The 58,475-nt window shown below is 39.0% G+C and overlaps 3 protein-coding genes across 3 annotated transcripts; 1 reads left to right on the forward strand and 2 right to left on the reverse strand.

Annotated features, from left to right (window-relative positions):
• The first annotated feature begins 10,085 nt into the window (after positions 1 to 10,085).
• On the forward strand, positions 10,086 to 29,936 carry LOC139741093 (WD repeat domain phosphoinositide-interacting protein 2-like). The gene is made up of 10 exons (XM_071651683.1): positions 10,086 to 10,268; positions 16,531 to 16,613; positions 17,195 to 17,361; positions 22,228 to 22,515; positions 23,439 to 23,509; positions 24,187 to 24,294; positions 25,731 to 25,895; positions 26,816 to 26,920; positions 27,755 to 28,005; positions 29,370 to 29,936. The coding sequence occupies exons 1-10, from the start codon at positions 10,198 to 10,200 to the stop codon at positions 29,528 to 29,530; spliced, it is 1,470 nt and encodes a 489-aa protein (XP_071507784.1). The 5' UTR covers positions 10,086 to 10,197; the 3' UTR covers positions 29,531 to 29,936.
• Positions 29,937 to 36,208: 6,272 nt separating this feature from the next.
• LOC139741080 (alpha-L-fucosidase-like) lies at positions 36,209 to 48,057 on the reverse strand. Its single transcript, XM_071651668.1, has 8 exons — positions 47,475 to 48,057; positions 45,800 to 45,906; positions 44,933 to 45,063; positions 43,753 to 43,886; positions 43,336 to 43,433; positions 39,395 to 39,527; positions 38,679 to 38,849; positions 36,209 to 38,166 (listed from the first exon to the last, which is right to left on the reverse strand). The coding sequence occupies exons 1-8, from the start codon at positions 47,873 to 47,875 to the stop codon at positions 37,911 to 37,913; spliced, it is 1,431 nt and encodes a 476-aa protein (XP_071507769.1). The 5' UTR covers positions 47,876 to 48,057; the 3' UTR covers positions 36,209 to 37,910.
• A 3,382-nt stretch (positions 48,058 to 51,439) lies between these two features.
• On the reverse strand, positions 51,440 to 57,984 carry LOC139741094 (alpha-L-fucosidase-like). Its single transcript, XM_071651684.1, has 8 exons — positions 57,425 to 57,984; positions 56,761 to 56,867; positions 56,144 to 56,274; positions 55,106 to 55,239; positions 54,394 to 54,491; positions 53,580 to 53,712; positions 53,067 to 53,237; positions 51,440 to 51,726 (listed from the first exon to the last, which is right to left on the reverse strand). Exons 1-8 carry the CDS (start codon positions 57,778 to 57,780, stop codon positions 51,471 to 51,473), a joined length of 1,386 nt encoding a protein of 461 aa, XP_071507785.1. The 5' UTR covers positions 57,781 to 57,984; the 3' UTR covers positions 51,440 to 51,470.
• Between the last annotated feature and the right edge of the window lie 491 nt (positions 57,985 to 58,475).

Consider the following 58,475-nt stretch of genomic DNA (forward strand, 5'->3'; position numbering starts at 1 on the left):
AGATGTAGATTTTTCTTTTTAATGCCCTGTTTTATATTGATGTTCATGAGATGACATCAGTTGGAAAGTAACACTCATTGCATGAAAGAAAACTTGTACAAACTGACATCAAAATGTGGGATGTCACAAATTACATCACTTCGGTGATTCCTCGCATTTATCCCCAAGTTGAATTATCCTTCCGGTTTATGTCAGGTTCAAGTGTGCACGCGTGTGTTACACACAAACACACTGCTATAGCTTCTGACCATTTGAGCATTGAGAATTCAGGGTTTCTGGGACGAACACTGAACTAGGGCTTTCTATAGCTCAGTCGGTAGAGCACCGGGCTAGCATCCGGAGGTCTCGGGTTCTAATCCCGATGGAATCCCATTTTCTTTGCTCAATTTTCCATAAATAAATAATATTCATTTCTGGTCAGTTTTTCTGTTTGCGTTTGTTACATACCAGTACTCAAAAAGCTGCATCACTTCAGTGATCCCTCGCATTTATCCCCAAGTTGAATTATCCTTCGGGTTTATGCCAGGTTCAAGTGTGTACGTGTGTGTCACACACAAACACACTGCTATAGCTTCTGACCATTCGAGCATTGAGAATTTAGGGTTTCGGGGACGAACACTGAACTAGGGCTTTCTATAGCTCAGTCGGTAGAGCACCGGGCTAGCATCCGGAGGTCTCGGGATCGCATCCCGATGGAATCCCATTTTCTTTGCTCAATTTTCCATTAATAAATGATATTAATTTCTGGTCAGTTTTTCTGTTTGTGTTTGTTACATACTCAAAAAGCTGCATCACTACGGTGATCCCTCGCATTTATCCCCAAGTTAAATTATCCTTCGGGTTTATGCCAGGTTCAAGTGTATACGTGTGTGTCACACACAAACACACTGCTATAACTTCTGACCATTCGAGCATTGAGAATTTAGGGTTTCTGGGACGAACACTGAACTAGGGCTTTCTATAGCTCAGTCGGTAGAGCACCGGGCTAGCATCCGGAGGTCTCGGTTTCGAATCTCGATGGAATCCCATTTTCTTTGCTCAATTTTCAATTAAATTACAGAAAAGGTAGAAAACCACAAATTTAGAACCAGAGCAAGGATAGCAGAAGATGCAAAGTACAACATGAATTTGTCAGATGAACCCCTTTTTCTCCCTGGGCATCCCTATTCCTACACAATCTCCCCAGCCTTCCAGCCTCACAGAGAGTATACACTGAATTCTTTGCATACTGGGTAAAATAAACTACAGGGGCTCTGTATGTTATGCATACCTACATTGTATGCTCTGTGGTGTGGTTGCATGACTCCTAAAATACAATGTGGTTTCACTGTATTATTCTTATCATATAATCTTCAACACTTTTCTTTTTCCCCTAAAGTCACTCCTTACACTGGCAGACATAGACAGTAGATGACTCACCAAACATCAGTATCACTTAGAGATGCTATTATTGGCATCATGCTGTGTTAACTCATTCATTCACAATCACAAGCAGAGCTACATTATTTGTACATCGTACTGTGTAAACACAACTCTGCATCACTTATATTGAGTTAATTTGCAATGAGTATGACTTGTCAATAACACATAATATGAATAGGAAAACTCTTCTTGTGAAGCCATTGGTATCGAAACCAATGAATCTATTTGGTTTTAGGACCATGTCATACACCATCACGGTACAAATTTTTGTATCCTTTAAACATCTTTACAATCATCTTTTCTTTATGACTTCTACAAGAAATGTTTGGCATAGCTGGATGGCTGTATAAAAGACAGACTGACCTTTTCTGTCTCATTTTTTTTTTCCAATTTGTTCCTTGTTCAGGCAACCCCATACAACTGTATGATACTTGACACAAACTAAAGTTTCTTTAATTGTTTTTCTTTAAGTATCGGTATTTAGTGTTTCACATACACTTAAAAGGAAGGGTTTATAGGCATTAATTGTAAATCGCTGTTATTATTTCTATTCAAGGTTGAATAAAAATTATGAGCTTGAAATCATGGCTCATTTATGAAGCCTTCACTGTGTTGTTATGCTGGTACATTCAGGAGTCAACTTTAGATATGTCAACCACTGAACAAACAGTAAAGAACATTTTGTTTTTGAACATTTTCATTTTGTTGGTTTAGTGAGATAGCTGCCTGTTCTTTGATTGGACAGTTGCTATTCGGATAGCAAATAACATTGACATCAAATTTCATAGACACTTGTAATTGAAGGGGGGGGGGGGTCACACATGGATCTGTCTTAAACAAGCATGAAAGTACACACACTCACTTATAAGAGTACACTCACTGATGTACACTGTACTTACTCAGAGCATTTACTGCTTTTATGTTTAAGAAGAAACTGAAAATTGGGCACTAATTTGGTCTGCCCTCCTGATAATTCCTTAATTTCAGGGGGTTGGTGTCCCTGGGGGCCCCAAGTAGGGCATGATACCCATTTGTACAACTCAATCATTGTTTCAAGGTACTGTACATGTACATGCTGCCCATTTGAACAATTAAGATTCTATCATCACCCTCAGAATGCTATCTGACAAGCTAGGAGAAAATCTCATTCATGGGTTTTCAAGAAGAAGCTGAAAATGTAAAAAGTTTGCAGATAATGCATGACAGACAATGGACAATGCATGCTGAACAAAGAATGATTGCAACAGCTTCTCCTAGCCTGTGGATCAGGTGAGCTAAATACATGTAGCTCAGGCAGATCACCATTCAAAACAAACATATTATCAAATTATGATTCTCACATGTGTCCATGACTGTTGTGTCAGACACTACACATGTAGTTATCATGTTGTAGAGCCACCTACATCATTACTGCAGCAAACAGTTGACCCAGACATTTGCAACATTAATGCACACAACATTTATAGACCATGCAAAGAATATAATTGCTTTGTTATATTTGTTGAATTTCATGAAAAGGAAAACCAGTTTGGTTCAAAGTCTGGTGTACGAGATACAATATCAATTGATATGGCTCTCAGATGACATTTTTGTTGTTGTTGAGAAAATAATAATACTGTATGTATCAACAACTTGCTTTCATGCAATATTGCACATTTTGTGCACAATATCACATGATAATGTCAGTTAACAATAACCTTCTCTCAAACAAACACACACTCTCTTTCTCTGAAAACCCTGGGAATTCGCCATTCCCTAGATAGTGGCTACATTACAGTTAATGCTGCATTTTTATTGGCACAGGGAATTTCCGGCTGAGCAGACGTTCTGTTTACACTGAAACATCAGAGCTCATAAATGCATGCATGTACCACTATGTATTCAACAGCACAGCTGTTGCGCAATATGATACTATGCACACAACATAGTGCTCAGCAAAGAGAAACTTTGTGGGCAACTTTTCAGCATTTCAACAATTACAACAACAATAACAACACAGATTAATTGGCTTTTATAGTTTTCTTCAAGATTGTGGCTTGTAATCAGCTTCTCAGCAATATTTATATTTAAATGCCTTTTTAAAGCAACATAGAAACTCTCTCTCTCTCTGTGTAAACTGAAGATTTTCACAATGTCACTTACCATGTCATACAGTTATAGGCTAGTTGCAGGTTGAGGTTAGCAGCTATTAACATTATCCTGTGATACAGGAGAACAGCATGCACTTGTACTGAACCTCAATTTGTAGTTTAAATTATCAAAAGTGAGCAGCAACTCACTCCATTCAGCTGCCCTGCCAGCTTTGTGAGTGTCTGCATTCACTTTCACTTACACTATAGGTATGAATATCCTAATTCTTCATCTTGGGTATTTTTTTCTCTATCTCCCCATCTCTCTCGAACAGAAAAGAGGTTTATCTTTCCACAAATAAAATTCAGGCAAATTAATAGAAAAGTTCATTTCTAAAAATCAAGTCAATCTACAGGATTACCAGATATAAAATGATAAAGGCACCGAGGTATGCACTCCCCTCCCCTACCCCCCTCCCCTCCAAAAAAAAAAATGCTTAACTTACATGTACTGTATCTTTTAAAACCCCTTTTTGTAGGGACAAGGTCTAATGAACTGTTATTAAAAGTCAAATCAAAAACTGAAACGAAACTAGCAACATACTGTACCTCACAAATACATACTGTACTTGAAATCCTTTCTCAGTGTCATTCATATGATCAATTCTTAATGCCATAAAAGGTGATATCAACAAAACTGACTTCTTTATGGTCAAAATTACATAATACATTTAACATTGACAGTATTTTCTGTTCTATACCCTTACTGAAGAAATATTCTTTGGTTAAAGTATGTCATTTTCTGCTAAAACCAATTGTATTTTAAGGGGTGATTTTCTGCTCTTACAGTACAAGAGACCCTTTCTCCAGAGAGAATTACAATACTGTACATGGTGTATTCCTCACTGCAGCTCCCAAACATTATACAAAATTGGACACAGTCAGTTGTTAATTTTCCATGCAAAGCTCTTCAGTTCAAACGAAGTACAATTATCCTACAATGCCTACTAGCAGAGCAGCTTTTATTAATCCAGTACTGACAAACGTATTTTAACTTTAATATTGGAATGTTGAATCTAATGTTTTTACTGACTACTAGACTTGTCTACATTTGGAACCTCTTCTACTCTGACTTTCTCTGTGAATCTATATTGATGACGTATACTGGATGTCCACTACTAGTCCTAGGCTTGGCATACATTGTAGATCTAGCAGACTCCGGATCCATCCATGATGGGCATGAATTAGACCCTACATGTAGATCTACTGTTCACTCATGGGCTGTCAACTGCTAACAATGATGGCATCTTATTCCACTTGTTGATTACTCTTTGAGAGAAGGAGCACTGTCTCACTTTAGATTTTGATACATGTTTCTTCAATATCTGGAATGTGTGTCCCTGTGTCCTTCCTCCAGATGAGAACTCAAAAAATTGTGAGACTTTATGTACTGTCAATCCCAGCTACAATTTAAAAATGTGTTATCATATCAGCTCTATGTTGTTTGTATACAAGTGAAGGCAAATTCGAATGCTTTAATCTTGCTTAATAACTAAGACTAAGAGGTCGAAGTGGACCTACCAGTCTGGTAGCTCGACGCGATACTTTTTCTACTTTTACAACTTCTTCTTCATATAGGGATGCCACTTAAATCTCATATCATTTTGAACTTTGGCAAAAAGTTAGAGAAAAATAAGGGTGGCAGCTCGACAGTGGCAACATGACTGTCAGATGGCAACCTGATGAGAGTACTGGCGAATGGTGAATTTGCATGTGTTGTGTATGCATAGGAAGTGGATTGGAAACATGAAGGTATGCACGCACAGGGGTCTGATGACGCAGGTGTATGGACATGTGCACGCTCAGGGCGGGAAATCTGCTCATGAGGGGGGCTACGGCTCATAAGGATCCCTCCTCCTAATGAGCATGGCTGGGGTGCTCATAAGTCCCTTGGGGCGAGATGCTCATGAGGTCCCCTGTTCACCTATCATCCACCTCACATCTGACATACAATACTTATAAATTGTCACAACTTCGCATGGTGATTTTTTTGCTACACACACATGTCCACTCTCCATGATGAAAAGAAAAAAAAAATTCTGTCTGTGCTTTTTGACAAAAATCGAGCTTTAATCAACCGATGTGCAGCAACCCACCGAAATACGGGTGCCAGCGGGTTCGCTCAATGCAGGGCTGCCACACCTACGAATATTGGCCTCAAAATTTTTGGTGCTTTTTTTCTGCAGCTCTCGCTTCTCCACACACGAATCAGCCTCATGAAAGTGAAGTCTGACATCATTTTACAAATAATTGTAAAGAGAAAAATAGAATCAGAACTAACCTCATCTTGTAGGGTTGGGGGTACCACCTATCGTCACCTTAAGGATCTGTAGCTTGTTTATTCTAAAAATATAACACAAATCCGCCTAATTCTTACCTCAAATATGCCATGAATACAGCAGTTTTGAATGTCGTGACCGTCTCGTTGATTATGAATCTCTGTTTTAAAATAGCGCAATTTTAGTGCGTGCTTTCCGTTTTCTTCGCGCAGCTAAAAAGGGTACCTTGCGATCCGCACCCCCTCCCCTCCATAGGTAATACACATGAATTTCACAGCATAGGTAATACACGTGAATTTCACAGCCATGCGTCGTTACTGAGTGGATGTGTAATTTTTAGCTCGGTTTGTTTGAGTTTGATTTTCGTTTCTTCGTTTTTATTGTCTTTATAGCTAATGACACTTAATCCCGCGCATACCTTTTCGTTCTATACGCAAACAGCCATGATACGCAGGGTGCCGATGGGAAGGTGCCCTGCCGATAGGTGGTGCCCCAACCATACATATACTTCAAGTTACAATTCCACACTGATAGAGTAGGTGAATACTCGAATTTGTCAGCAAACTAGCTCTCTGTAGGTATTACAGGTTCACTTTCTTCATGAATTCAGCTGTCCACTAGCCTTTTGGATGCCTTTCGTGCAAGCGTGCTGTGGCATCCAGCGCTGCAGACAGTGCGCAAGCCATGCTATGTACAGAAATCTCCTCCCGTGTGTGCGCAAGCTTGCTCTGAAAATCCCACAGCTTGCATGGCTACCGTAACAAAAAATCACCATGTAAATTCGCGACGATTTACGTCAGATGTGAGATGGATGATAGGTGAACAGGGGACCTCATGAGCACCCCGGCCATGCCATAAGGAGGGATCCTTATGAGCCGGTGACCCCCTAATATGAGCGGGTTTCCTGGACTGAGTTGCACACTGGCGACCATTAAAATGGTGGTACTCTTGTCAGGTCTCCAGATGGAAGATATCAAAAACCTTTTCCCCATAAATTTATGAGTTGTTTCAATCACAAACTTCATGGAGAGAAAGGTGAGAATTGCAGTTTTCATATTCTTTGAGATCATTAAAAGACTATTCATTATCACTATTACCTGTGCAGGCCAAAGTATGCCATTTAAAAAGTGGCAACTTCATGGTAGGCCTACTGGTAAATCAAATTTAACTGAGTGATGTTGGTACAGACAACATAATTTACAGACTGATCTTTCAGTCAAACGCTAATGTGTTAGAGTCCTAACCATGTTAGTCTCCGCAGCACTATAACAGGGATGCCAAGTTCAAAAATATCTTATGAGTGAGATTTTCATGACTCGGCATCTCGGCATGCGAATGTGCGCGTGAGCGAGGGTGTGGGAGGGGTTTTTTCCCCCCTGTGGCCTCCCACGGTAGGGAGCTTTTTCAATTTTTAGCTCTTAATGGTGCGATCAGGTGCATACTTAATTGACTATTTTTTACTTATTTTGAAAGACAAAAGGGAAATATACCTTCAATTGCAACTATCACTTTAATCTTTTGAGCTATGCTCATTATTATAATAGGCCCAAGTTGCAGACTTTGCCCGATGCGCGAGAAAAATGGGTGTCATGCATGAGATCATGAGATGGCCCCTAAATGCTTGTCTCATGCAGAATGCGTGAGACTTGGTAGCTCTGCTGTAATGCTAATGGTCGTTAATTTACAAGATATTATTACCGGTAGTCGTGGATGTTAGACTAAAAAAAAAAAGAGAAAAAAAGTGAGATAAAAAAAGAACAAACCCTTCTCCATTACACACTAGCACTCTATGCGGTACATCATCCACAGATTTTTACTCAAAAGTTTCTGCGACGAGGTGCCTTTCCGCCCTTTCTCTTTTGTTGTTATAGTTAGGGCAGTCACGTATGGGGGGGGGGGGGGGGGGTGGGGGACATTATCCAGGGGCGGATCCAGGAATTCTGTAAAGAGGGAGCGTCTTTATAGAAATATAGGGGAGGCGCATACCCCCCCCCCCCCATTCTTTTTTTAATTTTTTTTTTGTTTTAGCAAAAAAAAAAATAGACCAAAGGAGGGCAAGCCCCCGGTGCGTTCCCCCTGGAGCTGGATCCGCCATGGTTAGGATTACCCCGACTTTTGATCTAGATTCTAATGCAAATACTGTGACTGTGTAACAGTCCAACACATTAACAGTCATTAGATCTACTTGTACTGTTAGAGGTCTACTGTAATTCACAACTAATTTAATAATTGAATTTACAAGATAAATAAATTTAATTTACAAGTATAAAAAATTTACAACACTCACGAAGACCGAAGTTTGGCTTGGTGGGATAGCTTGGCAGCTTTGTCCCAGCGATGACTTTATCTTGTTGATGCCTGATGCCGATGGCCTGAATCTGAATAATAGCTCGGGATCACAACCAACAGCTCACTTAGCTCCCGCACAAAGAGTCCGGAAAAGATGGTAAAATAGTTCTAGTTTCTAACTGCTCCTCAACGCTTGCTTCTTACGACACGGATACCACTGCACACATACAACATGTCGTCACCCTGCTGGGCCTTGGCCTTGCCTTGCCTTGCCGTGTCACGTCTGACCTGCTATTGGGCAACAATTTACTGAAGAATTAAGCGCATGCAAACAGCATGCATGACACTGTACTACACGGCAGTAGCAGACAAGATTTCACGAGAAAGACGGGATGCACGAATGGCAGCGGTTGAAAATAAGCAGCAGATTGTATTGACGCTATGGTGGTGTGAGCGAGAGGGGTATGGTGTCTTTAAATATAGAATTTGCCAAAGAGCTTAAAATGTCCTATAAAGTATCAGTACTAGGTAGTTAAAACCTCTTTGGAATTTGCATTCTGTTTCATACCCCCAGCATTTGATAGATGGATTTGATATCACATAGAATCTAGTATTCAGTTGGACATCACATTTTTTTTCATGCTGATATTTTGCAGACGTTAGAAATAGTGTACGCAGATTAATGGTATTAGTGCATTTACAATAATAAATGAAATTCTGCTTTAGATTGTGAATTGAATTTAAACATAAAGATTATTTTGCTGCTGAATCTTCTTATAAAGCTTGTAATAAGGGCAGAAAAAATAACACAATTGTATAAACAGGTCACTTATTTAGGTTAAAAAAAATGAGAAGGCCTACTGCTGACAAAAGGTTTAATTTGGAATGTGCATGGACCCTTATATTCCTGATCAGTATGTTTCATCTTACTGAATTGATTGTGCGTAGTGTCCTGTAAAAAACATTGTCATGATTTCTTAATCATATGACATGGTCTCTCTAATCTCATACAGTAATTTAGACTTGCAATTTTTCCATACTGAAGTAGACTCTTGCCTTTGGCAAACCTATGTGCAATACGCATATATACCTTAGGGCCTACGGGCCCTATAGACTGATAATTATGAGAAGCAGCACATTTGTATCCATACAAAGGCAAGTTTTATGCAATATACGGTACTGAGATCGTCTGAGTCATACACACATGTACAATAAAAGCATTTCCATGTCAATGTCAATATAATTCTGCATGAATTATTTGTCTTGAGGCTGAATTGCATGCATTGGTTTAGACATGTTATTTTCCTGATTAGTTCTGATCGAAATGTTATTTCGAAATGTGCATGTAGCAGGGTATATCGAATATGACATATGGTACGGGCGCCTGATTAAGATCATCTTTCTTTCTTTTTTTCTATCTTAGCCTGTCATTACTCTAAGTGAAATTAAATTGAGTATGTGACTGAAAAGAAATGAGTATCCGCCTGTTTTGTCATTTTGACTAGACTTCTATACATCTGCAAAATTATGTGATACAGTGTAGTTATCTCAGAAAACTAATTAATCAATTAGTTTTCTGAGATAGGAAGTATATCTACTTTGGCTCTTTGTGTTTATGTATTCTTTTAGTATGCAGCCTCGAGGAAAACAATAAAGATCTCGTTTTGACCTTTTCGGCTCACATAGTTGTCTTCGAACATGTAGCCAAGACCTTACGTGTCTCGAATGACTATCGATATCCATGCATAAATCTTTCTTGTCTCTTCAAGAATAAAAAATTGTGCCAAGCAAGACATTTTCACCTAAACAAAGCAAAAAGAGCAGACAGCTGGATTTCGCGCATGCGTAAAAGAGATATCTGGAAAGACTGGGGTAAAATCTCTGAAATATCTTTTGGAGGAGCACACGACGATCCCTTGGAAAGATTTGGTATGCTACGCTCGTCTACAAAAACAGTAAACAGGGGACCTGCGATTTTACTGCGAACGGCGGACTGTGAATTCATCGTCCTTTTACGGAATTTGACGGCTATGAACAGAATATATTTAACGCGCTGACGGGGAAAGAAATCTAGCCCGATGAACCTCGCAAATCAGTCATCGGATTCAAGTTCGAATCTGCTTTTCGTCAATTTTAACCAAGACTATACGTGAGTTACCTTTTCCCTGGTTTCGTATTGCGATCACCAGTGTTTGTACACTGTGTGCGTGTGATCAACGATGTAGGCCTACTGAGTACTGTGCTACAGTGCGCTGGATATTCGCCCCATCCCCAGTGCGCAATGCAGCTGTGCAGTGCTGTGATAATGGTGAAATACATCGTTCGATACATAAAACTAAGCAGTGATGCAATCGCAATGACACTACACTACAGTGACAAAGCTGTACCTCAAGTTAAGCATGTAGTACTATTGCAAGGGTAAACTTGTAAAGACCGCAGCAGATCTTTTTAGATTAAGCTTTAAGTTTGAGTGAGATTAGTGACAACTGAATTCATGTTCTGCGCTGCATTGGTGGCTCGCAGACGTAGACAGAGAACCACCATGGCCCATGCCCAGGCCATGGCATGACTCTGACTAGACAGAAAGATCCGTCTGTCCGGAGGACTCTTTTACATTTTGCCATTGACGCTGTCCTCCGTAGACAGACGGAAGGTTGCAGTACCCATTGCTGTGTGGATGTTCTTAACCACTGTCTCTATGGAAAATTGGGTGAGGTACCTCACCCTTCTCGATTGCGTCTAATGCACTTGTCAATGTAATGACGCACCCCACTACCCCCGGACATGGGTGCGTCATGGTCATTTTTTGACTGACCACACGGGGTTTTTGACGCACCCCCACAGTCACTTTTTGACGGACCACACAGGGTTTTTGACGAACACCACAGTCACTTTTTTGACGGACAACACGGGGTTTTTGACGAACACCTAGGTCACTTTCTTGACGGACATCCTTGGTACATTTGACGCACCCCGTAAATACTGGAAGGATTTTTGCATACGCTTTATTCACGCAATTTCATTTTCTTTCGGTTCGTAAACACAATTTGTCAAAGTTTCGGCAAGTTTCCCTTACCCTGGCCCTGTAAGCACCGTACCGTCATTCACCACACATCACTCTGCTGCTACGATATTCCGAATGTATGTGCATGCAATCCACACCTGGCCGTGACTTGTCTGCAGATGCGCTGTATGTGCGCGGCCATTTCTAGTCCGGTTGAATGCAACACATGGACGATGTACGTTCGATGAGGAATAACGAGCACGCTGCTCACTTGCGAATTGCACAGCGTTAGCGAGCGAGTCGCGCACCACTAACACTCGACTTGCCTGCTACTATACAGCAGGTACGCGCAGTACGCACCACGCAACGGTATACCAAAGATCGTATACGGAAATCCGTATACGATCTTTGATTTTTCCCTGTGAGGTTGAAATCGTTATATCGCTAAACAGTCCGTCTGGCTTGAGATTGAGTATGCGTGATTTCATGAGTTTGTTGGAAAGAAAATGTGAGGAGAAAGGGTGGCTTTTAAATCATTTGCTTACCAGATTCGGGCAAGCATTTTTCCCTCTTAGGCCTACTCCAAAACGCTTCCCGACTTTGATTTTCACTTGCCGCGGGAAAGCGCTCACTGTAAATTCACTCGCGGTACGTACGTGTATCCGGTACTGGGTAGCGTGCAAAAATGCGTGCAGTTTTCCATAGCCAAGTGCATACCATGACGCACCCCTCGGTTCAGAATACTAGTAATGCGTGTTATGTTCCATAGCCAAGTGACGTACCATGACGCACCCCTCGGTCAAAAATTTGACGACAATGATGGGATTTTGACGCACCTCTCGGTCAAAAATTTGACGGACATAGCTGGTAAAATGACGCACACCTGGGTCACAAATTTGACGGACCAAACGCGGAAATGACGCACCCATGTCCGGGGGTAGTGGGGTGAGTCATTACATTGACAAGTGCATAATTCACGGCCGTAGGTCGGCAAATTTAAGCTTGTATGGTGAAATTAGCTTTTTAAGAATACATAAAACTCACCAGATTAATGAATAATCCAACATTTTAGTAGAATTTCCAACGTAAAACACAGTCTGTCGCGTCGTCACATTCAAACTGCAGAAACATACACTATGAATCTATTAGCCAATCACATGCGAGGTAGTTTCTACGTGTTTGTTTTACTAAAACACGTACCTCGCATGTGATTGGCTTACAGATTCAAAATGGCGACTTACTGCTCGCGAACGGCGATGTACTGCTCGCGAACGGCGATATTGCGATATCGATAAAATTTCTGCGTTATAACCGAGTTTATGTGAGTATTTCGATTGCACAATGTGAGAAATTTATCCCAAATATTACTGCATAATGTGTCATGTCATGTCAAACTTATTTGAACGTAAAAAAGCTGTCTGAAATTTGGTTTATCGTAACGTTTGATCTGTGCGCTACTGCTCCACACAGGAGCCGCAATCATTGACTTCGGTCTGTATACGGAGGGGATCCGTGAAGCCAGACGCAGTCTCCGCGGAACATTCCCCGACGGACAGATACAGACCGATCTTTCGGTCAAGACTCTGACATGACTGACAATGGGGCATCAGTGCTAACGTTAGATCTGCAAACTTAATAACATCAAAATCACAGGATATACTAACTACATTTTTGTAGCTTTTTTCCAAGCACTGCTGTAAATTTGAACCAAATCAGTCATCGGGATGCAAGTCATATGATGCATCACGCGTTACCCCGGCACGGGGTACCACGTTGTGTAGCGCCACCTCACGTCCTCTCAAGGACAGCCGCAGAGAAATGCATGCACTGTGTGTGTGTGTACATGTCATTCCCATGCCTCTGCATGTTTTGACCGAAAGATCGGTCTGTATCTGTCCGTCTGGGAATATTCCGCGGAGACTTCGTCTGGCTTCACGGATCCCCTCCGTATACAGACCGAAGTCAATGATCCCAGCTCCTGTGTGGAGCAACGCGCACAGATCAAACGTTACGATAAACCAAATTTCTGACAGCTTTTTTACATTCAAACAAGTTTGACATGACATGACACATTATGCAGCAATATTTGGGGTTAATTTCTCACATTGTGCAATCGAAATACTCACAGTAACTCGGTTATAATGCAGAAATTTTATCCATATCGCAACATCGCCGTTCGCTAGCTGTAGGTCGCCATTTTGAATCTGTAAACCAATCACATGCGAGGTACGTGTTTTAGTAAAAAAAACACGTAGAAACTACCTCGCATGTGATTGGCTAATAGATTCATACTGTATGTTTCTGCAGTTTGAACGTGACGACGTGACGGGCTGGTTGATGTGTGTTTTGCGTTGAAAATTCTACCAAAATATTGGATTATTCATTAATCTGGTGAGTGTAGTCTATTCTTGAATAGTTGATTTAACTATTCAAGCTTAAATTTGCCGACCTAGGGCCATGAATTAGACGCAATCGAGAAGGGTGAGGTACCTCACCCAATTTTCTATAGAGTCAGGCTAGTGGTTAAGAACATCCACACAGCAATGGGTACTGGTACCTTCCGTCTGTCTACGGAGGACAGCATTAAGAGTCCTCCGGACAGACGGATCTTTCTGTCTACTGCATGTTATACTATGCGTGCATGGTATGCTGTGCTAGCAATAGCGTGTGCTTCAGTGCAGTGCAGTGCAGTACAGTGCAGTGGCGACATGTAGCGTGCGCTAGCTCCAGCACCAAAATAATTTCCACTTTTTGGCAACCCAGGGTACAACCTTAAAAAATAAATAAATAATTCAACAAAATGGCTGATTTTTATTTGGTACCCTGGGATATCATTCATGTCATCATATGTCGATGACCAGATAACTCACTTTTCATGAGCCTCTTCCTAATTTAATTGGGATTTGGGATTGCGGCATATGCAGCCTGCACACTCACAATCAAACTAAATAAAGGGCAGATGGGCAGTGTGTGATCATAGCAACAGCATATCATCAGCAGAAGTTCATATCAGATGTCCTTAAATGCAAACCCACTGTTTACATTTCCAGTATCTGTCTAGCAGTGAGTAGCAACACAATTTTCTTTCTTTCTCTCTTTTCAGTTAAAAATAGTTATCAAATGCTTCAGTCAATAGTAACCAAATAAGTCTTGTGACATGATCATACTTCACACTGACAGCAACTTTACGCTTCTTAGTGAAAGTATGCTATCTAAAATAGAAAAGGGCTTTGAGAAATGAAGAAAAGCGTCTGAATTTGCATGATTTCATCTGATACTCTGCCTTTAAGATGAAGAATTAGTTAAAAGCTGGCATGAAAAATTAATGCAAACTTGCATTTATCTCCTTGTGAATTTTACCTCACCAACTAGATGAGATACTCCTTGAACTGCAATTTATTTTGTTGACTGATTTTTTTTTTCCATTTTTGTATGTGTTGTTAATAGTAATGTTTAAAAGTGGCTGGATGGTCTAGGAAAGAATCCGTTATAAGGTTGATTTGGCATTTCTGTTTAAAACTCTCTATTAAAGATTTAAATTTTTGGCTAGAGTTTCCATTTATTTTGTGATTTCATAGTGACTTGTTATTTGATCTCGTCCTCAAAATACAACTTAAGTCCTACAACTTCAAGTTCATAAAATGTCAGTATGAAGTATTTTTCAGCAAGAGAATCATGTTTTACTGTACATGATGTGAATGGTCTGGGCAGATTTTTAGAATGAGAATTTCTGTGTAACATACCTGAAGAGACGACAGATTGAAGCTGTCAAGTAGGTTGTGGTATGATTTACGAGAACGCATGATGCAAAATATGGTGCCAACCATGGTAGATCCTCATGGCAAAATCTTGATATCATGATTATTGTTTGTGAGCCATGATAAGTTCAGAATTCTGGAGATATGATTTCAAAATATGTATTCATGTGACCATCTAAACATTTATTCATCTCACACAAATCTTCATTAATGCCAAATGAATCCTATTGTGATTCATTTGTGATTTTGTTGAAGTCATCATTATGTAGATGTAGGGATTAGTGGAATGAAAATAACATTGAATTTTTAGCTCTAGCAACGTACATTTTCAAACAATAATTTTATCTTATCATTGATTCAACATACCGGTACTATAGAGCATGACATTTTTGCAGCATGAAATTTTCAGCATTCAATGCAGATAGTGTCGACAGGAACTTTAGCTTGCAATTTAATTTCATAAATCTTGGTATTCATGAAAGTTGCAAAATTACAATGCACACACACATTTCGGTTTTACAGTACACAAGTATAGGCCTACGTAGCTGCTACAAAAAGTATAGGATGGTGCAGGTTTCTATTATTGTCACATTTGGTGGGTACTTCAATAATGAAACTGCAGTGACAAATGTGTTTTGTCAAGACAGACTTCAGCATTGAGCATGAACTGAGCATGCAGTAGGTCTCACTTGCAGTGTAATGCATCATTTGAATGGGTTGTATTATGGGTTATCAACATCTAGCATCTGTGGTCAACATATTAATACTCAAAAAGAAAAAAAAATATGAAAAATACAGCATACCCATAGTCCCAGTTCTAATTCAAGAAATTATTTTAATGTATTCCAGATCTGATGAAATTAATGCATGATTGAGTATATTGTAGATATGAGACTCTAAAAATGTAGTTTTTATCAGTCACCCAGAATATCCCAAGATTACTCCATAGTGATGTCAATTATTTACCAACATTTTCGTACATACTTCACATTACAAGTACGTACCTGCAAGTACATGTACATACACACGTGTATTTCTATATGGGTGTACATGGGCCTTATCTTGCCCATCACAATGGTTGTTACACAAAGTACATGTAGACTCATTGTGACTTTGATGAAATTCTCATGACAAGTTTGCTTTTCAAACATAGTGTAGAATTGGTACTTCAGTGAGGCTGATGTTACCGATAGCTTATAAAGTGGACCTTGTTTGTATGTTGATGCTTCAAATAATGACTTTCACATTTGCAGGAAATAGAATGAAGTTCATGTTACAGCCGTTTTCAATGCTAAACATGTAGCCAGTTGTTGCCAAATGGAATGAGTGTTATTCTGATGTTCTCAATCACAAAATTGTTGTCAGTTAAGCTGAATGGGAAGTAAGACAAACACATACAATGTATGTCTTGAACTGTGAGGTACTGTATGTTAATTTGAAATTCTTTCTCTTAATTATTTTGTCCTAGATGTATGGAATAAAAAAGTTTTGTTTTACCGTTTTCATCAGCATTTCCGTGTAATTCAAAACTATTGATGTTTGTACTTGATGAACAATGATCCTAAATGGGTCTTTTTCACACAATTTCTGAAATTGTACTGTCTGATAATTTTCTCTTTCTGTTTTCATCCTTTCCTTCTTTTCTGCAGTTCCCTGGCAGTTGGGACAAAGAACAGCTACCGGCTGTTTTCTCTTACATCTGTAGACAAGCTAGAGCAGATTTATGAACATGGTAATATGCACATTAGTGAGTGACCTCACTAACCACTTACTGTATTTTTGTTGTAATAGAAACTGGTATAATTCTGTATTTTTTTAATGATTAAGCATTCAAAAAGAAAAATGATCTATGTAGGTCTTGATCTTCAACAATTATGAACCAATCTGCCTCATGCAAAGACTTCCTCATATCTTCATCGAATATCTTTCCTAATGTCAGCATGTCTTGTTCAAAATGTATTGTTGTTATTTTTATTAGATGGATAATGAAGTTTCAGACATCTTATGTATTATGTCAGTTTGCTGAAGATCTGAAGTAAGATTTTCGTTAAGAAATTCTCTGCTATGGTTGTTGTGCCATGCTTCGTGTTACACTATGCTCTTCATAGCTTGCACGGTATTCAGGATACATTAAAAAAAAAGACCCAATGACACAAGAAGTAATAAATTGAGGTGAAAGTTATCCAGTCAGTATCATATTAATGGATAATTGATCATGGGTTTTGATTCAGCCAGTGTGCCCTGGTTTCAGGTCGCATCGCTGTTCTGTACTCCGCCCTCATTTTAGAATTTATCCCCATGTTCTGTTGGCAGAATCGGAAGACATCTGCATCGTGGAGAGGCTCTTCTCCAGCAGCCTGGTGGCGGTGGTCTCTCTCACGGCACCGCGCAAACTGAAGGTGTGCCACTTCAAAAAGGGCACGGAGATCTGCAACTACAGCTATTCAAACACCATTCTCGCTGTCAAGCTGAATCGCAAGGTGAGCAGTCCTTCTCTTCACTGACTATGACTCTTCAGCTTTGCTTGTTGATTTTTCATTTTCCTCTTTGTCTCTACCCTCACCCCATTCTCTCTCCCTCTCACTCAACTGCTCCCCTAGTTTTCTCGTGCACAAGTTGCAGGAAGTTGTAGTAAAATAGCAACGAACTTATATCAGAATATTTCATGTCGGACCTTCTATAACTTGAATTGTATCAGTCAATTCTCTGTGTAGCTTTCCTCAAAATAATAACATTTAGTGTCACTTCGTGTCTGGAACATGCATTATCTGCAATCTTGAATATTGATTCATTGCACGTATTAATCATTGATATGTTAATTCCATGCTTATTGTGGAAAGAGATTTGTATGCTGAGCACTTCAAGTTAAGTTTGTACACATGTTTAACAGTCCACATTTATGAAATATTCAGTATGTTTGCATGCCTGCCAACTGATCAATTTTAATCCGAATATTCAGATTTTGCACTGAAAGAAAACACATTAATTTCAGTGTGTTCTGATTTTTTGGAAATATCTGTTAATAGTTATATGAAATTTATGAATGCTCAGATTTTTAAATAATTTTTCTTTGTTTGTTCAGATTTATTAAGTCTCAGGGTTGGCAGGTATGTGTTTGTATAAAATGTACCGATACCTGAGTCATTATACCAGCTTCAATTTTAATGTAATAATATCACTAAGAGCAGAATTACTGTATGTTTGGAACTTGACATCTGGCAGGTCAGTAAATATTGTAAACCATCTGGTATTCAAGTGCCACCACTTTTAAATCAAAGAGTGGTTGGTTGCATGTTATCAGTCTTTAGATAAAATATTCGATTACAGAGCCATTATAGTATTTAGATTTAGCTCTTACCGATCTTTGTTTTCCTTGCATTGCTTGTTCCAAGTTCATGTCTTTTTGTTGTCCCCGCCGAACGAGTTCGAGCAGGGGACTATGAAACGGGCTCCGTACGTGTGTGTGTCCGTGTGTCCGTCCGTCCGTCCGTGTGTCCGTCCGTGTGTGCGTCCGTGTGTGATCAAAACGTTCAAAATGCTACTCCTTCGTCATTTCTAACCCAATTTTGATTCTGTTTGCTTTATATGATAGCACTACATGGGAGCTTTGAAACTTCTATACAGAATTTCAATTGTGACCTTTGACCTTGACCTTTGACCTATATTGTACATTTTGCTTCAAAATGCTACTCCTTCGCCATTTCTAACCCGATTTTGATTCCGTTTGCTTTATATGATGGCACTAGGTGAGGGCTTTAAAACTTCTACACAGAATTTTGACCTTTGACTTCTTTGACCTTTGACCTTGATTTTTGACCTATATTGTACATTTTGCTACAAAATGCTACTCCTTTGCCATTTGTAACCCGATTTCAATTCCGTTTGCTTTAAGTGATGGCACTAGGTGAGGGCTTCAAAACTTCTACACAGAATTTTGACCTTTGACTTCTTTGACCTTTGACCTTGATTTTTGACCTATATTGCACATTGCCTACAAAATGCTACTCCTTCGCCATTTCTAACCCGATTTTGATTCCGTTTGCTTTATGTGATGGCACTAGGTGAGGGCTTCAAAACTTCTACACAGAATTTTGACCTTTGACTTCTTTGACCTTTGACCTTGATTTTTGACCTATATTGTACATTTTGCTACAAAATGCTACTCCTTTGCCAATTGTAACCCGATTTCAATTCCGTTTGCTTTAAGTGATGGCACTAGGTGAGGGCTTCAAAACTTCTACACAGAATTTTGACCTTTGACTTCTTTGACCTTTGACCTTGATTTTTGACCTATATTGCACATTGCCTACAAAATGCTACTCCTTCGCCATTTCTAACCCGATTTCGATTCCGTTTGCTTTATGTGATGGCACTAGGTGAGGGCTTCAAAACTTCTACATAGAATTTTGACCTTTGACTTCTTTGACCTTTGACCTTCATCTTTTTACCTATATTGTGCATTTTGCTACTAAATGCTACTTCCGGCGGGGACATATATTACGCACCGCGTAATTTCTACTTTTCCTTGTTGTTGTTGCATTGAGCAGTTTAAGGATATCTTTGCCTGCCCATTCATTTGACATCAAGAGTATTGCAAGCAATTATATATTAAGAAATAATACGGATTTTTACATCAATCAGTTAACATCTTTGGAATATTCCATTGTATCCAACACTGATCTCCTGCCTGAAATCCACTTCTGATGATACTGATGCTCATGAAGTCAACTGTATGCATAATATGTGTGAAATGTGTGGCAGCCCTTCTCTTCACTGAAGTGGCCTTGCTGACACGTTCAAAGCACACCTGATTAGTGTGACCTTGTGTTTTAATTTGACTTTTTTCCCCCAACATAGTGGTAGCCAAGGCACTTCAACTGACAGAAAATGAGTCATCGCATTTTGTTAGCATAGCTCTGTGTTAATCTATTATATGGCTTCGCCTCCCCCCCCCCCCCTTTGTTAATAAATGGAATTACAATGCAATGATAAAAACACTGTTTGGTTTTTAAGTTTTTCCATTGAATCCTGTGAAGATGCATTCTATAATAACACACATGCCCACTCAAAGACAGACAGACAGACAGAAAGATATACACACACTCATGTACACGAATAGAGCATGAACATTTCCTTGTTAGATAGAGACCTGCCCAGTGTATTTGCTCTAACTGACTCTGTCTTCAGAGACAAAAACCCATCAAAAGAATTACAGGAGATGGTGAACTCTTCCAACTGCAGGCATAATGGTATCATTGCAGTACCCTTTCTATGACCCAGGTCTACTCATTTACTGTGCATTTTAATGTGATTCTAGGTTGGCTGCAGTGAAATGACTTCAGAATATCATTATTAAATGAGGGTGCACCTGTAATGCAAGAGTTTATTGCATGGAACAGAGAACTTTTATGGCATTTGTAAATGTGTATATACCCATATTTTCACATTATCATTATACCTTGTACATGATAAGTTACCTACAGTACATGTACTGGACGTACTGGACAGTTTAGAGTGCTGAGCACATGGATACATTGTGGACAAAACCAATGCATCCAGGATTCTGTCTGACGTGTTCAGTGATAATCGATCCCATGGAAACCTGACAGCCCCATGGGTTAACAATAATTGATTTAATGTTAATGTTGTAACCAGAATTTTGTTTGAAAAGCATTGCACAATGTGATGTTCTGTGCCATCTCTTCATAACACTACAGTGCACTCCTGTTATAACGAACACAGTTACAGTAGACTCCCGTTATAACGAAGTCCTTGGGACCGGCAGTTTTCGTTCATTATAGCGAAATTTTGTTAACCAAACAAATAAAGAATAAGAATACTTAGAGTGGATAATGTTGCGGCCCGACTTCTTACTTCGTTGTAACCGGAATTTCTTTATAACCGTGTCCGTTATAACAGGAGTGCATTGTACTTTTATGCAGAGATGGCACAGAACATCACATTGTGCAATGCTTTTCAATGAAAAGTTGCCCTCTTAGTCTCATACAAACATGTTTTCATTTGAGATGAACAGACTTTTAATGCACATTTGATTGCACTTCTGTATCAACACGGCCTAGACTTTAAGTACTCACTATGTTGGCCAAGGAATTAATTAATCATACAAGTGTATCCGTGTCCGCATGTTTGATCAGCTTAAATTCAGCTAGTCTGTTCTTTATGTCGATTTTGCATCAAATGGGATCTCAGTTTATCACTTGTAGATGTGTGTCACCTTGTCTGTGTCCCTGAGTTCAGCTGTCCCAAAGAAGGGCAAACTCCATACAAACTAGATCATGGTTTCTTTGTGACATTTTAGCTCAACTTCTAGTTCTTGACTCATGAACATACCAGTCTTTGATTACTGAACTTACATTTGTTGACACTGTACATGTGCTGATTGATTGCATTGTAAGCATATCTCTTTTGGTCAGTCGACACTGACCAAATCCCATGGGGGGGGGGGGGGGGGATAATACATGACATCTGTATGATTAGGAATATAGGTTTAGAAAGCAGCATTGATCTGGCCTGGCAGGTTGACACTGAATTGTTAACACATCTGGGGGAAAAGCATCAGCATCATTATGTACCTGAGGGGTATGTTTCAAAAGTTCACCTGAATATACGCAGTGGGATGTTCACACGGATGTGATAATAACTGCCAGAGGTCTTTAAAATGAAGATTTCATGATAAAGCAATACTTTGTAATTATGATGCTACATCGCAAGTCTTATTTCTCTTTCAGACTTAACAAAAATCTGTCACTCCCCTGTTCCTTGATGAATTGTCAGACAATGGCAACAAAAAAAAATTGTGATTTAAAGCAATAATTGCTTGCTTTCAATACCTTCCCCCCAACCACCCTCTTTCTACTATGTCACAGTTTAAGATGGAAGAAGGTGGGGAAGCATAATTTAGGTATTTTAAATGCGTACTTTTTATTATATGCTGACTGCTGTTGGCAGGCTTGCAGCACATTATGGATGCATCATGAAATTATGCACCATTTAGTAGCAAACATCTTTTTTTTTTGACAATTTGATACCAATGTTCATTCTTATAAAGAGAGCACCAGAATCAGGTTGAGTGGTTTGGACAGAAATGGTTCTAATTCATCTCTATCAAGAGTATGATTAAAGTTGAATTCCATCAGTTATGCATCTTAGCAAGTAAGAAAGGTCTTTTGCAGTCCAGCACTAGATTGTTGCTAAGTAAGTACAATTGTATGATGCACAGTTTTGCTAACTATTTTTTGCATAAAATGTTGTGTGATATGAGACTGTTCTAATTGCTAAATGCAAATGTTTAATTATGCTGTTGTTTGCCATTGTCTTACTTTCAGAGATTAATAGTTGCACTTGAGGAGAGCTTGTATGTTCACAATATTCGAGACATGAAGGTACTACACACCATACGGGACACGCCCCCCAACCCAAACGGACTCTGCGCACTCTCCATCAACAACGACAACTGCTACTTGGCCTATCCAGGCAGCAGCCAGATTGGGGAGGTGCAGATTTTTGACACGGTCAACCTCCAGGCGGTCACCATGATCTCTGCCCACAACAGCCCACTGGCCGCGCTGGCATTCGATACACTCGGCACCAAGCTAGCCACTGCTTCTGAAAAGGTACGTGCTCAGAAATGATACACTATTTATCAAGAAACACACTATCAATGGAATTTTGTTTTGAAGTACAGAAGAAAAAAATAAGAAAATGAAGTACTACAATATTCCACCGTTAATGTGTGATATGTGGGAGTCTTTAACCTCTTTTACATCTCGCTGAAGCACTAGATATGGCCAAACTGAGCAGGTACCTATATTACAGAGGATACTGTCAGCCAAAATCTAGCAGTAAAGCTGTCAGAGAAGGTGATTTTTGGCTTTATAAGGCTGTCATCACTCACCATGTACACTTCAAGCTCTCATTGTAGTTGTGATCTAGCTGTTGTCCTGGAAAAATTGAAAAGTAAATAGAAAAAAATAAATCTGTTTGAGCTCAGGTGTCTATAGACTTCCTGGTTCCTTAATGTTTAAATTACAAATGATATAATGCTAATTTATGAGGACCTAAAACTTCATTAATGTCATTAATGTTGATTTTCAGGTATCCATGATTTGGGCAAGTTGTAATTCTGTGGATGATGTTCATATTTTGTGCAGGATTTCCTTCTGAGATACACGTACATCTGTCCTGCACAAAAGGTGACAGAAGTTAGTGAAACAGTATGTGTTGTTTAGTTTAGATACTGTAGGTGGCCAATCATTGTTCCATTGCAGTCACTGGGGGCACAGTTTCAGTATGCCTGTAATAGTTCTAGTAAATATGAACATTCCCCCTTTTCAGGCACCTAAGTCTGACATGATGTCATCTTCTGAGAGAAAAACAGCAAAACCAACACTCTCCCTCTTCCCTCACCCTCCCCACACACACACACATAGTCAGAAACGCAAGTCGGCGAAGAATGGTATTCAGCATGCATTCAAAAGTTCTAATGGTTTTATGTTGATGAATCCATGTGAATGATTCAATGTTTGATCTTTTGCAGGGTACGGTCATCAGGGTGTTCTCTATCCCGGAGGGCAAGAAGCTCTTTGAGTTCAGGAGAGGAGTGAAGAGGTGAGACAGTGCTCTTTGTCTTGGTTTTATTTGAGACTTGCAGCAAAATACTGATTTGTCATGGGTATTTCATCATTTCCAGCAGTATCACAGAGTAATCTAAAAGCAACTTCACATTTACAGTCGTAGTGACATTTAGAATTTTGTTTTGAATGATACCTAGGTAATTAATGCATGTTTCATTCCTTTATTCTTGGCTGCAGTTTCTTAGGACACATGGTACATTGTACAAATGGTTAGAAATGAAGTGTTAAAAGGTAGGTGTAGCTGGAACACTGAGTTGAATATTGAAGCTAAATGGACTGGTTCCACAGCCAGATTGGGGGATGGTCATCGATCATTGGCTGGCTCGGTCAATGATGTGTCTTCCTCATTCTCACTAGGTCTGTGGTTCAGGACCTAGTGAGATGAACCGAGGAATGTCATGTGTAACCATGCTTACGAGGGATAAGGGATTGTGAATTTGATGACAATACCCTTTAAAGCTCTAGCTATGTATTTTTATTGTTAATTGGGATTTTAGATGTTGATTTTCCTCAGTGTCATACCATCTTAAGATGTGTTGTAAATGGAAAAAATATATGCTATCTAGATTTACTTATTAGATTATAATGAAAGTGATTGAGCAAATATCTCTTCTTCTTTTTTCTTATTTCTTTTTGTTATGATTTTTCCAGGTGTGTCAGCATCAATTCCTTGGCTTTCAGTGCTGACGCAATATTCTTGTGTGCTTCCAGCAACACAGAGACGGTTCACATCTTCAAGCTAGAGCAACCAAAAGAAAAGTTAGTCCGTTTGTGATGTGTGAAAGCACAGTCTGTTGTGTGTATCAATGTTTTGGGCAGTTATGTACCCTTCCCAGTTGCAGCTGTTATTGATGAATGTGCAAGGTTCAAAGCAGACCATTATGTCTCAATTTGCAGCCATCACATGGTAGCTGTCAATTTTGAAAAATGCATTTTGAATAGGTGATACTATGTTGATTGTGTTCAGTACATTATGAAGAAAATGAGACAAAGCAGAAGAGTAAAATTAGTTACAGATTTTTTTAGTTTTGATCAGCAGAAAGGATTGCATTAGTCTAGGCAAAGAAATACATTGTCTGTAGAATAGGGTTGCAGTCATTTCTTTTCATGTGAGAGAATGTTAAAAGAGAACTGCTACTCTTTCATCTGTTAATACTGAGAATGTCAAAAACCAGTGATCATCACAAGTCTTTATACATAAAAAATAAAATGGATACCAGAAGTGATGCCTAATAACTTAATTTACTGGTAGTTTGTACACTGAGTGATGGCTTCACTACTAAAGTAAAGACATACTTTTGTTCGTAATGCACCATTATTTAAACCAACTTTTGCACTAGCAATCCTGATAGTAAGCAATATTAGTGTCAATTCATTATAAGCAATTTCCATAAAAAAGTAATCCTTTGTTGGAAGAGGCCCTCAGACTTTCTTTTTATCACAGATCTAGGTATACATTTCTTTTTGATTGATTTTTATTGTGCATCGCAGTGCACTATCTGCAGTGGCGGATCCAGGGGGCAGCGCACCGAGTGCGCGCTCCCTTTATTTTTTGCCAAAACAAAAGAAATAAAAAGAAAAAGTGGGGGAGCGCATGCGCCCCCTCTTTACAGAATTCCTGGATCCACCCCTGATCCGTACTCTACATGTACATGTAGCATTTTATTAGTATGGCTCTCTCTTTTTCTGAGCTTGATTCACTAATAGACATACCTGTTTGCTAACAGTTGGCACTGTTATATTGACACTAGTTGTCGGCGAACATGATCACTGTAAGCCTATATGCCATTTATTTTTTGAGGTTTTATTTTTGCAAATTTCTCGAGTTAAGTGCTGTTTGTGAAATTATTAGCTCTGATCTTGACATGACCTCTACATTTTTCTGTTCATTGATGTACTCCATGATTGCGCAGTTAACCTGTCATGAAATTGTTAAGAAGCCCCATTTGAAAAAAAAAAAATTAGACTCAGTAAATATATGGTATATATATACAATTTGTAGCCCCTCTGATCTCCAATGTACTATTACCTTCACAGCAATACGGCACATAGGTTGTCTTATTTTAGCTTAGTGTAAAGTTTAAGGGGATTTACCAAATGCTAGTGAAATAGCTTGGCAGGTAAACAACCAATTATATTGGCATTGAAAGGGTTTATGTAACATTGAAGTGTTTTGCTTCCCATATTTGTCGCAGGCCAGCGGAAGAGCCCTCAACGTGGATGAGCTACCTAGGAAAGGCCTTGATGACCCCAGCAAACTATCTCCCATCACAGGTCACGGAGGTCCTGACCCAGGACAGGGCCTTTGCCATTGTCAAGCTCCCCTTCTCAGGGCTAAAGAATGTCTGTGCCCTAGCAAAGTGAGACACCATTCCTCTTTTCCTCAAAAACCCTGTGTGCATTTTGTGTGCCTTTTGCCTCTTTTCTTCTCCTTGTATTTTCTTGTGCAGTATTTCAGATGAACATTATTAAGCTTTCCTTTGTAACTGTCTGTTTTTGAAAATGACCCCCTTGGTTTTCGTACTTCAACACCAATGTTTGCGAACTGTCATTATATTCTGTAAAAGATGAGTAAAAGTATGCATTTGTTCTGGTACACACAGGTTATATAATCTGATTATACAAATTCAAAATGTAGTTGTCTACTCTTGTGCTAGAGTTGCGTCATTTAGTCAAGCTTTACTTCCATTTGTGATCTCTTCCTTCCACACAATATTGCATCGAGTCTAGTGGTTAGTGGCTTACAGTCCAGCTAAGTTTTCACCTATGTTTTTCACACAGTTTTGTATCAAGTGGTAGAGTTGGGGTAGTTACATAAATACTCTTTATGCAGTGCACTCCTGTAGTAACGAAAACAGTTATTATTAAGTAAAAGTTTAGGTTCCAAAATTGTCATCTATATATTATTGCATACTCCATCGCTCGGCTGTTCGGCTATAATAAAATTTTGATATAACAAAAGAAAACTGCTGGTCCACAGGACTTTGCTGAAAAGGGAGTTGCCTGTATACATGTATGTCTGTTTGTCCTCTCCCTCATTAAACAATAATGCATCAAGTGCTTTGATAACATTTTCAATCATTTTTGAACACTCATATATGTTGCATGCTCTTCCCAAGTCACTTGGTAAGGCATTATTGGCTAGGGCGGTGGCTGTTAGTCATGTTTATTCTAATATGTCCCCCTTCACATAGCATCATATTATTTAAATCAGTGAAAGCAGCTTTTCAGTCAGGCTTTACTTTGTACCAATGTGTCCATCCACTTTAATATCATGCAGTATCTCCAAGCCACGTGTGTTGGTAGCAGCAGCAGATGGCTTCCTTTACATCTACAACCTGGACCCCACAGATGGAGGAGATTGCACACTACTGAAGCAGCACAGGTAATCAAAAAAAACAAACAAACAAACATAAAAACCACACCCATAAAGTCTTATGTGCCATTTGTTTTCTTTGCAAGTCCTTACTTGAGTAAAGTGCGGTCAAGCGGCATATTCCCATTAGCAATTCAGTGCGTTGAATGCTGTAAAACTAGAAACATTCGTGGCGAGTAACTTTCGTGAATTGGAGCCAGTGGCCTTTTTTGCCTCATGAAACTTCCAACCATGAAAAAATTACGAGTATATTACGTGTACTTGATTGTGCTGACAAATACTTTTGTATACATTTTCCTTTTGCGCATTGTGACTCTTTGCCAAATTCGCAAAAATTTCATGCTTGCAAAAAATTGCGGTTTTACAGTAAATGCTCTATCGGAGGTCGGTGTTCACTGTATGGAACATCAGCCTTTGGAATCTACTCGCTTTATGGTATGCCCGTCAAAATTCTTCATTGGAGGCAAAAGCAGAGCTGTCATGTCCCCTTGAGCCTGCAAGAGGATCTCTAAAATGGGAATTATTTCTTTGAGACCTAACTAAAGAATATGCAAACCTTGTTGACTTGGGAGTTGTTATTGCTCACTGAGATGAATATAACACATTTAAGCATCTCCCTGATACTCTAGCTCCTTGGAAATTCCCCGATTTTGATGTGTGGATGTTGGCAAGCCTGCAAGAGGAAAAGAATTCAGAATAAAAACTTGAGTAGACAGTCGTCATACAAGGTATTCCTGTATTACAGATGACCATGAGCTTCATTCACTATATCACAGCTTTCCTACCAACACATGTATCAAAAGGTGTGACTGTCCCAACACCCTCTCATTATTCGTCTCCCAGGTTAGACGGACTGAGCGAGGGCAGCAGTGGTCTGGCCGGGAGTGGAGCATCTGCGTCTGCGTCGGCAGTGGGCGGGGAGAGCGCGTCGGCCGCGGGAGGCCAGCAGAAGGGTGATGAGGGCGCGGTAGGGGGCAGGGGAGACCAGGCAGTACTCGGCTTCAACCCGTCGTCCAAGACATTTGCAGCGGCGACAGTGGGGACACGCAATGTGGACCTCCTCTCGTCATCACCACATAGGAGCCCCGCTAAAGGTGACTGAAGTGACCCATACACTTTTTGATTTCATTCATGGAACAGCAGTCAGGAATACTACTTGTTATTCCCTTCATGCTAATGATGCTTACTTGCACATCATGTTTTCTTTGCCGCACTGTAGAAGAAACAGTACAGTGCACTCCCGTTATAACTAATGCGGCTATAACAAAATTCTGGTTCCAAGGAAACAAAAATTCAGGCTGCAACAATATCCTCTCTATGTTTTTTTGTTTATTTGTTTGGTTATAACTAGATTTCGATGTAACGAAAGACAATGGCCGGTCCCGAGGACTTCGTTATAATGGGAGTCCACTGTAATATGGTTTTAGTTATCAAGTGGAGCCTCTGCAGTGTTGACATTGTTCTGCTAAAGGACCTTGCTATTTTCATTACTGGTACCCTAGTGTTGCATGGGGAGTTAGTGATGTAGATATAAGAAAAGATTTTTAGGGTGTCATGATTTTATTAGTTTTTTAATAGTGCTACCAGTCTAGATCTGCTTTATGCTTTGTGCTTTGTGAGTCTGTAGATCCGAAATGGAAATCAGTGTAAGACATGAAAAGATGAAAATATGGAGAAAATAGAGTGGACTTTGCCAGGTTAACTTCATGAGATTCAAGGTTACTGGACTCCGTTGGTTTGTGGTCAAGATATGGCCCAGAGGGTATTGTAAACTGATGAAAAATGGACAAGAAACTTATGCCTCTGTTGGATAAATTAAGGTGGCAATGTCTGCAGTGGATGTAGATGTAAGCAAATGCTCTATGTGCCATGTATTTTGGGAATATGATATTTCATGAATTAGGGCTTGTGTGACATTTTTAGGAGTGGTTGACTTTGTGACCGAGAAACATGCTGACTGAATGAGGAAAAAGCATTATCACTTTTTGAGAGAAAAATAGTAATTCTCCCACCTTGGATGCAATATTCAATTCATTTGTGTTACGAGAGACAATATATTTGTGGATATTGCTCAATTCACAAAATTTGCAAAGATGAAAACACTGAAATGTATTGCTCTTATAGTGTCGTACACATTATGATTTGTGTGTGTGTGTGTGTGTGTGTGTGTGTGTGTGTGTGCTTTTGAGCACAAAAGTATCGAGTTATCCCATTGTTCTTCTCAAGCGTATTGCAATGTTCATCCTTATTAAGTATTAAAGTTGGCCCAAAGAATCACTTAAATGGTGAACACCTCCTGCATAACAGATAATGCACTGCTACCTAAATTCTCTTTTATATACTTGGTTCTTACAGAAGTGAAACCCACGTGAATCTAATATCAAAGAAGATATTAACCAAACTGGTAAATGTACACCTGAATGTGATATTCCTTCTCTTCCTGTCATGTCCTCACCAGACCCGATCTCGCCCAGTGGAGCGGACCACGGGCACAGCAACGAAGAGCTCATTGTGGCTGCAGACAGTGTTGATGACCAGTTTGGCGCCCCCACAGGGCTCAACCAGCTGAGACTCGACGACGAGAACGAGTTTCCCCCCATGACACAGTGCACGGAATGACGTCTCAGACTGCGATCCCGTAATGCTCCAAGATGGCCGCCACGAATTTGCTTTCTAATCTGTCAACAGTCTCACCTGCTGCGATTGTCGCTAAGGTATAGTCCGCGAATGGTGAAGATGTGCATTATCATCATTACGTTGAGTTGGGATGCATATCAACAGGTTTGGCATGTGATGCTAGCTGCCTCCTTGTTGCAGCATTTTCATTTGAAGTGACTGTTCACTCTCGCATCTATCAAACGTGTCAGAAAAACTGGCTCTTTAATGTTTACCATGCTTTTTGTCGTGCTGTGAAAATGGCACAGGGAAAATGATTGATTTATTGTGTCTTTTTGACCATTCCGTAACTCTAATGCACCTTTAGACCTGCCATTGATGAATACTCGTTCTTTTGTTCGTGCAAAGAAAGGTGTTTGTGAACATGCTGTCCTAGTAGTGTGATCCGTCACTTCAAATGAAGCAATCTGCGTCGTTCAGATTGTTGATTTTGCAGAGGCTGTGATCACACTGTACTCAATTTCTCATCACAAAGTTGACATTTGTTCACTACTGTTGTGTTATTCGCTATGTCGATAACATAAACATATAGACAGAAGCCTCATTTACCAAACGTCTGGGGGAGGGACACAGGGAAGGTGCTAAAAAACAGTTGTCTAGAGACAACTTGATTATACCTCAAATGAATTGTGGACAACTGAAAAGGGATATATTTGATATTTCTTGGTGAAACATTACAAATTTGGTACAAGCATTTCTCAGAGACTCCTTGCTGTCTCGAGCAGAAATTTTTGGAACATTTTAGAGGGCTTTCACTGGGGGTCTGCTTCGTCACAGGAGTACCGTATGCAAAGCTGTGGCTCAAGATTTGTAAAATACTCTTCCAAAGTGAATGGAAGAGGAAGGAGGATCATAGCATTTGAAATCGATGCGGTTGGCGCCATCGAAATATCTGTATAGGGATGAGAGCGGTTTTTGGCTCCTAGAAGTGAAAGTTGAGCCAGTGAACCCATGTTGTGTAATGGTCATCACCAGTCATTACTAGCATGAAATATTGTGTGCAATGAAATTGAAATTTGGTAAAAATAAGCGCTTGAAGGGGCATTTACAACAAAAAACACATTTATAACCAAAACTTATATGTGAAAGCAAAATCAAATTCATTTCATTATTAGCTGTGCCATATTACCATGTTAATTTGCTGCCAGGGAAAAAAAATGAAAAAGAAGGAAAATCAACCTTAAATGGTGGTACAACCTGTACGTACTTGCAAACTATAATTGCCTCATTCAGTCTGAGTTAGAGTGCAGTCATGGCTTTAAGACTGTGATCATTTTTTGTCCCTTTTTTTCATCTTTCTTTCTTGCAAAGGAGATTATATGGATATGATAAACTTCATTGCCCTTCAATATGTATTAATGCTCTCGGTGGTAAAAACTGTCCTGCTTTGCAGTCTATGTAGTCCTGTATTGGTCACTGCAGCTGAACAAGCTTCATTCCATTTGTGCAAGAAAACTAAAACTGAAAGCAACGTTGTGGTGCAAACTGCGTATATCAAGTACAGTGTATCTCATCCCGAAAATGTTAGATACAACACTGGCTAATATAAGATAAATGCCACAGTCCCCTTCAACCCCTGTTGACATGTAAGAAGTGGTGTTTTGTTCACAAAGTAATTTCTTCTTTAAATTCAGAATTGTAGATATAGGTTACCCTGAAATGATGCGAGATGAGCATGTGCTCTGCAGGCCACCATTTTGGGCCTTGAGAGTGACTGCCAAGTCTGCAAAATCTGTGTGTTTTGATGCCAATACTGGGCACAACTTTGTGACGGCTGCTAAATTGATAGCTGCAGAGAAAATCAAGTGATTGGGATCATGTTGCATGGTTGGTGGTTGCCTGCATGGAGGGTGGGGATTTACTGTCAACGACAACAGAACGTAGACTGAAATGAGAAGTATTCACCAGGTGGGATTTATGTAACAAATGCCCCACCGTGCTGACTTGCTCATGGCATGACTGCATGGCAACAAGGAAGCTAGAAATCACTACACTGCCAAAATGTTCGTCACCAGCTTCTAATAGGCTCTCTTGTCAGCATTTGGTGTTGTAGATCTAAATGTGCCATAGTCATCATACACATTAAAGCATACTTGATGCATATGTTGGACAGGAGAATTCTGCTTCTCCGGATATTTATTACACTGTTGCAATAGGTTTACTACAGTACATGACGAGCATCATCGGGTGTTTCTCACCAGATGTTAGATCCTGGGGCACAGACAAAATGAGAAAAGGCACACTTGTGAAATGATTAAATCCTGTGTGTGCTCACGTACCAGTGTCTGCCAATTATTGCCCGTACTCCCGTGCATTTTGTGCAGTTGTGCATGTGCAATTGTCTCGCACAGAGTGATAACGAATCCGTAACAGGAACTTACGTGTTCAAGTTCACCCAGAAAAGCAGGTTCGCAATTTAACTGTTTTCATTTTGAAAGATGAGCAAGGTACGCGACAACATACAAGGTATAAAGAATATCTAAGAGTGTTGGTTATCTCTTCATTGATGTGAAAATGGTCGACTCTCCAACCTTCATCATAATATGGAAGGTGTAAAACAAAACAAAAACACAGTTTAAACGACTGTCATTTCATTTGACATTGCTTTCTTTATCTGTCAGTATTAGTGCCAACTGTAGCATCAAGTCCTTTTTACCAAGTCATTCTCTCTCAGAAAATTCTTTTAAACACCAATTATCTGTGATACCACAAGGGGGATTTCCTGCATTATATTTCAAACTTAGCTATGCCAAATATAATTCCCATTTTATGTGGTCATTTTCTGTCTTATTTGGCCCACAGATTATTTAGAAATGTTGATGTATGTAGCAAAATTTCTGGCGATATTACAAAGGGCCGAAAAAACAAGAGCAAATGATAGTTTTAAAACAATGTAATACTGGTGGTTACAGATGGAGCAAAAAAGATGCTACTACATGTAATGATTATTGATAACGATAATGATTGTTATTCTAATGATAATGAACATGGTAATAATGTAAAAGTATGTTCTAATTTTACAAAACAGAGTGTTTTGGTAGTGGTCTATGTCTGTATTAATCTAATATGACCTGGGGAATAACTACTACACATAGACCTATGGTCCAAGATGGTTACAATGGCAAATATTATCCTCATACTGCAAGTTAGTTTCAATAATGAAATCACAAGAAAAAATAGCTAATACTAGAAGTCTTCATAATTTTCTTAGAAATCACCGGGGTTCTTAATATGCAGATATAAAGCTACCGATTTGGGTCATATTTTTTGTAAGTTGCCTGAAGTCCTTGAGCCGACCTTTTTTTTTTACTATTTTTTTTTTTACAAACAGTGATAGTCTCAATGCTTAAATGGCTGCTGTTGTCAAATTTCTGATATAAATCGTATGCAAGTTATTTGGATTTTCTCTCTTGTATTTCTGTGATCTGAAGTGGATGCATGTATGCTTCTTGTTTGCTCTGTAGGCTGTGTGATGCAAATGTAGAGTAATCCTGCTGAATATTGTGTAGTTGTTTATTTTTTCAATTTCTTCATTTTCTTTGCGTAATTTGCCATTTACGACAGAAGCTTTTCATTTTTTGATAGTGTATGATCCACGTTTTGTGTATCCTGTGTGCTGGTGTTGTTCAGCTGTACGTGCCTCTGAAACTCTGAGAACATGTCCAATTGTTTGTGTAATTACAAAATTGACCGATGTATGGCAGGATGTCTGAATTTCTGATGTACCATGTGCAACCCCCAAATGCATGGAGCAGAGTGCGTACTGGTGTTATGAATAGACAGCACTCACAGTGATTCAGAACACACAGTGTATATCTCTTGCATGAGTAAGATTGGTGTGTAACGTTCTCTCACTTTGTAACGTAATGGTTGGTGTATCCTGTTTTTCAAAGAGCAGTATTGAATATGTGACATGTAAATAATATGCCATAAATGTGTTTGTCTGTTACATACATTTTTTTTTCTTTTTCTTTTTTTTGCCAAGTGCTGTGTGTGTGGTTCTGCCCAGGCAGGCAGGACTTGTGGGCAGGAATGGATTGGAATTTCTCAATGTTTTACAGGATACAATTTGTGGAATATGTGTATATGTAAAAACCTACTGCTAACACAAAATGGATAGTCTATGTGTGCAAAGCTCTTGCGAATGGTCATTTTGATCAACAATTTGATATGAACGAATCATTCTGTTTATCCCCGCTATGTTAAAGATACACAGAATGAGTCGTCTGTACATTTTTATCAAATTTCTTTGAAGAGATTTATCATTTATTGTTACTTTTTTTTTTTACATGTCATTTGTAAAGTGTTGATAATATTCTTCATCATGTCATTTATCACACATTTTATTCTGCAGTGTATAAAAGAAATATATCAAACTGTTATACAAATACATGGAACTGTGATATACAATGTAGATACATAATTTCTTTTTTTTTTTCTTTTGATCACCATATAAAGGTACTGATTGAATATCAAAGTAACATGTTGCCATTGAAGAGAAGATATGAAAATTATTAAATTGCAAACAAATGGAACTTATGTTATTCTGGTAAACGTGTTTTTTATGTTTTAGTGTGTGTTTAAAATGTTTCTGTGCCTCCACAATTATTATTATTATTATTTTTTTAAATACACTCCTCAATCTGTGTCCTAGCGTTAATACTGGGGAACTTTCACAAGCACAATGCAGCCACTAGTTGAGCAGTCTCTTTTATACAAATGATATCAATTTCAGTGTATTCATTGTCCAGCAGGACATTCCTTGCATTTCAAGTCTTGAAACATGAAAACATAAAAAAAGTACAGCATCATGAAGAGTTCATGACATAATTACCTGGTACACACACACACACACACACACTCACCACACACACACACACACTATTAAAAGGCTTGTTGAGAGAAGGGATACCAAGAAGTACAAAATTTTAATAAAAATATCTCTAGTGCATTCCTGCTTTTCAAAATTACTGTATTTCAGTGATAAACATTGCAAAATTTGTATGTGTAAGTACGGTTTAAAGAAATGGTATAGTTTTGGTTGAGACGGGAATTCACCTTTTAACTTTGAGAGATAAGTAGAAACCACTTATGGAATATTAAAGAGCTTACAATTCTAAGGAGAATTCAAAGTTATTTGATGAAAATCGGTTTTAAAATGGCTGAGATGTTCGAAAAAAAAAAGTAAAACAAAGCAATCCTAGTAAAAGTGGGTCCCACCTTTTATTAGGATCACTTTGCTTTGGATATCTCTGCCATTTCAAAACCAATTTTCAGCCAATAAACTTTGAATTGTATGGTCTGAATACATATTTTGTAAGGCCCCCCCCCCCCCCCCCCTTGACACTCCGTGAAGTGTGTCACCATCGCAAAAAGCCATGTTCCCCGACTGTTTTTCTTTCAAGTCTCCCGCATCTTTTGACACCAAATCTGCAACCCTCGGGCTAGAGGTTCCGAAGTTCCGCATAATTATGTACATGCATGTCGGACCAAAAAATGCTAAAAAACGTGAATTCATGTACAATTTCAGTGCAACTTATGCGTACAGTAAAAAAAAAAACATGATTATTTTTTTCATTTTATTGATTAAAGTCAATTAACATACTTACATGCTTGCAACAATGTCGCGGACAAATTTCAGCGAAAGAACAAGGAAATACATAATTATGAAAAACAATAAAATACTTCAGAAACTTTTTTTGATAGCACTTTTCTTTTACGTACTTTTGCTAAGGCCATGAGGAAGAATATTTTCACAAATAATGTGCCTGTTTAGAGCTTTATTTAGTGATTTATGGGAATAGTCTGATAATTTTTTGAGAAATCAACTGAATATTTTTTTTTGTAGATTACGACACAGGCAGTGTGTGTGTAAATTTGTGTCGTGATCGCGCAGTTGACGGCGGAGATCCGAGGGGGTGGGGGGAGGGTGGGCCTGGGAGGCCCCCTTCCAGCTCTAGCATCTACCTAAAAAAAAAATATATATATATATAAATATATATATATATATATATATATATATATATATATATATATATATATATATATATATGTGTGTCAAATATGATTGTGAAACATCATATAATAAAGAAGTTATACAGTATAGGGGGCACAATACCCCCCCCCCCCCCCCCCTGGCCTTGAAGGGGTCAAAATAGCTTGGACTTTATAGGGTTACCAGTGATAAACAATATGTTATCAAAAGTTTAAAAGTTTCGAAGTACAGCATCATGAACAGTTCACAATGTAATTGCCCAGTACACACAGACACAGACACAGACACACATAGACACACACACACACAAACACACACACAATGAAAAGGCATGTTGAAAGGAGGGATCGTATTAAAGTGCAACATTTTAATAAAAATCTCTGGTGCATTCCTGCATGTCATAATTATTTCAGTGATGAACATCGCAACATCAAGTACATTGTATAGGTAAGATTTAATCATATTAAAGCCAAGATCGACATCGCCATTTACTTGGTTGGAAAGCAGCAAATTGGGGAAAAAAAAATCTGAAAAAGAATTATGCAAATACTTTTTTTGTCATGATAACGAATATGAGAGCTGGTATCTCCAGCAGACAAGATTTGAGGGCCAGAAAGGAGTTAACACCAGGCAAAGTTTTCAGTACAATGTGAATCATCATTATTTTTGAGTTTCAGTGCAAGCTGCTGATAAAAAGGAAAATAATTTTCCTTGGTTCAACACTACTTTCCTACATCTTCTAATAGCACAGAATCACTTTACTTAGCATTAAATTACATTTACTTTTCCAGAACGATGGTGTAAGTCAGAGCCTCTTCATTGATCAGGAGTGTATCCTCCGCTGCACTTGATCCTTCCAATATATAACCTGGGCTAATCTCATTCACACATTTATCTTAGGTGATATATTTTTTCTAAAAATCTATGCAACATACACATGGCAGGGAGGGGCGAAAACTGCTTTAGACAAAGGACCTAATGTAGTATTGACCGATTCGGGTTCGTTGAGGGCAGCAGACATTTCATGGCACTGGGCGCAGCCATAGTGGGTGTCTGAGCCGACCCCCCCTGCTCTCCCCCACCCCGGGCAATATGTTTATCACGCACTTGTAACAAAGGTTCGCGCACTAAGCAAGCATTTGCGCACTCAGTACGAGACGCCCATTGGCTAAAGCAGTTTTTCATTCTGCGCGCGTGCTAATGTAGGGAGAGGGGTGGGGAATGGGAAGGGGGGGGGTCGGCTAAGACACCCACTATGGCTGCACCCATGCCAAAAATACACATAGCGCGTCACAGAATCGGTCAATAGTACTTACTCATAGTCAAAGACACAATTCTTCCAAAGCTCTTCAAGCTTATTCTTCAGAGCATTCACAGAGCATGCAGAGACCACATCTTCTGGAAGAGAATTCCACATATCTACCATTTTGTTGGCAAAAAGTAGGACCTACAAATTATTGTACATTGTACTTCATCATATCCAATCTAGCATACCATTTCCCAAGCTTTATTGAGTGACCACGAGTTCTCCCACCACTGTTACAACACAACATGTCAAACTTACTGTGATATTGACAGTAAGTTAGTCACACAAACAAAACAAAACAAAACAAAAAAAGTCAAGGGGAGAAAGACTGTATCTTTTCTGGTCAATGATGCAAAATGAAGCCTGTATTCTTGTATGAGACATGCCATTTTGATAACTGAACAGAATGTTCCTTGACATTGCTATCATGAAAAATCTTGTGACAAGTACTGTATTGATGCAGCTCTGCAACAGAATTTGAGTTGGAACGGAATGCAATGCAGGACAGTTCACTCAGTGACAGAAATGGATTGGCTAGACATGCATTCTCTCACAAACAAATACAAACACACACACACATATATATTATATGTTCATCTGAATTAGATAGCAGCAATCCATTTTGTCCAAGAGATTCATAGCACAATGAAAATATCTACATGTACGTCCAATTGAATAATCTCGTTTTTCTTATTTTGGAAGCTCCCGATTATGGGGAACCTAGGTTACAGTCCATGAATTTTGAAACCAAACAGGTTTATATCTGCATTCACTGAACTCATATAAATATTTGGAGTAAATTCTTGCATTCAAATCAATATTTGGAGTAAATTCTATCTTATCTTAACTCATGCACTCCATTTTTGATGGTAGATGTACCTTCGAAGATATAAATTTCACAAAATCAGAATATCCTTGAGCAATTCAGACCTCTTGAATCATACTGAGGAGGCTAAAGTGGTATGGACTGAACATCCACCCCATCACCCACATTACACAGGACATCCATCCCTCATCCCCCTCTATTGGACATTCTGCAGCTTGAGTGACCACGCCCACTGACAGGGTATAGTGACTGGAGTGAGGCTGGGTAGAATGACGGTCAGTCCAGCCTGACCTGCAGTTCCTGTCCACTTGAGGGGGGCAGAGTAGCCCAGCAGGTTGACCATGGTCTGGGTGCTGGAGATGGGGTCAGACAAGACTACTTGGTTGCTGGCTGGCCAGTCCAGGAAGGTGGCGTAGACAGTGGTGACCCCACCTGTGGTCTTATTGGTGTACCTGTATTCAACATAGGAAGTGTGGAAGCAAAGTTAACCTTTGATTTGCTTTGTGTGCTACATGTAAACACATTCTTTGATAAGAAAACTCAATGAATGGAATGAAAAATTTGATTGAAAGAACAAAGGAATCCATGAATAAATCAACCAAATCATAAATGGATGAATGAGCGAAGGAATGAATTGAATGAATTAACAAATCATTGAATAAATGCAAGAATTAATAAACCAAGAGTGAATGAATGAATGAACGAATAAACGAACAAACGAACAAACGAACGAACGAACGAACGAACGAACAAATGGACGAACGAATGAATATGAGTCAGTGACGGAAGGATGGAAGCAATGCCAGCTGTCACTGCATGAATGTATATATGCTGTCAATACAAAGAATGAATGATGGGCAGAAACAAATGAGTCATTATGCAAAAGAACTGGTGAGTGTCGAGTTGAACTATCTGGTAGATGAACAAATGAATGAACAAACACTTCAGGTTGTACACCACTCACCAGACATCTGGTGTCACAGTGTCGTTCTGTTTACGCCACGGCCTGGTCTCAAAGATGGCCTCCCCGTTGACCTTCAGCCACGTCCCCATGGAGCGGAGGCGCTCTTCAAAGATGGGAACGATGCGACCGTCAGCCGTGGGTCCGATGTTCATCAACAGGTTGCCATTACAGCTGTGGAGAGAAAAAGAGAAAGATCACTCACAACTGGACTACAGGTGACTCCGATTCAAAAATGAAGTCCTTGGGACCAGCAGTTTTCTTTTATAATATCATTTTTTTTTTTTGATAGCCAAGCACCTCTGATGACAAAGAATGAGTGCTAAAGATTTTGTAGAAGACATTAGATACATTGCAGAAATAAGGTTTCAATTTAAGATTCATAAGCTGTTGCTACAGTCGACCCCCGTCATAACAAAGTCCTCAGGAGCAGCAGTTTTCTTTTGTTATATCAAAATTCCATTATAAGTGAACTATACACCATCAAAACACATAGAGCGGATAATATTGGGGCCTGAATTTTTACTTCATTGTAACTGGAATTTTGAGTGCACTGTACAGCTGTATTTGTTATGATGGGAGTGCACTGTATAAGGTGCTGTTTTGCATATATCTGCGAGAGTTCTTTCTAGGAATTTTAAATGAGCAACAACCTCACAAAAACAAACACTAAGTAAAGACAAGTGACCACTGAAGACTTGATCAAAGACTAGACTGACCTCACAGTGGTGACGAGAAGTTTGACGAGTTCATCCATGTCTAGGTAATCAGCGAGGACAGCCTCCCGCCTGAAGCCCCACGACTTACTGTCAATGGTCATGGCATTTTCCCACTTGTGCTTCTGCAGAGTTCCTGCATAATACAGAAACACACTAACAAACAAATGACCACACATACAAACATGAAGGTGTGGATTACAACACAGCAATGCTTCCAAAAGTTTAGTGCAAATATCATCACTTCACGATGCATCCAACTTGAGACACAGTCTCAAATCCTATGGAATATATCTCAATTAAAAAGTGCTTTGTAAAGGCAGTGAAATCAAAGACCATGGATCATGACTAGACTTTCAAGAGCAACCACGAAAAAGAGATAGATGAAAAAAGTGAGAGATAAATGGATAGATATTGTAAACTGTAAAACATTATACAGTCAAACTCGGATACCTCGAAGTCGTCGGGACTGAAGAAATTGGTTCGAGGTACGCGAATTTCGAGGTACGCGTACGTCGAATTTTCTTCGACTTATCCGATTTTTGTCGATGTTCAACATGGTATCTGTTACAGTGCCTACCGATTGTTTGTATGCTTGTCAATTGGATTTGAATCGACTTTAACATGAATGAATTGAATGAAAATCGATGTTCTTCTTTCATCAGTGTTTTCTGGTGGACAATTAAATGACTTATCACCATAAAAACAAAAAGAAAATACCGGTACGTAATCGAGTGCAAGACAGGGTTGCAGAACATGCGTGCTGAATGTACATTGTCGCGTCGGCGTAGGTACCCCCTCGATCACTATTCGTATTTCCTCCTTTTCTCTCTCTAAGTCATCATCTCTTACACAATATCCAACACATAAATCACAGTCTTAGCTTTGCAAACTATTAAAATTTCGCACAACTATGGGTGTACATGTAGCTCACCAAGACTGTTTAGAGCTACAGGGAGCGACGGCAATGTCGCACCGCTACGCACCGGTCTTCCATGTGTCTACCAGCAGCACTCACAGTCAGCAGACGATACCGTTAATCATTTCCAAATGTAAAAGCAACGATCTGTTATTTATTTTAGTATCATACGGAGCAAAATATTACTGTTATTCATTTCTAAATTTCCAAGCAAATACCCGACATTCGTTTTACTATCATACGGAGCCCAATATTACTGCTGTCCACTTCCAAAAGTGAAATGAATTATCTGACAATCATTTTATCATCGAATGGAGCTGAATGTTACTGTTTTTCATTGTTGAACGTCAAGGCAGACATCAGACATTTATTTTACCATCAAACGCAGCTGAATTCTAGTGTTATTAATTTCGAAATGTATAATAGCAAATATCCGACATTTATTTTAGCATCGTATGGAGCAGAATGTTACTGCTATTCACTTCCAAATGTAAAAGCAATCATGATTGTGATATTTATTTTGGAATCTTCCGGAGCCGAATGTTCTTGCTATTTACTTTCGAAAGTAAAAGCGAACATCCGACATTTATTTAATCATCGTTCGGAGTTGAATGTTATTGTTATTCATTTCCGAACGTAAAGGGATCATTCGACATTCATTTTAGCCTATTCCGGAGCTCAATGTTATCGCTATGTACTTTCGAACGTAAAAGCAAACATCCGGCATTCATATTATCATCGTACGGAGTGGAATATTATTATTTATTTCCGAACGTCAAAGCAAACATTCGAAATTTATTTCAGCATCTTCCGGAGCCGAATGTTATTGCTATTTACTTTCGAATATAAAAGCAAACATCATACGGAGTTGAATACTATTGTTATTCATTTCCGAACGTCTAAGGGATCGATCGACATTTATTTTTGTATCTTTCGGAGCCGAATGTTATCCTTGTTTATTTCCAAACGCAAAATCAAATATCTGACATTAATCTGAGCACCGTACAGAGCTGAATCTTACCGTTATTCATTTCCAAAAGTATAAGCAAACATCCGACATTTATTTTAGTATCGTATGGAGTCGAATATTACTGTTATTCATTTCCAAAATCAAAAGCAATCATCTGACATTCATTGTAGCAACTTTCGGGGCCGATTGCTACCGCTGTTCATCTCCAAAAGTAAAGGCAAACATCCGACTTTTTTTGGTGGCCCGACGTGCGTTTTGGTGGCCCCGGGCCACCGTAAGTGTCGAGCCCTGAATAAGTGCAGCTCAGTATATGAAGGATGGGCTACTTTAGTAGTGAGTAATATTGCAAGATCAGATTCCGGCTACAATGTATGGCTTCTGAGGACAGTGCTATTACTGTAATCATAAACATTTACCGAAGAGGATTGTTCGCATTAAAAAAAAGCGAAACAATCTTACGGGGCCTTGACGATTGTGCTAGAAAAGAAAAGAAAAAAAGAATACCGAAAACTCAAAAAAGATTCAAGTCAAAACAGGGGTAAAATACATGATGATTTCTTTTTTTTTTGTCTGAAAATCGTATAGCGTATTATTCCGTTACTTCAAAATTTATCAGAATAAACTGTTGTTAAATCATATCTATGCTAAATGCTATGCCTATACTTCCAGATCATATACCACACTATTTTCATAATCGCATTGCTGGAAAAAAAATATTCAGAGCTTGCGTTCTCGGGGGAGAATTAATGAAACAAACTTCGTGAAAGGAAAAAAAAGTTATACAAAAAAAAAACGCACTAGCGGGAGATTGATGTTTGGACAGTGGACCGTGATTAATGCCAAAGTTATAACTGTCAACACCTAATTAAAGCAGGTGCGCCACGACGGTTAAGAAATGTACGCGCACGGCATGACTATCACGATCGCAAATCAAAACAGAGTGGTCAAAGAAAGATGATGGGCAGAGCGTAGTGCTATTGTAAGCACTCCATGTGCACGGCTGCTATATGCATACCGTGTACGTGTGTAGGTACAGTAGGTGTTGGGGATTTTCCTTGTCAGCTGTGTACCGGGTATTTCTTTGAGCGCACGATCGTTCTGGGGGCTCAGAATATTTACAATCGAGTGTGAAAAGATTTGTGACATGTCTTCGCTGTCCACACGCGCTTCATCGGAAATGCTGAGTGATGTTTGCAATTTCAATTCGAGCAACATGCTGGGAAAAACAATAAGTTAATTAAGATCGGGACATGAGATTTCCCTTCGAGGTAACCGAACTTCGAGTTAGTTTTTTCGAGCTACGCGAATTTTAACACACGAAAACTCCATAGGAACAATCGGGACTTTCATTTTGCCTCCGAGGTAAGCGATATTCGGCTTATCCGAGTTCGAGGTATCCGAGTTTACCTGTATATTCAAGGCATGAACTTTTTCGCGAATTGGAGTCAACGGCTTTTATAGTGGCATGAAATTTTCGCAAATTGCCACTGGTGTTCAATGCATGAAGACAAGAACTTTTGCGTGCATTTCAATTTTGCAAATCTTGGTGCTCGCACAATTCGCAAAATTAAAATGCACGTGAACATTCCTCATCATACAGTATATACTTTCATACACTTTATACATAATACTTAACATACATATTATGTGTACATATGAAGAGCTCGAATACTACACAGATAAATGCAATTTTCAATGTTTTCTAAGGTCATCATAAAAAGAAGAGAAAAATTAAATCTTTCCAAAGACAATGCACTCATTAGATAACAAGAAATATTTTTTGATGATAAAACAAAAATTCACATATATACCTTAACTATTTCCTTCGTTTTTCATCAGGTTTAATCTAAAACATATAGAGTTGATAAAAATGGATATATGTCAGTTCTTGCATTTAAACTCTTCATATATAATGAAAGAGAGAGAGAGAGAGAGAGATAAATATGACTGCTTGACACACATACAGACAGCTAGATAGAGTGATTGAAAGGGAGAGATAGTGAGAGAGACAGAGAGATGGATGAGTAGGAAATATGTTATACAGTGCATGCATACCTGGACTGAATCTGTCCCCACAAGTGTAGAATCCGCCATGATGGCAGGAAATTCCTGCGCCCCAGCGGTCATTGGTGACCACCTTATCCTTGACTGGACTGGACAAACATGGCAGACAGAGTAAGATGGTCATCTGTAATGGGTCAATCTCACACATATCATCACAAAAGAGCTGAAAAGAATGTGACTTTCTACTTTGTATTCCTACTTCATTCTCATTTCTTGCTCCAGTTGAAGTAGTCTCAATAAATAGTAGAGGGTACTGCTATTCAAGCAGAATTATGAAAGTTGTATTCATTTATTTAGAGAAAATATGACATTGATGACAGTTCATGAAAGGTTTAGGCAAGGAGACATTTTGAATGGGAGGTTTAAGTCAATGTCCACAATGGCATTGTAAATAGGTTTTAGACATACCTGCTGTTGTAGAGCCAGGCCAGGAACTCGGTGCTGTTCCAGTAAGTGTCAGGGGCCTCCCAGTCCCCATCCGACCACAGGACGTCTGGCTGGTACTCATTTATGATTTCCATCAGTTCAGGCCACAGCACTTTCTATAATGGAAAATATAACCTAAATCTGCATGATGATTTGTTTTTATGCGGCTGCTAAGGAAGCAGGGAATGCTTCTATGCCAGCAATCATATGGCTGGTGGCTTATGGTCCCCTGTAAAGGACTGGAAATGACACAAAGTGCCTTGCCTAAGGGCAACCACTGCAGCGATAGACTTGAACCATGGACCTTGTCATTAATAGTATGTGGTCTTGTCCACTGAACTGCAGCAGTTCCTGGACAATCGACAATACAATTCATTTTAATTCATACTTATTTCACATCAAAGTAATGATTTATGGCAGTATTGAGTAAGACCAACTGTGTCTAGTTATACCTGAATGATCAGATTGCTTGCCTGGCAACGTGCACCCTTTCAGTACAAGCTCGAGTAAGATTTTGCATAATTGTACTTCGTAGCATTTCTTCAAAAAGCGTGCAAATTCTTTTGACTAAAAGAGGTCACAATACGTATGTGAGTTCAATGCCAGTGTTGCTTGGCTAGTAAATCTCCTGCACTTGCTTCAGAAATATACCAGGTACCTTGTAGATGAGTGTGGCCAGGTTGTACAAATAACCTCAACGTGCAGAATATACATACTGCTTTACGAGCATTAACTCTTTACAGAACATTGACACTTCTTCCTTCCCCTATTTTTTTTTTCCAAAGAATAAGAACATTTTCTACTTGGAGCATAAGGGCATATTAAGTAGGTAATCTTGAAATACACAGTTAAGAATATACAAGATACCTTGCAAATTACCATGGTTTTAATATTTATCAGTTAATATCACTATAAAGAGCAATCTGTCTGCTAGTAACCTAGCACTCAAAATATTTGTTGGCATTTTCAGTCACTTAACCTTATGGCAGCTGCAAATATTGTAAAAACTCTTGTATTTTGTACTGGAGATGGGCAAATTGTTGGCTCTATATATATGCTCTTCAGAAGTTTGGGTTCATATCTGAGAGGGTTGCATTAATGTGAGAGCCATACTAAATCAACAGCTGGTAGGGGACCTCCACTGCTGTTCATTTTACATTACCTCACAGTACTCTTGGCTGGCAAACTTGTTTGACTTGTCCTTGACGTAAAGAGGGTTGAACCACTCAAACAGCGAGTGGTAGAGTCCAAAGTGCATGCCCTTGTTGCTTCTAACTGCTGCTGCCAGGTCACCTGTACAAAAGAGAGGATTCATTGGTTACTGAAACCTTTTTATTCTTTGTGAGTGACAAAAATCAAATTTCAATACAACAAAGCCTTTACATTCCCATATCATTAAAAAAAAAACAACAAAGAAGTAACTACAATATTATGTGCAGTGTTATTCTTTCTGTGTGTGGCATGATTTATTCCAATATGGCAAAGGCACCCTCAAAGAAAGCCCTTTCAGCGCATTCTTTCAAGAGGCAGTAGCCACATTGGAGGAAGAAGGGAGAGAATGAGTAAGAGGAAAACTAGTGGGAGGATGAACATCCAAAGATAGGACCAAGGTATGTCTAAAAAAGCAGATAGTCAATTTTGAGGTATATCCTAAACAACAAACATATCTCTTGATGGGTTTAGTACTGATAAACATCAGTCTGGATTTTGACATTACTATATACTTCCATGTGCTACAACTTCTATATCTACTGCAGATATCACTGTTTCTACTTTTAGTATCACAATCATCAGAAACAATATCTTCATTATGATTTGGCATTTTCATTATTAGTGTCATCATTATTATCATTGTGATCATTATGTCACCATCACTACCATCATTGTTATCATGATTCACTAAGTACTACTCTTATTACTTCTAAACTGAAATATCATTATGACAGCTAGTTACAAAATTACATTGTACAGTAAATGGCTTTTTTGTCTGGTCTACCAGATTTGATTTCATGGAACTTGCTGATCTCACCGACAAGATCTCTTTGAGGTCCCACATCCATAGAGTTCCAGTTCCACGAATAATTGGAGGGCCAATTTGTGAAGCCTTCGTGGTGCTTGCTGGTGAGGACAACATATCTATTAAAAGGGGAAGCAGATTGACAATGTGGCATGACATCAGGGACTATGATGCAAACAAACATGCAAAACAAATTAGGTGAATGAGAGTCACAGCCCAAGCCTGTCTTGTATTTGCACTTATGATATTCATATCCTTTATAACCTTTTTTACAAGCTCTATTTTTCCCCTCTTCCAGCTCCTTTATCCATCTTTCATTTTCTCATCTCTTTAACTTAAGTTTTACAGTTTTACCCATTCATCAGTGTACTTGTATGTACAGTGCACTCCCATTATAACAGACACAATTATAATGACATTCCAGTTACAACAAAGTTTAACTTCAAGCTGGAACATTAACCACTCTATGTATTTTTATTGTTTATTTGTTCAATTATAACAAAATTTTGATAAAACGAAAGAAAACTGCTGGTCCCGAGGACTTTGTTATAACAGGAGTCCACTGTACATTTGCACCCATTTACTGTTTTATATCATGTGATAAAGTATGTACCCTGTTACTGAAGGAGGCAATATTTCATTTTTGTGTGCATGTGTTTTCTTTTGTTCCTTGCAAATTCGAAGGAATCATTTGATCAACGCTGAAAGATGCACATGTACAAATGCTTGTATATCTTAATCTTATTATTACCAGAGAAATATACGGAAGAGGAGCATATAATCCCCATATTCCACTAAAACTATAATCTAAGACAATTTATGCATCATTGCCAATGTACAAATGTACATCTTCTGATGATGATGTACCGGTATACCACAAGACAATGTCAGCTGACACCAGTAGAGACAACTTAATTATAACTGCATGACCAAAAACTACCATTGTAGGCACCTACCAGTACTTCACCACTGGCCATAGGCCCAATAACCTACCTGGCAGTAAGTTACAGTGATTACCTAAATATTTAAGAGAGTGTGGCAATAAAACTGCCCCATGAGACCATGAAAATATACAATATCCCCCAGCCCAAACCTACACAAAGCAAAAACAGACAACTCAACTGCACACAAAATGACATCGTCGACACACATTTTCCGCTTCACTGACCCACCAAACCTCTGCACACAATGGGAAATAGAATTCCACAAGTGAAAAGAATTGGTCACATACAACTGATCGAGCTTCTTAAAAAAGATCCAGCAGCTAAAATAGTAAAATTACACACTGTGGAGCATTTTAGACATATCGGTACCTTTCACAATGCAGCCTTGTAAAATTGTTAAAATTGTCAAAGTTGTAGACGTGTTCAGCCCTGTCATTTGATGAAGGAAAATTAATTTAGACGTTTCGTCTCTCTGTTACTTATAGTGTTACTAGTAGTCTCACTACTTAAACAGTTAGATTCTAACGTTAGATTTCTACATTTCTTTTAATTCAGTTAAAATTCATCTGTTTAATTTGGAAAGAGTTCCTTGGACTTGGGTACGTCACCGTACGTGCCGCCAATAACCTATCAAAAAGCCTTTCAAAACAAACTTGCATATCTGATCTAGATCTACAAGTTCGGGTATCGATCCTGGATATTACTTTACCACTGTGTGATAGAAAAATACCAAAATATCTTACTTTGCCCCCGATGCTTTCAGCACACTCGCCCACTCGTTCGGGTCAAAGAATTCTGCGTGAAAACTCGGCGCGAAGTCAGGGTAGGTGAAACCTGGTCTGTAGTTGTCTTCCATAAACTGGATAATGTCTTTGTTCTTCCCGACTTTCCAGTTATACCAGAACCATTCAGAACTGAAACTCGGCACGCTAAATACGCCCCAGTGAATGAATATTCCGAACTTCGACTGATCGTACCATGCTGGCAACGGACGGCTGTCTATGGAATCCCAGTTCGGTTGATACTGTGCACTAACGTTACACGTACTGACAACAAGCAACACAACAAATGCTACAGGAGCGAAAAACGCAGAGTATCGGTATCTCTTTTCGCACTTCATTGTAGCTACGTACAGTACGTACATTCACTCAATTACCCGCCGAAAAAAATGTCTCTGATCTCTCTCTGTAGGCTTCAGTTTCCTTCAATGAAATAAACGGCTACTAAATGGTGGAACAGTCTGATTAGCATCCCACTTAACTTCGACCCCTTTACAACATTTACCCTTCGTTCACTGGTCATGAATGGAGAGTTACCCTTTTTTCGCGTACGTATACATGCAATCATCTGAATCACATGCATTGTTTACGAGGACACTGTTATGCAAAAATGTGCACACTCGATCCCATCAACACATAGAAGGGGGCGTTGTATCACGTGATACTTGTACACAGTCTGCCAAATCAGATACAATGTACTAATATTAAAGTTGTCTTTAATACTACATGTAGACTCTATGGATCAAGGACGTTTTACTAGTGTGTGACAAAATTATGCAAAAGAGATTTGCTAGTATTTTTGTAACTTCATCTATGAGACAAGGCATATTCTCTTTATTTCAGTCTTTAGTTTGTGGGTAAAGAATAAATGCTCACAAACACACACAAAATATTGGTTTGGGTCTAGATTCAAAGAATATGATTCTGTCACCTGACTTTTGAAGTACTGTAGTTACTGTACCCTTTTACGCAAGTTACTAGTACGTGGTTTAAATCGTCAGACCCTAATGAAGGTACGGGGGAGCTGGATACGTGTTACAAAACTGGAAATTAGCGGAGTCGCGTCTCTGTGCATGGGACATGACCGACCAAGAATTATATATACATGTAATACAATGTATATATACATACTGTAGTAATCATATATATATATATATATATATTTTTTTTTTTTTTTTTTTTGGGGGGGGGGGGGGTGGGGCCAGAATGGCCCAAATTCACGAAGGTGGTTTAAAGGTGGGAGCATTCCTATTGTTGCCAGAGTTGGCATAATTACGGGTATGCTTTCTGGCATTTTAGACGTTTCAGCATTTAGCATTATGCTGGACATAATTTGCTGTTTTTAGCATAATTCTAGTAGCACAATTGCTACAGAAAGGAAATCTCCAGGCGATTTGTGTACTGTGTACCTCTTTTTGGTTGGTTTGTTAGTTTAGTGAGCTGATTTCTGGCAAAAAGTTGTGAAGATGTGTTTTTTGCATTTTTTGTTTTGTTTTGTTTTTTGTTCTGTTTTGTTCTGTTTTGTTTTGGATATTGAGCACCACAGCTCAGTTGGGAGCATAGAATTTCAGGGCCTAAAAAGAAAATTAATCACAACACCAATTACTGGTACTTTCTGTAGGTTCCATCATCATATTCTGTTGAGTGATTCTGGGCAGTTGTGTGTTGTGGTTGTTGTCTTGTTTGTTTTTTGTTTGTTTGTTTTTTGTTTGTTTGTTTTTTGTGTGTCTTATTTTTGCTTGATTTGGGGAGAAAATGTTGACAAGAGATGCACAAGATCAGGTGAGATGCATCATTAAGGTTAATACATGTATATACAAAGATTTTTATTTGTTCTACATATCATTTGACAGATTGTTGTTTACAATTTGTGCATAGTACTTGCTAAATGCACATTTAGGCAATGATGCACTCACTTAATCAGACTAATGGTAACTTGCATTTATATAGTGCATAATAATCTACAAGATTCTCTATGTCCATCCAGTCAGGAAGAAATACTGTACTGGTGATAAGTTAAAACCAAAAATATGTTAATGATGAGTAGCACACAATTGATGTATCAAAATGACAGGCACGGTGCCTGGAACTGTACATGTAAGTAGATACTTTCACACACTATAGACAAGTACAACGGTGCAATTAGGTACACCAAAAATTCAACCCTGTGAACCATTCCAGATACTGCCATCAGAAAGAGGTAATCCTCTAAATCCATACTATCAAACTACATTTGAAACTTGTTAACAAGCAAACAGATATACACCATAAGCATTCCTCTGGAGAAAACAATTGACATATGAATACTTGTAACATTTTAACCACATCAACACATAAACATTTAGCTACAAATCATGACACTGTTTTTTAACCCTTAATCCTTGTGACTTTGAGTGTCTGGGGTTTCAAGTCTTCAACCTCTAAACCATATCACAGCAGGAACAGTTTTGGCATCAAAACTATTTAAATGAAACAAAATGATTTGAATTTTGGTCTGACTCCCCCCCCCCCCCCCAAAAAAAAAACAACAACAACAACAACAACAACAACAACAACAACAACTCTCTAGTACACTGTACACAGCAGTCAAAATGTAGTAGCATTATACAATGTACTAAATTTAAAAAAATAATACTAATAATAATAAAAACTTCTCTACCCTAGACTGCAATTTCAGGTATGGTTTTATGGCATCAGATAGCATCCCATGATGACTTGTAGGACTTTGACTTAGACTGGTGAATATGCCTACATATTGTAAAGAATGATTGTCTTTAAAAAAAGGAACAAAAACAAAATCAAGCAACTGTTATTACACATATAATAATATAATAATAAACACTGATATCAAATCTACATATCTTGGTGCCATTATTGATACATATTAGTCCATTTTTGATATAGGTAATACATGTACATAACACAGAAATGCACACAACATCTTGAGAGAATTAACAGTACCTGTAAATACATGTACTACTATACACAGCACACAGATACAAGAAACATCTTTCAGATATATTATTTCTGGAATACATCTTGTATAACAGAAACAGCGTAAAGACGAAATGAAACAGAGACATAGATACTTGACCTATTGCCATGGTAACACACTAAGTCCCAGACACTGTAGCTGACAGAGATTTATTTAATCAGATATGATCAAATTTTCTTTGGTTTTCAGCCTCTTTATGCAATATTACACATGAGAGAGAGTATTACACTTTTCCTGTAATGGCAACATTACAGCCAAGGTATGACATTTCAAACAAAATTTTGATATTAAGTTTTCCTTACCTCTTGAACTGAAAGAGGTGCACCTTACAGACAGAACATACACATATTTGCATCTTTTACTTTTTCACATACTTACAAGCACAATTAATTAACTGGATCTGTTGTGAATATTGCCTTAAATGCAGTAATGTAAGAAATACTAGACGCATTCCCGTAAATAATAAATCATCCTCAAGTCAATACTGTGGCAAGGCCATGTATGACTTTAAACCTGCAATCAACAATTATGGGCTCCTCTAACAAACTCCCAGCACACAAAGAATACAATGGAAGACACTGTGGGTAGTAACAAATAGTTCTTGGTTTTGGATATAGCAAAGCTCTTTGGCTTAAGAAAAAAATTTGATTAGAATTTCATATTATTCTAACTACATGAAGATACAGCCTCTTACTAGGGATATGCTGTGACTCTCCCACCAAGTGAATTTATGGAATTTTGTTCAAAATATATCTCACCTTTTTTTGTGTGTATTTCCTTGCAAATACATAGTCTTGCAATTATGTCGCCATTGTACACATGATACAAAGGGATAATAAAAATTTCAGACAAATAGAAACAAGAAAGGCTGATGACCTGAGACCATCTTTCATCAGAGAGGAAACTTCTACTTTGGTCATGAAATGGTCTCTGATTCTTATCTACTTTGTTTTGTCCTTTATTCCCTACTGGACATTCTGCAGCTTGAGTGACCATGCCCACTGACAGGGGATTGTGGCCGGAGTGAGGCTGGGCAGAATGACGGTCATTCCCACCTTACCAGGGGTTCCTGTCCACTTGAGGGGGACAGAGTAGCCCAGCAGGGTGACCATGGTCTGGGTGCTGGAGATGGGGTCAGACAAGACCACTTGGTTGCTGGCTGGCCAGTCCAGGAAGGTGGCGTAGACAGTGGTGACCCCACCTGTGGTCTTATTGGTATACCTGTAATCAACACATGAAGCATGGGATGAAAGTTAAGCGGTGATATGTTTCAAATGCTACATGTATACACATGCTTTGATAAGAACATTCTCTGAACGAATTGAATGAAGCATTCAAATGAAAGAATTAATACACTCAAAAATCAATCAAGCAACCAATTCTCGCCACCGACAATAGGCGATATCAAACCTCTCAGGCCGGGGCAGTAACTTCTGGTTTCATGCGTGCGATCTAGCTCGATGCATGGCCTGTGCATGTGGTGCACCTCTACTGCTCGGCGCACGGATATTAGTCCAGTTTTTTCCTTTTAGCATCATCAGAAGTACACTCTGCTGCCTCACAGAAAAACCCCATGGTGTAATGGATAGTTTTATTTGGGAAATAAACAAACTAAAGTCTAAACAAATATATTTCTTTGGATCCAAAACAAAGCTGGCAAGTTCGCCAATAGAAAAGCACCCAGGCAAATGAATAACCAGAAGTTACTGCCCCGGCCCTAGAGGTTCGATATCGGAGGTATCGTACGATATCACTTGATATCGCCTTGATATCGCCTACTGTCGGTGGTGAGAATTACTGAATGGATTAATTTGGATAAATTACCTGAATGAACATATGTGGGCAAGGATGAATGAGTGAAAGAATTAACAGCTTGCATGAATTGAATGATTGAATGAATGTGTAAGTGAGTAAATTAGTGAATGACTGAATGATAAAATAAATGTAAGTGAATTAGTGAATGAATGAATGCAGGTGTGAATAAATTAATGAGTGCATGAATGAACTAGAAAAGCACTCTGAGAGCGCAGTTATCCGCCAAGCATGCAGCTAATTTCCACCACTGATCTTGTTCTTCTATAGAGATATCAGTGATTTCCACCCATACGTACTTATATAGCATTGTGTGCAGAGTCGCCCGATTTCCCAATATAGAAGCCTTTGTTACGTCATAAACCCTCAGCTGCACGGCGCGCCTCGCCCTAGCAGAAACTAGAGCACGCTCTTTAGTGCGCGCATGCAAACCTCAAATATGCGCAGCCTGAACTCGCAAGTTAATAGACCTTACCTGCCAAAATATCAAAAATCCTTCATAAATTCCCCAAAAATTCTCGGATCACTACCAAAAGTTAATCGTTTGGTACTTGTGTCATTCTCAACCTTTCCTGCAAGTTTCATCCCAATCCATTAACTACTTTTTGAGTTATGTTGTGCACGGACAAACTAACAAACGAACAAACCAACGTTAACGAAAACATAACCTCCTCCCTTGGCGGAGGTAATGAATGAATGAATGTTAGAACATATGAATGAGTGAACAGTAGAGGAAATACATCACTCACCAGACATCTGGGGTCACAGTGTCGTTCTGTTTACGCCACGGCCTGGTCTCAAAGATGGCCTCCCCGTTGACCTTCAGCCACGCCCCCATGGAGCGGAGGCGCTCCTCAAAGATGGGAACGATGCGACCATCAGCTGTGGGTCCGATGTTCATCAACAGGTTGCCATTACAGCTATAAAGGAACAGAAGTTACCAGCATTACAATGGTTATACTTCACCTGCATTTGGACAGTGCACAATATGATCAACAAAAATATGAAATGTAGCAAAATTGGGGTCAACTTTTTTGAATAGACAGGCTAACAATCTGTTGTAAGGAGTTGCAGGCTCTCAATCTATTTAAAATCTGTTGATCTTCAGAGCACTTCTCACTCATGTACACAAACTCTATCAGGATGACAAATGGCATCTGCTTATCATGTCCCACAAACCATCTGCCACCTCACCATACAAGATCTAACTGTTGTACAAGTATGTCAAACAAGTTTCAACCCAGACCCAAGTCTATACTGACCTGACAGTGCTAACTAGGAGTTCGATGAGTTCGTCCATGTCCAGGTAATCAGCGAGGACGGCCTCCCGCCTGAAGCCCCACGACTTCTTGTCAATAGTCATGGCATTCACCCACTTGCGCTTCTGAAGGGTCCCTGCAGAAATGAAGGCATACAGTATGTGCATATTACTTCAGGTTTAGTGGCAGGTATGGTGGAGCATTTCATGTGCAGATATGCACCGCTGATCCACAAGGAGAACATCAAGAGTTTGGCATATTCACAGGGATCCAGGGGAGGTGCCTTAACAAAATCAAAGGGGGGCGCACGGCTCCCGCCCCATTTTCTTCTTTTTATTTCTTTTTTTTAAACAAAACAAAGAATAAAGTGGGGGTGCGCACCCAGAGCACCCCCCCCCCCCCCTGGATCTACCACTGCATCAATACTTCAGGTGCCAGAATGTTTGGAAGAAGGTTGCAAGTTTTGTCTGAGCCAGATGTTACCCCTTTGAGAAAAGAGGGAATTAGACCATATGATGACAACCAACATCTCCAGACACTTGCCAAAAACAAAACAAAACAAAAAAAGTAAACAAATGGAAAAAAAAAAGCATTTGCACCCTTTGCATATCCTAGTAGCAGATTTAGGCAAAAAATTGTTGTCATATACCCTTATATGACAACATGCTCTATAGATCTTTTTGTTTAACTGTCTTTTTTTTTAACCGTCTTTTTTTAAAACACTTACTGCTAAATATTCCTTAAGAATAAAAGAATGTAAGGAAAACAAACAAATAGCATTTGATCCCAAGGAAATACTACATTGCTTTAAACACACCTGGGCTGTATCTGTCTCCACAAGTAAGCACTCCACCATGGTGGCACTGGATGCCCTGTCCCCATCGGTCATTGGTCACTACTTTATCTTTGACCGGACTGACAAAAACAACAACAAATAAAGAGAAAATGACATGAAAGTAAGTTTGCAATCATATCACTACATCTTTTTCTTTTAGTGTGCTAACTTTCCGATTACAAACAAGACTAGTAGATAGAACTTGAAGACTTCATGTTGATTGATTAAATTATGATACTTTTTGTTGGGAAAATATTCATAATGTGCTGCAACCTGATGAAACAGGGAAAAATACATGTATAAGAAACTTGCATTAATACAAAAATACAATTATTGCTACCGGTACCACTTTAAAAGATATCTGTGCAGTTGATTACTTCCTTCTTTTCAAACCATGACTTTAACATGTAAATCATCAGAAATGCAAACTACAAAGAGATTCTTGTATGATTTGAACACTTGCACAAGTGTCAAATAAAATGAGACCTGGCAAGTTTGATGACCACATAGGCTGGCACTTGGTGAAAGCTTTGTCTATTTTTGTTTGTCTAGCAGTTTTTTATTGTTATTGTAGTTTTGTTTTGTTTTGGTTTTGGTTTGGCTTTGGGTTTTTTTTTCTTTTCTTTTTTTTTGTGGGGGTGGTTGTTGTTTGATTTGTTTATTTGTTTGTTTTATACTGCCTTTGGCTGTCTACCTGCTGTTGTAGAGCCAGGCCAGGAACTCTGTACTGTTCCAGTAAGTGTCAGGGGCTCCCCAGTCACCATCGGACCAGACCAGATCTGGCTCATACTCCGTCACAATTTCCATGAGTTCGGGCCATAGCACTTTCTAGGGGGATAAAAGAGAGAGCAAGAGAACAACTCAAATGGCAAATGAACACAACTTCACATAACACCCTCTGAACTCATGGCAGAATTATGGTAAAATGTGAAACTTTAAATACAACTACTACCTTCAGATCAATTTCATTGAGGGAGATGCTCAAGCAGAAGATATGCATGCAGAAAATAAAATTGTAATATGTTAAAGATTACCACTTACAAAGACTAACCAACATGTCATGAAATTGTTTGGTGTACTAGTGGTCACATTTCACATTGATTTGACATTTGTGGCATAATATTGGATTTTCCTACTACATTTCAATGTGAATAGAACACAAATTATGTGCACAAAATACTCAGCAGTTTGACTTCTCAAACATATATATAGTGGATAGTATTAAAGTAAAAAACAAAACAAAACAAATTTGTCAAAGTTCATAAGTTCTTCAGTCCATATCCACCCACATCCAGTCTTTATTCTTTTCTTGTTAGAACTATCATTGCTTGCTCACGTGCTGCGTGTGAGTTACCCAAGTGTTTAGAATCGTGCACTCAATACTTTAAAACCTTTACATAGAGTCAAAAGGGGCCTGAGCTTTCCATCCTATCAGAATCTTCGTCAGAGGCAAAATGACAAACAGGGAGGGGAAAGCAATCACAAGTAAGGAATACACACAACAAGAACAGTCACGGGAGGGCTAGGGACACAGAACGAAGAAAACAAAAGGGAAGGGTTGGAGGTCATGGGCAAGGAGCCCAGCAGGTACAGGGAGGAGGATTAAAGCAGGAAGGTGGACAGACAAAAGGCAGAGGAGGGTCAGTGATAATCCTGAAGACAATGGGGGGCAACCTGTGAAGGATAAAGATGAATAGTTTTCAGCAGCCTTTTTTTGCTACCTTTATGTTACCTCACAGTACTCCTGAGTGGCAAAGTTGTTGGACTTGTCCTTGAGGTAGAGAGGGTGGAACCATTCAAAGAGAGAGTGGTAGAGGCCAAAGTGCATTTTGGTGTTGCCCCTCACTGCAGAGGCCAGTTCACCTGTCAAATGGACAAGTACATGCGGTATAATGCAGAAAGAGTGCGGTATCGACTCAAAGATTCCACTGACAATAAAAATAAAAATGATGATTTTAAATACCAACAACAATGATGAAGATTAATGATCAATACTGATGCAGAATGAAATAAGGTCTACAACATCAATGCTATTCTAAATCAAGGTGTACTAACAACTTTGCTAACATATAGATGAGAAGATCATTGACAAAGTAATGTCATCTGTATTTTACTTCTGTGCATTTTGACTATTCTTTTAAGCAATAGTTCCTCATATACAAATCAAGTTTCAAAGGCACGAGTGCCTACATCTCAAATGTTCCACTTCACGCAAATTATAGGCCCTATGTTTTTAGCATGAATACAGTAACGGTGTTATGCCAACTTCTTAATTTTTTTTTTTTTTGAGGGGGGGGGGGGTGGAGGATAGTTCAAATTCATTAAGGAAGTTTGGACAGAATATCATACCAACAAGATCCCTCTTTGGGCCTACATCCATAGAGTTCCAGTTCCAGGAATAGTTGGAAGGCCAGTTGGTGAAGCCTTCATGGTGCTTGCTGGTGAGGACAACATATCTGAGGATCAGAAGAAACACTGAATATTTTTAAATCTGATTTCTACTCTATGTAAAAATGGAAAGAATATAAATCTGTCCCTAAAAAATTTACGAGAATATTGCTATAAGTACAACATGATGAAATACAAGTTTTTAACAGCATCAAAGCTAGTGAGTGTATCATCAACTAGAGATACACCTGGTTCAGAACACAGGACAACTGTTTAAAGTCACCTATCTATGGCAATCAAGACTTCCAATATTGAGCAGTAGAACAGGTGTAAATCACAATATTACTTGCATTGTTGGTTCCAGAATCCCACTTCTGAATATCAATACATGATGGTGGAATTCTATCTCTTTACCTCGACCTATCTAGACTCTGCTAGCTAGCTATACTAGCACCATTAATCTGCAGAAGTCACTAGTATTTAGAAGTAAATTTATACACCAGCAGTGTCATGGAAATAGTCGAGAATGTCATCACAGGTGTAAAGTAAACTTAAAGTAAACTTTTAAAAGGTGGAAAGAGAGAAAAATGAAAGAGAGTGTAATCTAATCTTATTTAATTCTTACTTTGCACCTGATGCCTTCAGAACTTCTGCCCACTGATCAGGATCGAAGAACTCAGCATGGAACATGGGTGCAAAGTCTGCGTATGTGAAGCCTGGTCGGTAGTTTTTCTCCATGAAATCAACCACCTCCTTGTCCTGTCTGCCTTTCCAGTCCTTCCAGAACCATTCGCTGTAGAAACTCGGCACGCTGAACACTCCCCAGTGAATGAAAATACCGAACTTGGATTCGTCATACCAGGCGGGTAGGGGTCGGCTGTCAATCGAGTCCCAGTTCGGCTGATACTGAGCGCTGCCCTTCAGAAAGAGAGCCGCTAAAATGCAGCAAGCGATCTGAAGCAAATTTCCGAGACTGTACATGTTTGACTTGGTAATTGTCGTGTTTTCAATACGTTGCTTCTCCAATCAAGGAGTTATTACTACTCCTTGGACGGTCAAATTCACGCTACAGACGTCTTTGACTGCTCCCTACAATACAGTAGGCACATGCCGTATATATGGGGATAGGTAAAGTGGTGGTGGCCACTGACGCTAGACCGATCCGTATGCGTACGTGGTGGTGGTTGTGACGCGCCGACGTAAACATTACATAAGAAGAAAGTGAATTGTCACATGATACATCAGATTAGTCTTTGAAGCAGACTAGTTTTAGTCATTGCCCTTCAGCGCAAGGAATTTAGATGTGTTTCCCGCCTGACTTATCCCCAAAATACTTGGTACAATATTCTAAAAATATGTGACTTTAAAAACTTTATTGACGCCCTTGCGCATTTCATCGATATGAATGATTTATAGCGTTTCATGACGCTTCATACAATTTACATGCACTGTAGGGGGATAAGAAAAAAGAATATTTACTCACGTCACCTGACACAAACAAGATTGACTTTCTCCCAATGAACGAGCAGGGAGGTGATGCTGCAGTCCCACCTCCCGTGGAGAATCAACCTGTGAAACCGTGCAACCTAACTGAGTAGTCAAGTTGCTTAGTGAAATCAAGGAGGTACTAGTACCTCCTTGGTGAAATTACCGTTACACGGCGGATAACTAACAGC

The sequence above is a fragment of the Diadema antillarum genome, unplaced genomic scaffold, assembly GCF_040938485.1.
Source record: "Diadema antillarum isolate AM-2024a unplaced genomic scaffold, OU_Dant_1.0 seq00000901_RagTag, whole genome shotgun sequence".
NCBI classification, from domain to species: domain Eukaryota; kingdom Metazoa; phylum Echinodermata; class Echinoidea; order Diadematoida; family Diadematidae; genus Diadema; species Diadema antillarum.

Coding starts and splice junctions, on each gene's coding strand:
- LOC139741093 (XM_071651683.1), top strand. CDS start 10,198: ATGAACCTCGCAAATCAGTCATCGGATTCAAGTTCGAATCTGCTTTTC. Junction 22,516..23,438: donor TAGCCACTGCTTCTGAAAAG/GTACGTGCTCAG, acceptor GATCTTTTGCAG/GGTACGGTCATCAGGGTGTT. Junction 28,006..29,369: donor ACATAGGAGCCCCGCTAAAG/GTGACTGAAGTG, acceptor TGTCCTCACCAG/ACCCGATCTCGCCCAGTGGA.
- LOC139741080 (XM_071651668.1), bottom strand. CDS start 47,875: ATGTACGTACTGTACGTAGCTACAATGAAGTGCGAAAAGAGATACCGA. Junction 45,064..45,799: donor ACCTCAAAGAGATCTTGTCG/GTGAGATCAGCA, acceptor TCTTTTGTACAG/GTGACCTGGCAGCAGCAGTT. Junction 43,887..44,932: donor CCAGCCAAGAGTACTGTGAG/GTAATGTAAAAT, acceptor TTTCCATTATAG/AAAGTGCTGTGGCCTGAACT.
- LOC139741094 (XM_071651684.1), bottom strand. CDS start 57,780: ATGTACAGTCTCGGAAATTTGCTTCAGATCGCTTGCTGCATTTTAGCG. Junction 53,713..54,393: donor TGGAGACAGATACAGCCCAG/GTGTGTTTAAAG, acceptor TCATTTCTGCAG/GGACCCTTCAGAAGCGCAAG. Junction 53,238..53,579: donor CTCCTAGTTAGCACTGTCAG/GTCAGTATAGAC, acceptor GTTCCTTTATAG/CTGTAATGGCAACCTGTTGA.